We start from the raw sequence: 72089 nt of genomic DNA, 5'->3' as shown, positions 1-72089 counted from the left end.
ACCGGTGTGCGATTTACAGCAAGTAGGCATCTAAATGCAACGAAATGAACATGCTACAGCCACCAAACATGACAACAAAATACATGGCAGGGATGCCCACAAGATGCTTAAAAAAAGACTAGCACTGAGCCACGGCCAATTCATCCATTAAGAGGTTCAAACAAGCATGGCAAAAACGCAAATGCAAAACAGATTCCAGACTAGTGAAATTAACGCTAGTCTGAAATTTCAGATCACGATGCTCTCTTCGGAGCAGCAAAACAACATGATACATGACCTGAACATGACAAGTAAGAACATGGCATGGAGCTACTCAACAAGCTTAACAAAAGTCCCAAAGTGACCTGGGGCCAAAAGGGTTCACAAAATATATTAACGGGCACACGAACATAGCATAAAACACAATCAGTTTTCAGACAGTGAAAACTGAGACATGCTGAAATATAACTCACGAAGGCATGTAAACGAGCTCGATGCACTCACCACGGTGTGAGTCACAGCAAGGCAAGCATACATCCATTAAGAAGGCACAATATACAAGCTAGACATGGCAAGAACAATGGCATAGCATGCACGGATCAACTATAACAACGCCGGCAAAATCGCAAACGAGTTGACGATCTGCCCAGATTCACCACGAAGCAAAAGTAGAGCTCGATTGACTCAAGCTAGGGTGCTCCATAATTGTAAACAAAGACATGGATGGATAGAGCATAACATGAATAACAAAAGTCCCTTACTTATCATCCTCAAAAGAGGCACGGATCACTGGAAAACAAGCTGAACATATGGCAACATGAACTAAAATATCCCAGACTTGGTGAAAACAACTGTCCCTGAAAACAGATTTCCCGGGTGCCTCTCTTTGCGAGCTTGCACAAGTCACCACACACATCCTAAAAATGCATGGGTTGCACCTCTGGAAATAAGACAAAATGCTTAACAAAACATATGAAGGACTCACAAGCATAGCATGCACACAATAATCATGGCAAAAATGACAAAAGTCTAAGATGAACTAGCAGATCTGACAATTAACTCACGAAGCCTCCTTCTACCAGCATTTTGGGCATCAATATGAGCTCAAATGAAAATGATGCAATGGAATTAAATGATGTACTCGTCGAGGCGAATATTTTGATATATCATATGCCGAAAACGGAGCTACGGATGCAAAGTTACGGGCAGTCAAAGTAGGCATAAAAATCAGGGGGGAGAGGGAAAAAGTCAACCGTGGAGATGTTTTGGATCTAGATCTGGCCGGTACTGTTCATCGGGCACGCTTCCCGAGGTCGACGGCGGGCTCGCCGGAGAAGGACGACGGCGGCCGGCGGCGGAGGAGGTAGGCGCGGGGGCGGGAATGGCCGGAGTGGCCGCGGCGCTCCCGGCGTTGGCGGCGGAGGAACGGGGCGGCGAGGAGGCGGTGGTGGCCGGCGTCAGGTCCGGTCGGCGGGGCGGCGAGGAGGCCCGCGGCGGCGCGGCGTCGCCGGCCGGCGAGGCGAGCGGCGTCGGACGCGGAGAGGAAGGGCGCGGGGGCGCGCGCGGTGGCTGGGCCCGGGAGGGCTCCCCGCGGGCCTGGCGGGCTGGTGGCTGCGGCGATGTGGTCCGGCCCACGTGGCGCGATTTGGCTGGCTGGGCGCGGTGGCGGACGCTGTCCGGCCGGGGGCGGACACGTCCGTCGGTGCGGGGATCTTTTTTTTGAAGTAGGGTTTGGACGGGGAAGACGAGATCCGAAAATGGAGGGGGGGTATATATAGGCATAAGTGGAGCTAGGAGAGTCCAAATGAGGTGCGGTTTTTGGCCACGCGATCGTGATCGAACGATCTAGGACATGGAGCAGAGTTTGGTGGGTTTTGGGCCAAATTTGAGGGGTGTTGGGCTGCAACACACACGAGGCCTTTTCGGTCCCTCGGTTAACCGTTGGAGTATCAAACGAAGTCCAAATGGTACGAAACTTGACAGGCGGTCTACCGGTAGTAAACCAAGGCCGCATGGCAAGTCTCGGTCCAATCCGGAAATGTTTAATCCCCACACACGAAAGAAAGCTAGAAATGACCACCGGAGGAGAACGAAGCGCCGGAATGCAAAACGGACAACGGGGAAAATGCTCGAATGCATGAGATGAACACGTATGCAAATGCAATGCACATGATGACATGATATGAGATGCATGAAAACAAAAACAACACACGGAGACAAAGACCCGAACCCGAGAAATAAATATAACTTAACGCCGGAAACGGCAAGAGTTGGAGTACAAATTGGGGAAGTTAATCTGGGGCGTTACAGCGTAGTGGGGGACCGCCATGAACTTGGCCAAGGCGGGTCGGCCGAGTAGCGCATGGTATGGGCTCTCAAGGTCCACCACCTCAAACCAAACCGACTCTCGGCGGAAGTGATCTTTGTCTCCGAAGAGGATGTCCATCAGGATCTTGCCGATTGGTGAGCAGGAAAGCCCAGGAACAATGTCGTGGAACACGGTCCGGCTGTTCTGAAGTTGTCTTTGCTTGATTCCTAACTTCTCCATGGTGTCCTTGTATAGGATATTGATGTTGCTGCCTCCGTCTATCAGAACTCGCGAGAAACGCGCGGCTCGTCTATCCATAGCAAAGGTGGCGTCCAAGACCAAGGCATAGGAGCCCGGACTTGGCATCACCTCTGGGTGGTCAACCTTGCTCCAGCTGATGGGCTTCTCGGACCAGTGCATGAACTCTGGCATCTCTGATGCTACCGCATTCACCTCTTGTCACTGCAGCCGCCTGCTGCGTCGATCATCAGCCATGAGGGTAAACACCATGTAGGCTCCGTGTTCTTCAGGGTATTCATCTTGTACCGCGCCGACTGGCCTGACAGCCGGCTGCTGGGGTGGAGGTGGAGGCGGCTGCCCAGCAGGCGGGGGAGGCAGGAGGCCGTCTCCCTTGGCGATCCTGGTGAGCCAGTGGCACTTCCGGGTGGTGTGATTCGACGGCTTTGCGCTGCTATGGAACTTGCAAGGTCCATCCAGGGTCTGCTCGTAGGAGAAGGCCGGCAACTAGTTTGGCTTGCCGCCTTTCTGTCGCTTGGGCGGAGGCGGCCCATCCGGCTGCTCGGCTTCAACGGTCGCGACCTGCCGGCTGCTGGAAGCCGGCGGCGGGGCCTTGCGCTTGTGGTCGCCCTGCTGTTGTCGCCGGCTGGCGTCTCCCGCCGGAGTTCTTGGAGCTTGAGGGGCCACTTTGCCAGTCGTGCTGATTTGAATCTCCGCCTTCATGGAGGAGTCGGTCATGGCGTATTTGTCCGCTATGATCAGCAGCTCGTCGAGGGTTTCTGGCTCGTCGCAGAGAAGCTTGTGCTTGAGGAGGGTGCCTTCTCTGCACCTGGCTGTGAAGTACTCGATGGCCTGCACCTCGTGCACGCCCTCGCAGGAGTTCCGAAGCTCGGCCCAACGTGTGAGGTAATCGCGAGTCGACTCGTCGGGGCCTTGCACACACAAGGAGAGCTGACGAGGCTTGGGAGGACGCTTGTACGTGCTGGTGAAGTTGCGGACGAACGCTTCGGTGAAGTCGACCCAGCTGTTGATGCTGCGGGGCTTCAGGCTGTTCAGCCATGTCCGGGCCGTGCCCTGGAGCATGAGCGGAACATACTTTACGGTGACACGCTTGTTGCCGTTTGCTATGCTGACAGCCGTGGAGTAGTCGACTAGCCAGTCTTCCGGCTTCACGGGGCTAGTATACTTGGGTGTGTCTCTTGGGAGCGTGAACCCTCTGGAAAAGGGCTCGTCTCGAATGCGGGGCCCGAAACAAGGCGGACCCACCTCGTCTTCTTCTTCCAGCGCCATGGATCGGTGAAGTCGGTCGATTCAGTGGCGGGCGTCATTCTCTCCAACTCCTTCTCAGCGGCCAAGGTGGTCACCGAGAGTCGGATGGTCAACTGGCGGCGGGGAGACTCGCCTCTCCTTGCGAGGAGGGGGAGGCGGACAGTCGTCTCGTCGTTCCACTGCTCTCGGGCGGCCGTCTCGGTCGCGCTCTATGGTAATGTGCGTCTGACTGTGGCTGACAGCCGGATCCTTGTCTCTTCTTCCTCGGGCGCCGCCAGTCGGCGTCCGAGACGTCGCGCCTTGATCTCGGCGAAGGTCGTCGTTTTGCCGCTGCGGCACCTCCGTGCGGCAGCCGGCCTCGTTCTGCGCGGCGGCCGCGTTGAGGAGCCGCTGGACTCGCTCCATCATGAGGCGGCGTTCTTCGCCCTCGAAATTGTCCAACTCATCCGCCACTGCCTGGGCGGCTCGGATGTTCTCCGCTGGTGTAGCGTACACAGGGCGGCTTGCCCCAAACAGGTTGGCGATGGCCACGCCGCTCTGCTGGACCGCGCCAAGGCGGCTGGGCCCCGCCGGGGCCGGCAAGCCGCCGACGGCGCGATCCATCTCCCATTGGTAGGCTTCTGACAAGCGTCTCATGCTTGCCAGCTTCTTCGCGCCTTCGACGAGCTGAAGGCGGCGCGCCTCCAACGTCTCTACGTCAGCGTCTTCCAGAATGTGCGCAGTTAGGTCTTGTAGCGCTGCGCCGAGTGAGTCGTGCGCTCTTCCGCCGGGGAGCTCGTCATGACTGATGACAAGCACCTCGGTGACGGTGCTTCCATCGCTCTCCGCGCGAGGGAGAGGTTCGTCGTAGACCACCACATTAGTGGGGAATGCGTCGAGCGACGCGGTGTCGGAGTCGACCAGCATTGGGTCGGTGGAGCCTACAGACTCCAAGTCTACGGCAGGCCCGCCGGAAACGTGGAGTTGATCGAGGAGGCCCGTGAGGAGGCTCTCGGAGCCGCCCGTGCCTGTGTTGGATGCAGGTTCGTCGGAGAGGCGAACCTCGCCGACAAGTTCGGCCAGGCAGCCGGCTGCGCAGGCGATCTCAACACCGCGCAGCGCGTCAGCGCAAACTCCGTCTGGCATGCCTGGCTGGCTGCGCTCGCCAGGGATGAAAAGGGTTCCCGTCCAGAACAGGTCTCCGGACGGCGGTGCACCAGGCCCCAAGGTGGGCGCCAAATGTCGGGGGTTAGGTGCGACATATGCCAAAGGATGGCTTATCATGGTGGGGGCGAGTAGAACGTCGTCGGTGCCTGGAAATGGGATGAGGCGAAGACATGCACGCCGGCAAATCTTACCCAGCTTCAGGGCTCTCCGGGGAGATAATACCCCTACTGCTGCTCTGCGGGGTCTCCGCATGATCACTATGGCAAAGTGTTTACACGATTGCTCCTTGAGCTGTTTCCTGGAGGTAGGAGAGGGCAAGGCTATCTCTCTCCCTCCTATATGATCTGGCCTAGAGCTAATGGGTTCCAACCCTTTGCATGGGTACCCTGGGGGGGTTTATATAGGCCTACCGCCCGGGGGTACAATGGTAATCCAGCTGGACGCGGGCCCAGCCATCAGCGCCTCTGGCCTCCGTCTTCCTTGCCGACCGCTGGGGCCGCTGACTGGTGAGCCCCGCCGACTGGCCTGGTACGGAGCCGACAGGCCGCGTCCGCCACGGGCGGGTCTTGCCGGCGGCTGATTACTGTAGCCGTGCTTCTAATGACGCGGGCTTGATCATGGGGTCATGGCAACAGCCCCGCTGCCTGGCGGGCGATCACTATTGCCACTCTCCATCACATCTTGATTAATGGCGCGTGGGCCCCAGGGGAGAGCTCGGCCGACTCCCCGGGGCCAACTCCCGACGGGTTCGTCTGGTGGTCCTGTTGCCGTCTCCTGGGGTCTCACTGACTGGTGAGGCCCGCTGCCTCTGGGCCGTACAGACAAGCCGTCGTGGGTGCAGGATTTGGTCCTGTGGTGCTGACGTCAGGGCCGGCATGGCAACAGTGCCACGCCGCATGGAGGTCTTCCGGGGTACGGCGTGTTGTGGCCGTGCCTGCCCTCGGTAAGGGGCGGGAGTGGGCTTCACTGTAGCCACTCCTCAGCCCCGTCCCTCTTGACGAGGTCATGGGGTTTGTTGGAGTCGCGGGCCGACTCCCCAAAGTCGGCTTCTCTGGAGGTCGCCAGTCAGGAGTCGGCTTATCATGAAGCCGTCCATGGATTCGGCCGGGTGTGGGCAGTCGGCCGTCTTGCCGCCGACTTCTCAGAAGGCGGCTCTTCGTTCTGGGGCCTTGAGGGGCGCAGCCTGCCCCGATGTCTTGAAAGGTTCTGGGCCTCGGGTTGGCCTACCCGTGGCCCATTTCTCCGACACTTTCTTTGCTTGATCCATTTTGAACTTCTTCAAAACTTTGTCAAGGTATGTGCTTTGTGAAAGTCCAATTAAGTGTCTTGATCTATCTCTATAGATTTTGATGCCTAATATATAAGCAGCTTCACCGAGGTCTTTCATTGGAAAACTCTTATTCAAGTATCCCTTTATGCTATCCAGAAATTCTATATCATTTCCAATCAGTAATATGTCATCCACATATAATATCAGAAACGCTACAGAGCTCCCACTCACTTTCTTGTAAATACAGGCTTCTCCAAAAGTCTGTACAAAACCAAATGCTTGATCACACTATCAAAGCGATTATTCCAACTCCGAGAGGCTTGCACCAGTCCATAAATGGATCGCTGGAGCTTGCACACTTTGTTAGTTCCCTTTGGATTGACAAAACCTTCTGGTTGCATCATATACAACGCTTCTTCCAGGTATCCATTCAGGAATGCAGTTTTGACATCCATTTGCCAAATTTCATAATCATAAAATGCGGCAATTGCTAACATGATTCGGATAGACTTAAGCATCGCTACGGGTGAGAAGGTCTCATCGTAGTCAATCCCTTGAACTTGTTGAAAACCTTTCGCAACAAGTCGAGCTTTGTAGATAGTAACATTACCGTCAGTGTCAGTCTTCTTCTTGAAGATCCATTTATTCTCAGTTGCTTGCCGATCATCGGGCAAGTCAACCAAAGTCCATACGTTGTTCTCATACATGGATCCCATCTCAGATTTCATGGCCTCAAGCCATTTTGGGGGAATCTGGGCTCACCATCGCTTCTTCATAGTTCGTAGGTTCATCATGATCTAGTAACATGACTTCCAGAACAGGATTACCGTACCACTCTGGTGCGGATCTTACTTTGGTTGATCTACGAGGTTCAGTAATAACTTGATCTGAAGTTTCACGATCATCATCATTAACTTCCTCACTAATTGGTGTAGGCATCACAGAAACCGGTTTTTGTGATGAACTACTTTCCAATAGGGGAGCAGGTATAGTTACCTCATCAAGTTCTACTTTCCTCCCACTCACTTCTTTCGAGAGAAACTCCTTCTCTAGAAAGGATTCATTCTTAGCAACGAATGTCTTGCCTTCGAATCTGTGATAGAAGGTGTACCCAACAGTCTCCTTTGGGTATCCTATGAAGACACATTTCTCCGATTTGGGTTCGAGCTTATCAGGTTGAAGCTTTTTCACATAAGCATCGCAGCCCCAAACTTTTAGGAATGACAACTTTGGTTTCTTGTCAAACCACAGTTCATAAGGCGTCGTTTCAACGGATTTCGATGGTGCCCTATTTAACGTGAATGCGGCCGTCTCTAAAGCATAACCCCAACACGATAGCGGTAAATCAGTAAGAGACATCATAGATCGCACCATATCTAGTAAAGTACGATTACGACGTTCGAACACACCATTACGCTGTGGTGTTCCGGGTGGCGTGAGTTGCGAAACTATTTCGCATTGTTTCAAATGTAGACCAAACTCGTAACTCAAATATTCTCCTCCACGATCAGATCGTAGAAACTTTATTTTCTTGTTATGATGATTTTCAACTTCACTCTGAAATTCTTTGAACTTTTCAAATGTTTCAGACTTATGTTTCATTAAGTAGATATACCCATATCTGCTTAAGTCATCTGTGAAGGTGAGAAAATAACGATATCCGCCACGAGCCTCAATATTCATCGGACCACATACATCGGTATGTATGATCTCCAACAAATCTGTTGCTCTCTTCATAGTACCGGAGAACGGTGTTTTAGTCATCTTGCCCATGAGGCACGGTTCGCAAGTACCAAGTGATTCATAATCAAGTGGTTCCAAAAGTCCATCAGTATGGAGTTTCTTCATGCGCTTTACACCGATATGACCTAAACGGCAGTGCCACAAATAAGTTGCACTATCATTATCAACTCTGCATCTTTTGGCTTCAACATTATGAATATGTGTATCATTACTATCGAGATTCATCAAAAATAGACCACTCTTCAAGGGTGCATGACCATAAAAGATGTTACTCATATAAATAGAACAACCATTATTCTCTGATTTAAATGAATAACCGTCTCACATCAAACAAGATCCAGATATAATGTTCATGCTTAACGCTGGCACCAAATAACAATTATTTAGGTCTAATACTAATCCCGAAGGTAGATGTAGAGGGAGTGTGCCGACCGTGATCACATCGACTTTGGAACCATTTCCCACGCGCATCGTCACCTCGTCCTTAGCCAGTGTTCGCTTAATCCGTAGTCCCTGTTTCGAGTTGCAAATATTAGCAACAGAACCAGTATCAAATAACCAGGTGCTACTGCGAGCTCTAGTAAGGTACACATAAATAACATGTACTCCCTCCGTTTGGAATTACTTGTCGCGGAAATGGATGTATCTAGACGTATTTTAGTTCTAGATACATCCATTTCCGAGACAAGTAATTCTGAACGGAGGGAGTATATCACATATACCTTTGTTCACCTTGCCATCCTTCTTATTTGCCAAATACTTGGGGCAGTTCCGCTTCCAGTGACCAGTCTGCTTGCAGTAGAAGCACTCAGTTTCAGGCTTAGGTCCAGACTTAGGTTTCTTCTCCTGAGTAGCAACTTTCTTGTTGTTCTTCTTGAAGTTCCCCTTCTTCTTCCCTTTGCCCTTTTTCTTGAAACTGGTGGTCTTATTGACCATCAACACTTAATGCTCCTTCTTGATTTCTATGTCCGTAGCCTTTAACATTGCGAAGAGCTCGTGAATAGTCTTATTCATCCCTTGCATATTATAGTTCATCACGAAGCTTTTGTAGCTTGGTGGCAGTGATTGAAGAACTATGTCAATGACACTATCAACAAGAAGATTAACTCCCAGTTGAGTCAAGTGATTATGATACCCAGACATTTTGAGTATATGTTCACTAACAGAACTATTCTCCTCCATCTTGCAGCTATAGAACTTATTGGAGACTTCATATCTCTCAATCCGAGCATTTGCTTGAAATATTAACTTCAACTCCTGGAACATCTCATATGCTCCATGACGTTCAAAACGTCGTTGAAGTCCCGGTTCTAAGCCGTAAAGCATGGCACATTGAACTATCGAGTAGTCATCAGCTTTGCTCTGCCAGACGTTCTTAACATCGTCAGTTGCATCAGCAGCAGGTCTGGCACCCAGCGGTGCTTCCAGGATGTAATTCTTCTGTGCAACAATGAGGATAATCCTCAAGTTACGGACCCAGTCCGTGTAATTGCTACCATCATCTTTCAACTTTGCTTTCTCAAGGAACGCATTAAAATTCAATGGAACAACAGCACGGGCCATCTATCTACAATTAACATAGACAAGCAAGATACTATCAGGTATTAAGTTCATGATAAATTAAAGTTCAATTAATCATATTATTTAAGAACTCCCACTTAGAAAGACATCCCTCTAATCTTCTAAGTGATTACGTGATCCAAATCAACTAAACCATAACCGATCATCACGTGAAATGGAGTAGTTTTCAATGGTGAACATCACTATGTTGATCATATCTACTATATGATTCATGCACGACCTTTCAGTCTCAGTGTTCCGAGGCCATATCTGCATATGCTAGGCTCGTCAAGTTTAACCCGAGTATTCTGCGTGTGCAAAACTGGCTTGCACCCGTTGTAGATGGACGTAGAGCTTATCACACCCGATCATCACGTGGTGTCTGGGAACGACGAACTTTGGCAACGCTGCATACTCAGGGAGAACACTTTTATCTTGAAATTTAGTGAGAGATCATCTTATAATGCTACCGTCAATGAAAGCAAGATAAGATGCAAAAAAGATAAACATCACATGCAATCAATATAAGTGATATGATATGGCAGTTTTCATCTTGTGGTTGTGATCTCCATCTCCGAAACACCGTCATGATCACCATCGTCACTGGCGCGACACCTTGATCTCCATCGTAGCATCGTTGTCGTCTCGCCAATCTTATGCTTCTACTACTATCGCTACCGCTTAGTGATAAAGTAAAGCATTACAGGGCGATTGCATTGCATATAATAAAGCGACAACCATATGGCTCCTGCCAGTTGCCGATAACTTGGTTACCAAACATGATCATCTCATACAGTAAAATTTAGTATCATGTCTTGACCATATCACATCACAACATGCCCTGCAAAAACAAGTTAGACGTCCTCTACTTTGTTGTTGCAAGTTTTACGTGGCTGCTACGGGCTTAGCAAGAACCGTTCTTACCTACGCATCAAAACCACAATGATAGTTTGCCAAGTTGATGTTGTTTTAACCTTCGCAAGGACTGGGCGTAGCCACACTCGGTTCGACTAAAGTTGGAGAAACTGACACCCGCCAACCACCTATGTGCAAAGCACGTCGGTAGAACCAGTCTCACGTAAGCGTACGCGTAATGTCGGTCCGGGCTGCTTCATCCAACAATACCGCCGAACCAAAGTATGACATGCTGGTAAGCAGTATGACTTATATCGCCCACAACTCACTTGTGTTCTACTCGTGCATATAACATCAACGCATAAAACCTGGCTCGGATGCCCCTGTTGGGGAACGTAGTAATTTCAAAAAAATTCCTACGCACATGCAAGATCATGGTGATGCATAGCAACGAGAGGGGAGAGTGTTGTCCACATACCCTCTTATACCGAAAGCGGAAGCGTTAGCACAACGCGGTTGATGTAGTCATACGTCTTCACGATCCAACCGATCAAGTACCAAACGTACGGCACCTCCGAGTTCAGCACACGTTCAGCCCGATGATGTCCCTCGAACTCCGATCCAGCCGAGTGTTGAGGGAGAGTTTCGTCAGCACGACGGCGTGGTGACGATGTTGATGTTCTACTGACACAGGGCTTCGCCTAAGCACCTCTACAGTATTATCGAGGTGGACTATGGTGGAGGGGGGCACCGCACACGGCTAAAAAATCAAACAGATCAATTGTTGTGTCTTTGGGATGCCCCCCTGCCCCGTATATAAAGGAGCAAGGGGGTGCGGCCGGCTAGGGAGGAGCCGCGCCAGGAGGAGTCCTACTCCCACCGGGAGTAGGACTCCCCCCCTTTCCTAGTTGGATTAGGACTTGGGAGGGAAAGAGTGGAGGAGAAGAAGGAAGGGGGGCGCCGCCCCCCTCTCCTTGTCCTATTCGGACTGGGGGGAGGGGCGTGCGGCCCTGCCCTAGCCGCCTCTCCTCTCTTTCACCTAGGCCCACTAAAGCCCATTAAGTTCCCGGGGGGTTCCGGCAACCTCCCGGTACTACGGTAAAATCCTGATTTCACCCGGAACACTTCCGATATCCAAACATAGGCTTCCAATATATCAATCTTCATGTCTCGACCATTTCGAGACTCCTCGTCATGTCCGTGATCACATCCGGGACTCCCAACAACCTTCGGTACATCAAAACATATAAACTCATAATATAACTGTCATCGTAACGTTAAGCATGCGGACCCTACGGGTTCGAGAACTATGTAGACATGACCGAGACACGTCTCCGGTCAATAACCAATAGCGGAACCTGTATGCTCATATTGGCTCCCACATATTCTACGAAGATCTTTATCGGTCAGACCGCATAACAACATACATTGTTCCCTTTGTCATCGGTATGTTACTTGCCCGAGATTCGATCGTCGGTATCTCAATACCTAGTTCAATCATGTTACCGGCAAGTCTCTTTACTCGTTCAGTAATACATCATCCCGCAACTAACTCATTAGTTGCAATGCTTGCAAGGCTTAAGTGATGTGCATTACCGAGAGGGCCTAGAGATATGATACGTCTCCGTCGTATCTATAATTTTTGATTGTTTCATGCCAATATTATTCAACTTTCATATACTTTTTGGCAACTTTTTATATTATTTTTGGGACTAGCATATTGATCCAGTGCCCAGTGCCAGTTCCTGTCTGTTGCATGTTTTTGGTTTCGCAGAATATCCATATCAAACGGAGTCCAAACGGGATAAAAACGGACGGAGCTTATTTTTGGAAAATATGGAAAATTCGGAAGGAAAATCAGCGCGAACCAGTGCCTGAGGTGGTCACGAGGCAGGGGGCGCCCCCCTTAGGGCGCGCCCCTACCCTCGTGAGCCCACCGTAAGGCGGTTGACGCTCTTCTTTTGCCGCAAGAAAGCTTATATTCAGAGAAAAAAATCACGGCGAAGGTTTCAGGCCAATCGGAGTTACGGATCTCCATATATATACGAAACGGTGAAACAGAGCCAGAGAGAACGCATAAACAGAGAGAGACAGAGAGATAGATCCAATCTCGGAGGGGCTCTCGCCCCTCCCACGCCATGGGAGCCAAGGACCAGAGGGGAAACCCTTGTCCCATCTAGGGAGGAGTTCAAGGAAGAAGAAGAAGAAGGGGGCCCTCTCCCCCTTGCTTCCGGTGGCGCCGGAGCGCTGCCGGGGCCATCGTCATCACCGTCATCTTCACCAACAACTTCACCGCCATCATCACCAACTCTTCCCCCTCTATGCAACGGTGTGACCTCTCTCTTACCCGCTGTAATCTCTACTTAAACATGGAGCTCAACGCTATATATTATTTCCCAATGATGTATGGCTATCCTATGATGTTTGAGTAGATCTGTTTTGTCCTAATGGCTATTTGATGATCGTGATTGGTTTGAGTTGTATGTTTTATTATTGGTGTTCTCCTATGGTGCTCTCCGTGTCACGCAAGCGTGAGGGATTCCCGCTGTAGGGTTTGCAATATGCTTGTGATTTGCTTATGGTGGGTGGCGTGAGTGACAGAAGCACAGACCCGAGTAAGTAGGTTGTTTGCGTATGGGATAAAGGGGACTTGATACTTTAATGCTATGGTTGGGTTTTACCTTAATGAATCTTTAGTAGTTGCGGATGCTTGCTAGAGTTCCAATCATAAGTGCATATGATCCAGGTAGAGAAAGTATGTTAGCTTATGCCTCTCCCTCAAATAAAATTGGAACAATGATTACCGGTCTAGTTATCGACTGCCTAGGGACAAATAACTTTCTTGTTGACAAAATCTCTCTACTAAAACTAATTTAGTTGTGTCTTTATCTAAACAGCCCCTAGCTTTTATTTTTGTGTTCTTTACTTTCTCGCAAGCTTACCCAAAAACACCTACAAAGTGCTTCTAGTTTCATACTTGTTCTAGGTAAAGCGAACGTCAAGCGTGCGTACAGTTGTATCGGTGGTCGATAGAACTTGAGAGAATATTTGTTCTACCTTTAGCTCCTCGTTGGGTTCGACACTCTTACTTATCGAAAGAGGCTACAATTGATCCCCTATACTTGTGGGTTATCAAGACCTTTTTCTGGCGCCGTTGCCGGGGAGACATAGCGTGGGGTGAATATTCTCGTGTGTGCTTGTTTGCTTTATCACTAAGTAATTTTTATTTGTTGTTCATAGTTGTTTCCTATCTTTAGTTATGGGTAGGAAACGCAAAATACCAAAAAAATAGTGGTACCTACTGAACCAATGGTTGAAGAACCACTCAAAATCTATCACACTGCTGAAGCTTATTACTTGGATCATCTTCGATCCCTATGTGCTCGTGCTGAAACCCCAACTAGCTTAGTTGAGGGCAAATCTTTAGATGAGCATGCTTGTTTTGTGCGACACCGAATATCTGAAAAAGGGAAAACTTTACTGGATCAAATTCATCGTTTGCAATGCTATGCTTGGAATTTATGTGAAATATATGATTATACTTGTTATTCTGAAGACCCTAAGAAACACCTTCCCTACCAATGTTTGTTTAGTGATAATGGAATCGTATCCTCTTATGCTAAGGGTGTTTATAGTTACTATGATGTTCAACAAATTGAAGAATTTGTTGCTTTTAAGGGTGCTTATGAAATTGCTTCTTTGATTGAAAAGTATGATGCTACTCTTTACAAATCTGAAAATTTTGCCATACTTAAATATTGCTATGATAATTATGCTTCTAATGCCTATGTTGAACCATATATTGACTACTACTCCGCTATCCAAGAAGAGACTAATATTTTGCAGGCATCTATGGAAGAAGAAATTGATGAAACTATCAGCTCATTGGATGAAAAAGATGAGGAGGAGAGCGAAGAACAAAAGGAGGAAGAGCGGATTAGCTACCCGTGCCCACCTTCTAATGAGAGTAACTCTTCAACTCATACATTGTTTAATTTCCCTTCGTGCTAACCGGAGGATGATTGCTATAATGATTGTTATGATCCCATTGATTCTCTTGAAATATCCATTTTTTATGATGCTTGTGGCCAAGATGCCAATATGAATTATGCTTATGGAGATGAACTTGCTATAGTTCCTTATGTTAAACATGAAATTGTTGCTATTGCACCCACACATGATAGTCCTATTATCTTTTTGAATTCTCCAAACTACACTATATCGAAGAAGTTTGCTCTTATTAAGGAATATATTGATGGGTTGCCTTTTACCGTTACACATGATGATTTTGATAGATATAATATGCATGTGCTTGCTGCTCCTACTTGCAATTATTATGAGAGAGGAACTATATCTCCACCTCTTTATGTTTCCAATACAACAAAATTGCAAGAAACGGTTTATACTATGCATTGGCCTTTACTTTGTGTGCATGAATTGTTCTTTTATGACATGCCGATGCATAGGAAGAGAGTTAGACTTCGTCATTACTTGATATATGTTGCTTTGTGCTCACCGCTAAATTATAAATCATTGTTAATTAAAATTGGCTTTGATATACCTTGGGCTCCGGATGGATCCATTACTTGAGCACTATATGCCTAGCTTAATGGCTTTAAAAAAGCGCTGCCAGGGAGACAACCCGGAAGTTTTAGAGATTCATTTATTTATGTTGTGTGCTTCTATAAAGTTTAGAAATAAAAATAATGTGCCAAGGTTTGCCTTTAGAATGTTTACATTTGCTTGATGGTTTGTATGGTGCAGGACAGAAACTTTGGCTGTAGTGCGCGATTTTACATTTTTAGCTGGAACTTCAAATGATTCCGATTCTTTTTGCGCTGTCTTCCTATACAAATTTTTTATGTTTCCTAATTTTGGCAGAATTTTTCAAGTACCAGAAGTATGGTTAATGTTCAGATTTCTACAGACTGTTCTGTTTTAGACAGATTCTGTTTTTGATGCATAGTTTGCTTGTTTTGATGAAACTATCAATTTATATCAGTGGATTAAGCCATGAAAAAGTTATATTACAGTAGACACAATGCAAAAACAAAATATGAATTGGTTTGCAACAGTACCTAGAGTAGTGATTTGCTTTATTATACTAACGGATCTTACCGAGTTTTCTGTTGAAGTTTTGTGTGGATGAAGTGTTCGATGATTGAGAAGGTTTCCATGTGAGAAGAAGGAAGAGAGGAAAGAGCTCAAGCTTGGGGATGCTCGAGGCACCCCAAGTAAATATTCAAGGAGACTCAAGCGTCTAAGCTTGGGGATGCTGGGGAGGCATCCCCTCTTTCTTCAACAAGTATTGGTATGTTTTCGGATTCGTTTCGTTCATGCGATATGTGCAAGTCTTGGAGCGTCTTTTGCATTTAGGTTTTTATTTTTTGTGCACCATGCTGGTATGAGATGGTCTTTGGTTGATTTATATAATGCTCTTTACACTTCACTTATATCTTTTGAGTATGGCTTTATAGAATGCTTCATGTGCTTCACTTATATCATTTGAAGTTTGGATTGCCTGTTTCTCTTCACTTAGACAACCGCCATTTGTAGAATGCTATTTTGCTTCACTTATATTTGTTAGAGCATGGGCATATATTTTGTAGAAAGAATTAAACTCTCTTGCTTCACTTATATCTATTTAGAGAGATGACAGGAACTGGTCATTCACATGGTTAGTCATAAAATCCTACATAAACTTGTAGATCGCTGAATATGATATGTTTGATTCCTTGCAATAGTTTTGCGATATAAAGGTGGTGATATTAGAGTCATGCTAGTCGAGTAATTGTGAAATTTAGAAATACTTGTTTTGAGGTTTGCAAGTCCCGTAGCATGCACGTATCGTGAACCGTTATGTAACGAAGTCGGAGCATGAGGTGTTTATTGATTGTCTTCCTTATGAGTGGTGGTCGGGGACGAGCGATGGTCTTTTCCTACCAATCTATCCCCCTAGGAGCATGCCCGTAGTACTTTGTTTCGATGACTAATAGATTTTTGCAATAAGTATGTGAGTTCTTTATGACTAATATTGAGTCCATGGATTATACGCACTCTCACCCTTCCATCATTGCTAGCCTTTTCGGTACCGTGCATTGCCCTTTCTCACCTCGAGAGTTGGTGCAAACTTCGCCGGTGCATCCAAACCCCGTGATACGATACGCTCGGTCACACATAAGCCTCATTATATCTTCCTCAAAACAGCCACCATACCTACCTATCATGACATTTCCATAGCCATTCCGAGATATATTGCCATGCAACTTCCATCATCATCATATACATGACTTGAGCATTTATCGTCATATTGCTTTGCATGATCGTAAGATAGCTAGCATGATGTTTTCATGGCTTGCTTGTTTTTCATGTCATTGCTACGCTAGATCATTGCACATCCCGGTACACCGCCGGAGGCATTCATATAGAGTCATATCTTTGTTCTAGATATCGAGTTGTAATATTGAGTTGTAAGTAAATAAAAGTGTGATGATCATCATTATTAGGACATTGCCCCAATGAGGAAAGGATGATGGAGACTATGATTCCCCCACAAGTCGGGATGAGACTCCAGACGAAAAAAAAGAGAAAGGCCAAAAAAAGAGAAGGCCCAAAAAAACAAAAAAATGAGAGAAAAAGAGAGAAGGGGAAATGTTACTATCCTTTTACCACACTTGTGCTTCAAAGTAGCACCATGTTCTTCATATAGAGAGTCTCTTGAGTTATCACTTTCATATACTAGTGGGAATTTTCATTATAGAACTTGGCTTGTATATTCCAATGATGGGCTTCCTCAAATGCCCTAGGTCTTCATGAGCAAGCAAGTAGGATGCACACCCACTTAGTTTCAGTTTGAGCTTTCATATACTTATAGCTCTAGTGCATCCGTTGCATGGCAATCCCTACTCCTCACATTGATATCTATTAATGGGCATCTCCATAGCCCGTTGATACGCCTAGTTGATGTGAGACTTTCTCCTTTTTTGTCTTCTCCACATAACCCCCATCATCATATTCTATTCCACCTATAGTGCTATGTCCATGGCTCACGCTCATGTATTGCGTGAAAGTTGAAAAGGTTTGAGAATGTCAAAAGTATGAAACAATTGCTTGGCTTGTCATCGGGGTTGTGCATGATGTGAATGCTTTGTGTGGTGAAGATGGAGCATAGCCAGACTATATGATTTTGTAGGGATGAGCTTTCTTTGGCTATGTTATTTCAATAAGACATAATTGCTTGGTTGGTATGCTTGAAGTATTATTATTTTTATGTCAAAGGATAGACTATTGCTTTGAATCACTCGTGTCTTAATATTCATGCCATGATTAGACATATGATCAAGATTATGCTAGGTAGCATTCCACATCAAAAATTATCTTTTTTTATCATTTACCTACTCGAGGATGAGCAGGAATTAAGCTTGGGGATGCTGATACGTCTTCGTCGTATCTATAATTTTTGATTGTTTCATGCCAATATTATTCAACTTTCATATACTTTTTGGCAGCTTTTTATATTATTTTTGGAACTAACATATTGATCCAGTGCCCAGTGTTAGTTCATGTCTGTTGCATGTTTTTGGTTTCGCAGAATATCCATATCAAACGGAGTCCAAACGGGATTAAAACGGATGGAGCTTATTTTTGGAAAATATGGAAAATTTGGAAGGAAAATCAACGCGAACCAATGCCCGAGGTGGTCACGAGGCAGGGGGGCGCCCCCCCCCCCTTAGGGCGCGCCCCCTACCCTCATGAGCCCACCATAAGGCGGTTGATGCTCTTCTTTTGCCGCAAGAAAGCTAATATTTGGAAGAAAAAAAATCACGGCGTAGGTTTCAGGCCAATCGGAGTTACGGATCTTCATATATATACGAAACGGTGAAACAGAGCCAGAGAGAACGCAGAAATAGAGAGAGACAGAGAGATAGATCCAATCTCGGAGGGGCTCTCGCCCCTCCCACGCCATGGGAGCCAAGGACCAGAGGGGAAACCCTTCTCCCATCTAGGGAGGAGGTCAAGGAAGAAGAAGAAGGGGGCCCTCTCCCCCTTGCTTCCGCTGGCGCCGGAGTGCTGCCGGGGCCATCATCATCACCGTCATCTTCACCAACAACTTCACCGCCATCATCACCAACTCTTCCCCCCTCTATGCAGCGGTGTAACCTCTCTCTTACCCGCTGTAATCTCTACTTAAACATGATGCTCAATGCTATATATTATTTCCCAATGATGTATGGCTATCTTATGATGTTTGAGTAGATCTGTTTTGTCCTAATGGCTATTTGATAATCGTGATTGGTTTGAGTTGTATGTTTTATTATTGGTGTTCTCCTATGGTGCTCTCCGTGTCGCGCAAGCGTGAGGGACTCCCGCTGTAGGGTTTGCAATATGCTTGTGATTTGTTTATGGTGGGTGGCGTGAGTGACAGAAGCACAGACCCGAGTAAGTAGGTTGTTTGCGTATGGGATAAAGGGGACTTGATACTTTAATGCTATGGTTGGGTTTTACCTTAATGAATCTTTAGTAGTTGCGGATGCTTGCTAGAGTTCCAATCATAAGTGCATATGATCCAAGTAGAGAAAGTATGTCAGCTTATGCCTCTCCCTCAAATAAAATTGCAATAATGATTACCGGTCTAATTATCGATTGCCTAGGAACAAATAACTTTCTTGTTGACAAAATCTCTCTACTAAAACTAATTTAGTTGTGTCTTTATCTAAACAGCCCCTAGCTTTTATTTTCATGTTCTTTACTTTCTTGCAAGCTTACCCAAAAACACCTACAAAGTACTTCTAGTTTCATACTTGTTCTAGGTAAAGCGAACGTCAAGCGTGCGTAGAGTTGTATCGATGGTCGATAGAACTTGAGGGAATATTTGTTCTACCTTTAGCTCTTCGTTGGGTTCGACACTCTTACTTATCGAAAGAGGCTACAATTGATCCCCTATACTTGTGGGTTATAAAGATACCTCTCCGACAATCGGAGTGACAAATCCTAATCTCGAAATACGCCAACCCAACAAGTACCTTCGGAGACACCTGTAGAGCACCTTTATAATCACCCAGTTACGTTGTGACGTTTGGTAGCACACAAAGTGTTCCTCTGGTAAACGGGAGTTGCATAATCTCATAGTCATAGGAACATGTATAAGTCATGAAGAAAGCAATAGCAACATACTAAACGATCGTGTGCTAAGCTAACGGATTGGGTCATGTCAATCACATCATTCTCCTAATGATGTGATCCCGTTAATTAAATGACAACTCATGTCTATGGTTAGGAAACATAATCAGCTTTGATCAATGAGCTAGTCAAGTAGAGGCATACTAGTGACACTCTGTTTGTCTATGTATTCACACATGTATTATGTTTCCGGTTAATACAATTCTAGCATGAATAATAAACATTTATCATGATATAAGGAAATAAATAATAACTTTATTATTGCCCCTAGGGCATATTTCCTTCACCCAAACATGGCATGGCGGCTCGTGCCACGTCCGGTTGCCCTCATTTGTTTCAGCCATGGGCGAAGACAGGGAGGGGTGAGCAGGGGCTAGACCCCTGCCAATCGCTCGCCCCCCTCAACAAATTTTCGCAGGCCATATACCATAAGTACACGCTAATGGCCGGCTGGCCGCAGCTAATTACTCTGAAATCAATAGTTGAGGAGTACTTGTTGCAAAGATCACTCCAATCTTTTCTGGTTGCGATAAGTGGTGCGCTGCATGTGCGCCACTTGTCGCAACCGGGGAGTTTTCCCTTTCTCGTAGATTCATTTATTCAAAATGTTTTATCTCTTAAACCGTGCGTCCAAATCTCAAACCGCTTTCACCATTGGATTCCTTGCGTCGAGATCTTCAAACTAGATCCCATGTTGTTAGGTTTCGACGAACCTTTTTTCATGAAAAAATGACGAAAAAACTGAACCGGGAGCACGGGTTTTTTCCCTTTTCGAAAGAGGCACGCCTGTGGCTCTCACGAAATCACAATCATGCCTCTCGCGGAAGCAAAACCGTGACTCTCGCGAAAGGAAAAAAAGAGAGAAAACGCGTTTTTTCATTTCCTAGGAGGCACGACCGTGACTCTCGCGAAAGCATAACCGTGCCTCTCGCGGAAGCAAAACCGTGACTCTTGCGAAAGAGAAAAAACAGAAAATGCGTTTTTTTCGTTTCCAAGGAGGCACGGCCGTGACCCTCGCGAAAGCACAACCGTGCCTCTCGCGGAAGCAAAACCGTGACTCTCGGGAAAGGGAAAAAACAGAAAACGTGTTTTTCTTTTTCTGTTTCCGAGAGGCATGGTCGTGACACTTGCGAAAGCACAACCGTGCCTCTCGCGGAAGCAAAACCGTGACTCTCACGAAAGGAAAAAAATCAGAAAACACATTTTTTCGTTTTTGAGAGGCACGGCCGTGACTCTCGCTAAAGCACAACTATGCCTCGATCTCGCGGAAGCAAAACCGTGACTCTGGCGAAAGGAAAAAAACCAGAAACCATGTTTTTTTGTTTCTGAGAGGCACGGCCGTGACTCTCACGAAAGCAAAACAATGCCTCTCGTGGAAGTAATCCTAGTGGCAAAAACCCTAGCGGAATTGCTCAGAGATTACTATTTTTGCCGCTGCCGCTGGCCGGATATAGTAAAAACTTCTGTTTAGATTTGATTGTTGCCATCATCCTAGGGCTGCTAGCGGCCTAGCACTTGAGCAATTGGTGGAGGGTCGTAGCATCCGTCTTTGAACATGGAGGTGAAGCTCAGGCGAGCCACCTCTAGACTTAATTAAGTATATCATTATGAATTTTTAAAGGTTATTATTGTTTTTTTGTTAGATCTACTTCTGAATTACATACCAGTTAGATTAATCTAGAGTACTAGCTAGGAATTTTTAGCCTGCTGGCTTCTATACTATTGTACAATCACACAAGGCAACATCTAAATGATTGATTTGGAAAACTACTTTATTTGGTTTTTAAGTTCACTATTGTTCAAGATGAAGATGAACAATAACAAAATTCAACCGTAAGCTCAAAGTGAAAAGAACATCATATGACAACACTTTTGAAGTTACTATTGTTTTTGCCTCGCCCTTCCTATGTTCAAATCCTGGCTCCGCCCCTAGTTTCAGCTGTGGGTGGACCCGACCATGGTTGGCGCTGAGGAGTAGCAGCCGATGGCCTCCATGATTTGCAGTTAGTGTGGTGGTTGCTCTGCGCTCTTTGGTCGTCCATCTGGTCCGCAATAGCAGTATTTGGTGGGCTTGCCGACGGCGGTGTGATGTGCGGCTAGGTGGTGTTGGGAGCTTGTGCGAAGACCAGGTCTCGATTGCGGCCCAGCGATGGTGGCGACTGTGGCTGCCACTGGCCTTCCTAGAGGCATTGCTACCACACCCTTCCCGTGCGGATCCGACGGTTGCTGCATCTCCAAGGAAATACTTGATCTTGTGTGATTGGATGATGGCGGCGACTTGGTGTCGTATTCTCTCTTGGGAGCTTTGTCTTTGGAGCTGAGCACTAGCGAGAGGGACCAGTGGAAGGCGGCGGTGTTTGCCAAGGCATATGTAGCAATGATAATGAGGGGAGCGATGTCGAAGACGTGACAATGGTTGAGGTAGTCGACTCTTCTTCGGCGTGTCCTTGGGATTGCCTCAACTAGTTTGTTGATGTGAAGTCAATGTTGCGGTGGCGGGGTCTAGGTGGCGTACGATGAGGGGCAGCGGGTGGTTCGTCCGGTGATCTTCTGCGGCACTAGCCGTGCCTACTTCTCCTTTGTAGTTCCCCGTTAGATTCGAAGTTTGCGCTGGGTGGTCGCAGGTGGCTGAGTTTTGGCGTGGATCTGCATACAACTCCACACAACCTCTACATTGTGGGCTGAGTCGACGATTGCTCAGGGTATAGTGACAGCGATGATGCATTATAGGGAGGAGCGAAGACGATGACGCGTGCGCGCTGTCTCGGTGGCCCTCTTTGGAGTGGTGTGCCCGGGGTATCTTCTGTGTGTGTCGCTCAACAATTGTGAAGAGTTTTCATCCGATTTTCCATGATTAACCATGCAATATGTTTTTTGCTTGGTTTTATCTAATTAGCCAAGTAACTCTTTTCTTCTTAATGAACAAGGAATCCAGCAAGTTAGAGAAAAAAACAATGAGATAAAAGTAGAAGTATGGTAAACTAAAAGAAGCGGAAAAAATACGGACCATCTAATTAACATTTGTCTGAAAGAAAATTTCATTCGGTTTGCTCTTCATCCTCTTCCCGATCCACCCAACTCAACGCCAACCAAACCACACGCTTCCGCCACCCGTGGCAGGCAGCTCTATCTTGTGTGCCTCGCCACCTCATCCACCGTGATGCCACTGCCCAAGCCATCCCTATAAAGCCCCCTATCTCTAGCATCGACAACCACCCTGCTCCCATAACCGTCAAGTCTTCGCCTCATCTCCACTAAAGATGATGTGGCCATCCAAATAGCTCCAGCGTGTTCAACGTGAAAAAGCCTTCTATTTTGGGAGGACCTATTTTTCACAATTGCATGAAAAAATTGTGTTTCAATCTATTTTCCCGAGACCATTTGATTGAAATTCAACAACTGCTAGTCATCTTCCTCCTCTAGACGAGCTACTCCTCCTTTCCGGTATCACCATCGACCTTTCCTCTAAACAACTACCCACCAACTCAAACGTGGAGGGCCCTACACCCTACCACCTGCCCATCCTTCGTCTGAGATGCGGTATTGAACAACGTTGTCCCCACCTTCGACGAGGTCATGGCGTAGGGCTTGGACGATGTCTCCTCTCTACAAATAAATCAACCAAATCTTTTTTTCTCGATTGTCCTAGGTTAAGCAAACGGTGTTATATTTTTCTTTTTGCAAGGCGTAAAAAATAGCAAAGAAAAAATAAAATATCGTCTACTCCCTCCGTTCCAAAATAGATGACCCAACCTGATACTAACTTTGTACTAAAGTTAGTATAAAATGTTGGAAATATGCCCTAGAGGCAATAATAAATTGGTTATTATTATATTTCCTTATTCATGATAATCGTTTATTATCCATGCTAGAATTGTACTGATAGGAAACTCAGATACATGTGTGGATACATAGACAACACCATGTCCCTAGTAAGCCTCTAGTTGACTAGCTCGTTGATCAATAGATGGTTACGGTTTCCTAACCATGGACATTGGATGTCGTTGATAACGGGATCACATCATTAGGAGAATGATGTGATGGACAAGACCCAATCCTAAGCCTAGCACAAGATCGTGTAGTTCGTTTGCTAAAGCTTTTCTAATGTCAAGTATCATTTCCTTAGACCATGAGATTGTGCAACTCCCGGATACCGTAAAAGTGCTTTGGGTGTGCCAAACGTCACAACGTAACTGGGTGGCTATAAACGTTCACTACAGGTATCTCCGAAAGTGTCTGTTGGATTGGCACGAATCGAGACTGGGATTTGTCACTCCATGTAACGGAGAGGTATCCCTGGGCCCACTCGGTAGGACATCATCATAATGTGCACAATGTGATCAAGGAGTTGATCATGGGATGATGTGTTACGGAACGAGTAAAGAGACTTGCCGGTAACGAGATTGAACAAGGTATCGGGATACCGATGATCGAATCTCGGGCAAGTATCGTACCGATGGACAAAGGGAATTGTATACGGGATTGATTGAATCCTTGACATCGTGGTTCCTCCGATGAGATCATCGTGGAGCATGTGGGAGCCAACATGGGTATCCAGATCCCACTGTTGGTTATTGACCGGAGAGTTGTCTCGGACATGTCTGCATGACTCCCGAGCCCGTAGGGTCTACACACTTAAGGTTCGATGACGCTAGGGTTATAGGGAATAGATATACGTGGTTACCGAATGTTGTTCAGAGTCCCGGATGAGATCCCGGACGTCACGAGGAGTTCCGGAATGGTCCGGAGGTAAAGATTTATATATGGGAAGTCATCATATGGTCACCGGAATAATTCGGGGGTTACCGGTATTGTGCCGGGACCACTCGAGGGGTTCCGGGGGTCCACCGGGAGGGTCCACCTGCCCCGAAGGGCCCTATGGGTTGTGTGTGGAGAGGGACCAGCCCCTTAGTGGGCTGGGCGCCTCCCCCCCAGGGCCATGCGCCTAGGGTTTGGGGAACCCTAAAGGGGGGGTGCCCCCCTTGCCTTGGGGGCAAGGTAACCCCCCTGGCCGGCGCCCCCTCCTCAGATTGGATCTGAGGGGGCCGGCCCCCCTCTCCCTTGCCCCTATATATATGTGGGGGTGGGAGGGCAGCTGCACCCAAGTTCTGGCGCAGCCCTCCCCCTCTCCCAAGTTCTCCTCTTCTCCCACGGTGCTTGGCGAACCCTACAGGATTGCCACGCTCCTCCTTCACCACCATGCCGTCGTGCTGCTGCTTGATGGAGTCTTCCCCAACCTCTCCTTCTCCCCTTGCTGGATCAAGGCGTAGGAGACGTCACCGGGATGCACGTGTGTTGAACGCGGAGGCGCCGTGGTTTCGCGCTTAGATCAGAATCAACCGCGATCTGAATCGCTACGAGTACGACTCCTTCATGTGCGTTCTTGCAACGCTTCCGCTTAGCGATCTACAAGGGTATGTAGATGCACTCTCCTTCCCCTTGTTGCTAGATTACTCCATAGATTGATCTTGATGATGCGTAGAAAATTTTAAATTTCTGCTACGATCCCCAACAGTGGCATCATGAGCTAGGTCTATGCGTAGTTTCTATGCACGAGTAGAACACAAAGCAGTTGTGGGCGTCGATTTTGTCAATTTACTTGCCGTTACTAGTCTTATCTTGATTTGGCGGCATCGTGGGATGAAGCGGCCCGGACCGACCTTACACGTACTCTTACGTGAGACTGGTTCCACCGACTGACATGCACTAGTTGCATAAGGTGGCTAGCGGGTGTCTGTCTCTCCCACTTTAGTCGGATTAGATTCGATGAAAAGGGTCCTTATGAAGGGTAAATACAAATTGGCATATCACGTTGTGGTTTTGGCGTAGGTAAGAAACGTTCTTGCTAGAAACCTATAGCAGCCACGTAAAAACTTGCAACAACAATTAGAGGACATCTAACTTGTTTTTGCAGCATATGCCTTGTGATGTGATATGGCCAAAAGGATGTGATGAATGATATATGTGATGTATGAGATTGATCATGTTCTTGTAATAGGAATCACGACTTGCATGTCGATGAGTATGACAACCGGCAGGAGCCATAGGAGTTGTCTTTATTTATTTATGACCTGCATGTCAACATAAACGTCATGTAATTACTTTACTTTATTGCTAAAGCGTTAGCCATAGTAGTAGAAGTAATGGATGACGAGACAACTTTAAGAAGACACGATGATGGAGATCATGGTGTCATGCCGGTGACAACGATGATCATGGAGCCCCGAAGATGGAGATCAAAAGGAGCAAAATGATATTGGCCATATCATGTCACTATTTGATTGCATGTGATGTTTATCATGTTTTACATCTTATTTGCTTAGAACGACAGTAGCTTAAATAAGATGATCCCTCACTAAAATTTCAAGAAAAGTGTTCCCCCCTAACTGTGCACCGTTGCGAAGGTTCGTCGTTTCGAAGCACCACGTGATGATCGGGTGTGATAGATTCTAATGTTCGAATACAACGGGTGTTGACGAGCCTAGCATGTACAGACATGGCCTCGGGACACATGCGAAACACTTAGGTTGACTTGATGAGCCTAGCATGTATAGACATGGCCTCGGAACACAGAAGATCGAAAGGTCGAACATGAGTCGTATAGAAGATACGATCAACATGAGATGTTCACCGTTGATGACTAGTCCGTCTCACGTGATGATCGGACACGGCCTAGTCGATTCGGATCATGTTTCACTTAGATGACTAGAGGGATGTCTATCTGAGTGGGAGTTCATTAAATAATTTGATTAGATGAACCCAATTATCATGAACATAGTCTAAATTGTCTTCGCAAATATTTTGTAGATAAATAGCTCACGTTGTAGCTCCTTGTTTCAATACGTTCCTAGAGAAAGATTAAGTTGAAAGATATTGTAAGCAATGATGCGGACTAGGTCCGTAGTCCGAGGAGTGTCCTCACTGCTACACAGAAGGCTTACGTCTTTGATGCACCGCTCGATGTGCAAACCCCTACAACGTCGTCTGTGGATGGTGTGAACACCTGACAGACACATCCTGATGACTACATGATAGTTTAGTGCACCATACTTTACGGCTTAGAATCGGGATTCCAATGACGTTTTGAATGCCATAGAACATATGAGATGTTCCAAGAGCTGAAATTGGGATTTCAGGCTCATGCCCGTGTTGAGAGGTGTGAGACCTCTGCAAGTTCTTTTGCCAACAAGATGGAGGAGAATAGCTCAGCTAATGAGCATGTGCTCAGAATGTCTGGGTGCTACAATCACTTAAATCAAGTGGGAGTTAAACTTCCAGATAAGATAGTGATTGATAGAGTTCTCTAGCCACTATCACTAAGCTACTAGATCTTCGTGATGAACTATGACATGCAAGGGATGGAATTGATCCCGGAGCTGTTCGCGGTGCTTAAGACCGCAAAAGGTAGAAATCAAGAAGGAGCATCAAGTGTTGATGGTTTAACAAGACCACTAGTTTCAAGAAGGGCAAGGGCTAGAAGGGAAACCTCATGGATGGCAAACCAGTTGCCGCTCCAGTGAAGGAACCCAAGGTTGAACCCAAACCCGAGACTAAGTGCTTCTATTGTAAGGGGAACTGTCACTGGTAGCAGAATTACCCCAAATGCATGGTAGATAAGAAGGCTGGCAACTTCAAAGTATATACGTGTTATTAATGTGTACCTCACTAGTACTCCTGGTAGCACCTGGGTATTGGATACCGGTCCAGTTACTATTATTGGTGACTTGAAGCAAAAGCTACGGACTAAACAGAGACTGGCTAAGGGCGAGGTGACAATGTGTGTTGGAAGTGTTTCCAAAGTTGATGAGATCACCATCGCACGCTCCATCTGCCTTCGGGATTAGTATTGAACCTAGATAAATGTTATCAGGTGTCTACGTTGAGCATGAATATGATTAGATCACGTTCATTGCAATACGGTCATTCATTTAAGTTAGAGAATAATGGTTATTCTGTTTACATGAATGATACCTTTCATGGTCATGCACCCTATGTGAATGGTTCATTGAATCTCGGTCGTGGTAATACACATGTTCACGCCAAAAGATGTAGAGTTAATAATGATAGTACCACTTTCTCGTGGCACTGCCGCTTAGGTCATATTGGCGTAAGATGCATGAAGAAACTCCATGTCGATGGATGTTTGGAGTCACTTGATTTTGAATCACTTGACACATGCGAGCCATGCCTCATGGGCAGGATGACTAAGAACCCGTTTTCAGGTACAATGAAACGGGCAAGTGACTTGTTGGAAATCATGCATGCTGATACGTGTGATCCAATGAGAATTGAAGCGTGCAGTGGATATCGCTATTTTCTCATCTTCACTGACGATTTGGGTAGATATAGGTATATTTACTTAATGAGGCACAAGTCTCAAACGTTTGAAAAGTTCAAGCGATTTCAGAGTGAAGTTAAGAATCATCATAACAAGAAGATCATGTTCCCATGATCTGATAAAAAAAGGGATTTTATGAGTTATGAGTTTGGCAAACACTTAAGACATTGTGGAATTGTTTCACAGTTGAAGCCACCTGGAACACCACTAGGTTATGGTGTGTCCGGACGTCGTAATCGAACCTTATGAGATATGGTACAATCTATGATGTCTCTTACTGATCTACCATTTTCATTTTGAGGTTATGCGTTAGAGACAGCTGCATTCACTTTAGATAGGACACCATCTAAGTCCATTGAGACGACGTCGTATGAACATTGGTTTGGCAAGAAACCAAAGTTGTCGTTTCTTAATGTTTGGGGCTGCGATGCTTAAGGCTTCAGCCGAAGAAGCTCGAACCCAAAGCGGAAAAACACATCTTCATAGGATACCCAAAGGTGACAGTAGGGTATACCTTCTATCTCAGATCCGAGGGCAAATTGTTTGTCGCTAAGAACGGGTCCTTTCTCAAGAAGGAGTTTCCCTCGAAAGAATTGAGTGGGAGGAAGATAGAACTTGATGAGGTTGTCAAACCTTTACTTCAACCAGAGAGTGATGCAACACAGAAAGATGTTTTCTGTGGCGCCTACGTCTGTTGAATAGGAAGTTAATGATAGTGATCATGAAGCTTCGGATCAAGTTGCTATCGAACCTCGTAGGTCGACAAGGATATGTACTACTCCTAAGTGGTACGGTAATCCTATCTTAGATATCATGTTGTTAGACAACAATGAACCTACGAGCTATGGAGAAGCGATGGTGGGCCCGTATTCTGACAAATGGTTAGAAGCCATGAAATCCGAGATAGGATCCATATATCAGAACAAAGTATGGACTTTGGTGGACTTGCCCGATGATCGGCAAGCCATTGAGATAAATGGATCTTTAAGAAGAAGACAGACGTGGGCGGTAATGTTACCGTCTATGAAGCTCGACTTGTGGGAAAGAGTCTTTTCACAAGTTCAAGGAGTTGACTACAATGAGAATTTCTCACCCGTAGCGATGCTTAAGTCCGTCGGAATCATGTTAGCATTAGCTGTATTTTTCGATTATGAAACCTGACAGATGGATGTCAAAAACAAGTTTTCTTACCAGTTTTCATAACAAAGAGTTGTATGTGGTACAATCAAAGTTTTGTCGATCCTAAGGATGCTAAAAGGTATGCTGGCTCCAGCGATCCTTCTATGGACTAGAGCAAGCATCTCGGAGTCAGAATATATGCTTTGATGGAGTGATCAAAGCTTTTAGGTTTATACAATGTTTGCTAGAAACTTGTATTTACAAGAAAGTGAGTGGGAGCACTACAACATTTCTGATAAGTATATGTGGATGACATATTGTTGATCCGAAATAATGTAGAATTTCTGGAAAGCATAAACAGTTGTTTGAAGAGTGTTTTTCAAAGGAAGACCTGGATAAAGCTGCTTACATATTGGGCATCAAGATCTATAGAGATAGATCAAGACGCCCGATGGTGCTTTCAAAGAACGCACACCTTGACATGTTTTTGAAGGAGTTCAAAATAGATCAGACAAAGAAGGGGTTCTTACCTGAGTTGTAAGGTGTGAAGTTGAGTAAGACTCAAAGCTTGACCACGGCAGAAGAAAGAGGAAGGACGAAGGTCGTCCCCTATGCTTTTGTCATAGGCTCTATACAGTATGCCATGCTGAGTACCGCACCTGATGTGTGCCTTGCCACATGTCTGGCAAGAGGGTACAAAGGTGATCTAGGAGTGGATCACCGGATAGCGGTCAAAAATTATCCGTAGAGGATTAAGGAAATGTTTCTCGGTTATGGAGATGATAAAGAGTTCGACGTAAAGAGTTACATCGATGCAAGCTTAACACCTATCCGGATAGCTCTGAGTAGAGATACCGGATACGTATAATGGAGCAACAATTTGGAATAGCTCCAAGTGGAACGTGGTAGCAGCATCTACGATATGACATAAAGTTTTGCGAAATACATAGGGATCTGAATATGGCAAGACCCGTTGACAACAACCTCTCTCACAAGCATAACATGATCAAACCCAGAACTCATTGAGTGTTAATCACATAGTGATGTGAACTAGATTATTGAGTCTAGTAAACTCTTTGGATGTTGGTCACATGGCGATGTGACCTGTGAGTGTTAATCACATGGCGATGTGAACTAGATTATTGACTCTAGTGCAAGTGGGAGACTGTTGGAAATATGCCCTAGAGGCAATAATAAATTGGTTATTATTATATTTCCTTGTTCATGATAATCGTTTATTATCCATGCTAGAATTGTATTGATAGGAAACTCAGATACATGTGTGGATACATAGACAACACCATGTCCCTAGTAAGCCTCTAGTTGACTAGCTCGTTGATCAATAGATGGTTACGGTTTCCTAACCATGGACATTGGATGTCGTTGATAACGGGATCACATCATTAGGAGAATGATGTGATGGACAAGACCCAATCCTAAGCCTAGCACAAGATCGTGTAGTTCGTTTGCTAAAGCTTTTCTAATGTCAAGTATCATTTCCTTAGACCATGAGATTGTGCAACTCCTGGATATCGTAGAAGTGCTTTGGGTGTGCCAAACGTCACAACGTAACTGGGTGGCTATAAAGGTTCACTACAGGTATCTCCGAAAGTGTCTGTTGGGTTGGCACGAATCGAGACTGGGATTTGTCACTCCGTGTAACGGAGAGGTATCTCTGGGCCCACTCGGTAGGACATCATCATAATGTGCACAATGTGATCAAGGAGTTGATCACGGGATGATGTGTTACGGAACGAGTAAAGAGACTTGCCGGTAACGAGATTGAACAAGGTATCAGGATACCGACGATCGAATCTCGGGCAAGTATCGTACCGATGGACAAAGGGAATTGTATACGGGATTGATTGAATCCTTGACATCGTGGTTCATCCGATGAGATCATCGTGGAGCATGTAGGAGCCAACATGGGTATCCAGATCCTGTTGTTGGTTATTGACCGGAGAGTTGTCTCGGCCATGTCTGCATGACTCCCGAGCCCGTAGGGTCTACACACTTAAGGTTCGATGATGCTAGGGTTATAGGGAATAGATATACGCGGTTACCTAATGTTGTTTGGAGTCCCGGATGAGATCCCGGACGTCACGAGGAGTTCCAGAATGGTCCGGAGGTAAAGATTTATATATGGGAAGTCATCATACGGTCACCGGAATAATTCGGGGGTTACCAGCATTGTACCGGGACCACTGGAGGGGTTCCGGGGGTCCACCGGGAGGGTCCACCTGCCCCGGAGGGCCCTATGGGCTGTGTGTGGAGAGGGACCAGCCCCTTAGTGGGCTGGGCGCCTCCCCCCCTAGGGCCCATGTGCCTAGGGTTTGGGGGAACCCTAAAGGGGGGCGCCCCCCTTGCCTTGGGGGGCAAGGTAACCCCCCTGGCCGCCGCCCCCTCCTCAAATTGGATCTGAGGGGGTCGGCCCCCCTCTCCCTAGCCCCTATATATATGTGGGGGTGGGAGGGCAGCCACACCCAAGTTCTGGCGCAGCCCTCCCCCTCTCCCAAGTTCTCCTCTTCTCCCGCGGTGCTTGGCGAAGCCCTGCAGGATTGCCACGCTCCTCCTTCACCACCATGCCGTCGTGTTGCTGCTTGATGGAGTCTTCCCCAACCTCTCCTTCTCCCCTTGCTGGATCAAGGCGTAGGAGACGTCACCGGGCTACACGTGTGTTGAACACGGAGGCGTCGTGGTTCGGCGCTTAGATCGGAATCAACCGCGATCTGAATCGCTACGAGTACGACTCCTTCATCCGCGTTCTTGAAACACTTCCGCTTAGCGATCTACAAGGGTATGTAGATGCACTCTCCTTCCCCTCGTTGCTAGATTACTCCATAGATTGATCTTGGTGATGCGTAGAAAATTTTAAATTTCTGCTACGATCCCCAACATAAAGTTGAGTCATCTATTTCAGAACGGAGGGAGTACCTTTTTTCATTTCTTTGCTGCCCCTATCTGCCACCTAGGCCAAAACTAAGTTGGCGCCAAAACTCCATGAGTTGCCGCCAAACCACAACTTTCATTCCTCTTTTCGCGCACGAGATAGACAGATTTGAGCCGTTGATTATTTTGGACGGTGGCAGATCGGTCGTAACCAAACAGCACGGCGCTGAATAAACCCTCGGCGGTTCCCAAACATCCATTTGTTCCCCAATTCCCCTACCAAATCGAGATGGAGGCGGCGGCCTCAGCTGCCGTGGCGGTGGCCAAGGAGGCGGCGCTGGCCGCGTCTGCCGCGGCATCGGCGGCAGAGAAGGAGGCGGCAGTGGCGGCCGTGACTGCTAGCCGCCTCAGCTGCTGCGGTGACTGCTAAGGAGGCGGCGTTGGCCGCGTCTGCTGCGGCATCGGCTGCTGTGAAGGAGGCGGAGGTGGTGGCTGTGACTGCGTCGGAGGCAGCGGCGACTGCGAAGGAGGCGGCGGTGGCAGCTTCGGCTGCTGCGTCAAATGCGAAGGAGGCAGCGGCTGTGGCGGCGACTACAGGGGAGGTGGCGGCGGCCGCCGCCGCCACTGCGATGGCGGCAATGCAGGCTTCCAAGAAGCTTAAGTTCCACCTTATCTGCGACCAAGATTCACCGGGGAGTGGCAGCTGCGATGATGTTGATGCGGGGAGTGTCGATCTCGGTAATGATGTTGATGGGGGGAGCGTCGATCTCAGCGATGATGTTGATGGGAGGAGCGTCGATCCCATAGATGATGTTGATGTGGGGATCGTCGATCTCATTAATAATGTTGATGGGGGAAGCGTCGATCTCAGCGATGACGTTGACGAGGGGAGCGTTGATCTCATCAGCTATTTTGATTTGGGGAGTGCCGATCACATCAGCCGCCTCCCCGACGCCGTCCTCGGCAGCATCCTCTCTCTTCTCCCCACCAAAGAAGGCGCCCGCACACAAATCATCTCCCGCCGGTGGCGTCCTCTCTGGCGTTCTGCTCCTCTGAACCTTGTAGTGGACTACAAGAACATTAACTTGGTTCCAAAGATCCTCTCTGAGCATCGTGGCCCCGCACGCCGCTTCTCAGTCGAGGATTGTTACGTCGAAGGCAGGCTTCGTTCTTATACCCGGAGTATCTATGTAGAAGACTGTTATGATAAGATCGAAAGCTGGCTTAGTTCCGCTGCCCTGGACAACCTAGAGGAGTTGGAGCTCACCCCCGAGTTCTCATACGGCTACCTGGGGGAGTTGTACCTGCTGCAATCGTCCACATACCGCTTCTCATCCACGCTCCGCGTGGCCAAATTCCACTGCTGCCATTTCCCCAACTTAATTGTGCAGCTGTCCCTGAAGTTTCCGTGCCTCAAGCAACTCACCCTGCGAAAGGTCACCATCTCGTAGGACCCTCTCCACAGCTTGCTCTTTGGCTGCACTGCCTTGGAAAGCCTTGAGCTGAAGGAAAACATGGGCACTGGTCGCCTCTGCATCATCTCCCAAACTCTTAAGAGTTTAGGCTTTTGCGCTGACTCAAGGGGTGCTGGTCTCTTTTTGCAAGAGTTAGTCATCAAGGATGCCCCATGCCTTGAGAGATTACTACCACTAAATCCAAAGGGTGGCACAGCGAGCATACGGATAATCTCGGCACCTAAACTGGAGATATTGGGTATGCTGTCTGAAGACACATATGAATTCCACCTTGGGAGCTCAGTTTTTCAGGTAGCAGCACCTTTCATCAATTGCATTTGACATTCTTATGTGCATGCTACTGTTCTTATATTTGCACTTTGTTCTGCAGAAAATGATTGTTGTCAATTTAACAACCAAAATGCACACCATGAGGGTTTTGGTTCTCAGCCCTTCTAGCCCTAAGCTGGACGCGGTGGTTAACCTCCTCAAGTGCTTCCCTTGCTTGGAGAGGTTGTATGTCATTGTGAGTATAAAACATAGTTGCTTGCTTTAAATGTCACTATAAGCATTTGGTCGACGTGCAATCTAGCCAACTATTGTATTGCTAACCTATTGGTATTTTTCCCCCTCATTATCTCCAGTTCCAGTCAGGGGAGGGTATGAAGAATGTCTGGAAGTATGACCCATTTGACCCACTTGAATGTCTTGAGCTTCATCTCAAAAAAGTGGTGTTGAAGAATTATGACGGCATCAGAGATTCATCTATCAACTTTGCCAAGTTCTTTGTTCTTAATGCAAAAGTGTTGAAGGAAATGAAAATCACATTGCCTTACCACCGCCAGCATGGATGGGTTGCTAATCAATCCAGCCTGCTATGAGTCAGAAATAGAGCTTCTCGAGATGCTCGAATTGAGATGAGATGTGGCACTAAAGATGATTTCACACACAACAAGCATACCCATGACGTGTCAATGGACGACCCCTTTGACTTGCCCTACAGAGGATGCTATACGTGTAAAGAGAAGGGTCTAGGAGATGGTGTATACCAAATTTAATTAGAACTTGGGCTGCCAAGACCATCAATGGGTGGTGCTAGTCAGTAAGCCTCCAATCCTTTCTCGGGTGTAGTTGATGCCCATCTTGAAAATTGACTTGCCTTCTTTTGAAACCCAAGCTTATATTTCTAGCCTATATGTTGTCCCAGCCTTCTGATGTTGTAGGAAAGGATGTGGATCTATTTGACGTATCAATGGAATGCTTTGTGGCCTACTCGGGATTGTACCAGGACAAAGGGGGTGGTGTCTAAGCTCAGGCTTCAAATCCAAACTCGCGTAATGTATTTTATGTTCTATTGCTGTTTGGCCTTTTACTGTAAGCTGGTTGGACCAGCAGTTACTATATTTATGTATGGTACAACTTGCTTTAGTTAAAAAGGATGGCCTCCATGCCTTTTGTTTCAAGTTCTTCCTTTGCGATTCATGAATGCATACAAATGGAATGTTTGCAACCTTGTTTCTGCTAGTTCCAGCGAATACTGCATCTTTGGTTCATAGAAGTTGTTCTTTACACGCAATTGTTATTTGTTATCTTACATTTATTATAACTTACTTCATTCTTTCAAATAATAGCATGTGGGATTGAATGCTGATTCTTTTTTGGTATACCTTTGATGAGTATTTTGCTGACCTTGTTCCCACATGAACTGTGAAAGTTGGGAAGAAGTGCTACTCGGTTTATCAAATCATTATTTCTCTACTATCCTGTGATGTTGTGTATGCATCAGCAGCATGTTGATATAAAGAACTGGAGTTGATATAAATAGAATTGCAGAAGCTGAATGTGGCAAGATTTTTGTGCTCAGTGGATTTGAGTTCTGAAAATTCTGACACAATTTTGTGGATGTAGCAATTTCGCCCAAGTTATATACGTCTGTCTTATATTTAGTTTACAGAGGAAGTAGAACAGAAAAATAGCAACCCACTGTATATTGTACCATCAAATACGTATTAAGTATGCCATTTTGCCATTATTTCAACAAAGTGCCTGAGAGTAATTCCTTTTGCATGCCTTTAATTGTTACCATGGATCAATTGGCTTAATTTCTGATGAAGTCCAGTCATTTGACACCACAGCATCAAAGGATTGCACGAGCGTTTCAAGATGGAGAATCGATATTATGTCCACATGGCCTCTTCCAATTGGTTGCGCCCCTCTCTGGTGGCTGCACTTTACACGTAAGCACAGCAAGCAGAGGTGGCATGCTAAGACACAATCACAGAAACGAATTGTCCAATCAGAGGATAACAAGAGATAGGCCCATCCATCCAACAAAGGCGTCACTGCCAGCAAGGCCCGTCAGTCTCCTGCACTATTTAAACTCCAATGCAGCTCTCTGTTTTCCACACAACACAGCTTAGAAGCACAAGACAAGCAACCAAATCTTCTTCAGGGTTCTCTGCAACTGCAATGGCGTCATCCACCATGGCACTCTCCTCCCCGGCCCTTGCCGCGAAGCAGGCCAAGATTGCCTCCTCCAATGTGTTTGGCGAGGGCCGCATCACGATGCGCAAGACGGCGGCCAAGGCCAAGCCCGCCGCTTCCAGCAGCCCGTGGTACGGCCCGGATCGTGTCCTCTATCTCGGCCCGCTGTCCGGTGATGCGCCATCCTACCTCACCGGCGAGTTCCCCGGGGACTACGGCTGGGACACTGCTGGGCTCTCCGCTGACCCCGAGACGTTCGCGAAGAACAGGGAGCTTGAGGTGATCCACTGCCGGTGGGCCATGCTTGGCGCTCTTGGCTGCGTCTTCCCGGAGCTCCTCGCTCGCAACGGCGTCAAGTTCGGTGAGGCCGTGTGGTTCAAAGCTGGTTCTCAGATCTTCAGCGAGGGTGGGTTGGACTACCTCGGCAACCCCAGCCTCGTCCACGCGCAGAGCATCCTCGCCATCTGGGCCTGCCAGGTCGTGCTCATGGGCGCCGTCGAGGGGTACCGCGTTGCCGGTGGCCCGCTCGGTGAGATCGTCGATCCCCTCTACCCCGGCGGTAGCTTCGACCCCCTTGGGTTGGCTGATGACCCTGAGGCATTTGCGGAGCTCAAGGTGAAGGAGATCAAGAATGGACGGCTCGCCATGTTCTCCATGTTTGGCTTCTTCGTCCAGGCCATCGTCACCGGCAAGGGTCCCCTTGAGAACCTTGCCGACCACCTCGCCGATCCCGTCAACAACAACGCCTGGGCATTCGCCACCAACTTCGTCCCCGGCAAGTGAATATGAGGCGATGCCCTGTGGGACTTGGGATGCATGGAACAAACATGGGTTGTGTGAAACAAAACAACCGCTACCGCGGCTTGTTTTTTCACCTGTACGATTATTCGTCCGATGAGGACATGTAACAGTATTTGATTGTTTTATCAAACAAGAATGATGGTAAACTTCCAAAAGAAAAAAACTTGCAAGATGACTGTCTGGAAGATTACTGAAATTCTCTGAAACAAATGCACAGTAGGGGAGTTCAGGGTTGCAAGAGCAGCCAAGGACTACGAAAGAAGAAGAAGAAGAAGAAGAAGAAGAAGAAGAAAGAAAACAAACGAGCGTGCTATTTCAATGGAAAATCAAGTAGCTGTACAACTTTAAGGCCACAAGTGAGCTCATGGTTTAAGTCATTACAAGTGACAGGTACTCCCTCCGTCTCAAAATGTAAGACCATTTTTGACACTTGTGGTCTTACATTTTGGTACGGAGGGAGTACTTCACAAGGAGTAGGCAGACCTGATTACGTGGTAGTGGATTTGAACCCAGAAGCACGAGCTGTCCTCTTATCTCAGCTGTTTTGTACAGTATATTGCATACCTGATAAGATGATTTTTATCCTCCTGAGAACTAGCCTTTTAATGCAGCAAACATGTCTCAGAAAACTTCAGTTATGCATATCAATACTTTTGAAATACAATGACCTGCACAAACACTTCATCTGACGGAAGTACTGAGAACAATAAAAAGCTTTGCTCAATTGCATCATGTCCTCAAAAAATTATTCTTGTTAAAAATGTTAAATAAATCAAGCTATCAAGGTGCTTCTCCTTCCTTGCATCTAGCATGTTCTTCCTCCCGTTCTATCTGGAATAATTTCTACTGTCCCTGCTATTCAGACATTGTATCACTTGGCGTGTCTAGGCGTTTCTTTTTGGTTCCTTCTTCTTATTTTCAAACTATATAAGATCTCAGAAAATTTAAGCGACAGCCACTAGTTTCAAAGTCAATGCAGATTCTTCCCTCCTTTTCATTGATCACACATATGCCACCATTTCATTAGTCTCATTTACACAATTGCCATCCCGTGCCGTTACAATAATTGTTTTGATAATGTAATAAAAGTGGGAAAAAATATCATCGCATGTACATATGGGAATGTGGACCTGCCTATTTTTCATGAGTAGTGATGAAATTTGAGGGGCTAAAAATCATCTCTTCAATTGTTACTTTCCTGTGAAGCCCTGTCTCTCAGGCAATTACTACCATAATTCAAAAGCATTCTGTGATACCATAGGCATACCCGCCCCGGCTATCTCAGGTGACCATCAGCATGGTTGTGTTTACAATATCTGAAGAGTGATCTTGGAGGCTGTATTCTAGCACCAGCCTGAACTTCCTGATGACACAAGCCCATGCTGATCTCAGGCAGTTCAGCAAGAAAAAAAAAAATCAAACTCACTTTTCTTTGTGGTAGTGATGACTGTTGGGGAAATTGAAGGCAGTTTTTAGAGTGCAATGATTAGGTTACAGCAAACAGTTTCAAACATTTGTACATAAATCCACAACAGTTTCATGCCATTTGACAACCCATATCCTTGGATGTTCGTAGAAACGCTGTCTGAATTAGATCAATTCAAATGGAGCAAAGCAGGGAGGTCAGATGATCCCAACCATGCAATGAACCAGATCAACTTCGAAGACATGCTAACTAAATGAAAATACACCTACATTACTTCCTAACGATACACTCACAAACATACTGGGCCACTACCATCAGCGCCTTTGCATTGCACCCCTAATACAGAAAACATCTACCATTAGTACCACCAAATCACCAGTCTTTGCTCCCTATGATGCAGAAAACATCTTCCATTAGTATCACCAAGGCCTTCTCCCCCCGATACGCCTCGCGAGCTGTATGTCCTTTTGCACTGCAGGGGCAAAAAAAGGTCAGGTGAACAGAAACATGCTAATGTATACATGTATTTTCTGCATACATAGTTCCAATTTGTTCAGGAGCATCCTTTTAAAGATACATATGAAGTCATACCTAACTGAAAATATTTATTTGTTATTAGAATAGAAACAGCAACCTTGATGATAATAATTCTAGTGACACTTATCTGTCTCGGTAAAACAGTACCCAAGCTTTAAGAGGAAATAAAACATATCTTGGAAATAAAGTTCTGATTTCATGCTATGTTTATATCCTCGAGGTAAGTAACAAACAGGGTAATCAACCCTGAATTTCCTGCTACAGTAACCAGATTTTATATCTAAAATGCATCATTAGAAAACTCTGGCCCATTCACAAGTGGCAAGCTATAATTGTTTTCCCGCAAAAAAAGCCATAATTGTTAGCATATCTGCTGTTTGTTTTGTGACATGTTCACCGAGAACAAAAAATACGAGAAGCTGCTGAGATATGATAACTGTGGATCTTCTAATCATTAATAATCATTGAATTTTTGCAGCTTGAAACAACATCGAAACTAGATAACACATCAAATAAAAGCAAAGATGATCCTGAAATTGAAATGCTTTTATGACTGCCATGTTTCCTTTTGCATAATATTGTAAAGGAAAGGAAGTGTTCATTCAGTGATAACTTACTGATGGTAACACGCTTAGCATGGATGGCACATAGATTTGCCTTTTCAAATACATCGACTATGTGATACTCTGCAGCCTGCAGAGGGAAAGGAAAAGAAAATCATGTGCAAACTCAAAGCAAATATACAGGACAGTGACTGAAAGCACAATTAGGACATTCAACTTATTTGATAGGCCACATATGGAATGTAGTCAACTCTATGTTAATTTTGCTAGTTATGCAGAAGAAATTATTTCTGGCAAGAGGCGACTTGTGTTAGTGTACTTACCATGCACTAGCAATCTTGTATAGTTCTATAAAAGCACTTGTGTCGTTGTACTGGATAGTGGATACAGATAAATCCTTGGGCGTTCAGATACATAACCATCACATGATAAAATTCAATTTTTTTTGGACTACCTCTTCCTCACTTCTCAGTCACACCCTTAAGCAAAATGTAATATGAACAATAGTTCAGTTTTGCGTGCGTGGCATGATTATGTTGCAAGACACAGTGACAGTGTATATCTTAGACCAAACAACGAGAAGCACCGAACTATGGCACAAAGACATTTGATTTTGGTTTTGAGTTACCAGCCACCAAAGAACAATCATGGTGCTAAACAAATGTATCAACTGCATGAACACCGGAGCATTCAGATTCAGGAACTATGCATTATGGTGATAAATTTATCAGTCTCACAATTCTCAGAACTATTGCAGTTGCTGGTTTCTTTAATGGGAACCATCAGGCCTAATAGTACACGGCAGGTTTCGGCATTGACCATTGACCGACCTCCTGCAACGAGAAGAGCGCCTGAGGAGTCCAGTGGTTCATCTCGCCCTTCGTCAAGTCGTCGGTGATCTCCTTAACCTGCAAATTTACCATCAGCACAGGACGAGCACCTGTCTCCGCATACTGAATCTCGAATCGGTGATACAGGTACAAATCGGAGGACGGGACGGGCAGAGGGGGGCACGGGTACGGGGTACCCAACCCACACTCACCAGGCGGACGAAGGGCGCGAAGGGGATGAGCGGCCCGGTGGACTTCTGGTACTTCCTGACCTCCCGCAGCGCCACCGTGCCCGGCCGGAACCGGTACGCCCGCTTCTTCTTCTTCTCCGGCTGCGGCTCCGGCGGTACCTGGCGCAGCGCCGGCGGCGGCCTCCAGCGCGGGGAGAGCTCGAAGCGGAGCCGCTTCTTCGTCTCCGTCGTCGCCGCCGTCGCCGCCACCGCGTGCTTCGTGCGACCCATCGCCGCGGGGAAAGTGTGGGTGAGTTGGGTGGTGTGCACTGAGCAGTAGTACCACTGCTTGTGCTACTGAGCAGGAGTATTACAGTAACTTTATCACGGGAGTGTAGCGCGCCTAGGAAACTGAACTGGCTCGAGGCCAAGGGGACTCGCAACCGTCACCGTCCAATGCGTGGCATAAATGTAAAATGAGTCGTTCTAGAGGGGGAAAATGTGCATGGTAGTATGGCATAAGGCTAGTCATAGTAGCAGACCGGGCTGGAGAGTGGGTCCACCACGAAAAGGAAACGCTAAGGCGGTAGGGGGCGATCGCGAGGCGATTGCGCTCCTACGCTAGGGTTAGGGTTTCGCTACTCGGGGGTGGTGTGCATCTGGCAGCGGAGAGGGAGGCGACGGCGCATCCCTAGACGCGGGCCAAGAACGGATTCTCCCTGCTGTGGGCTGCTGCTCATGGCTGGGACTGCGGATGATAAGGCGACGGCGGCGGGGAAGAAGAATAACCCGAATACATCTAAGGCGGCGGCGGCCACTCCAGCGACTGGGAGGTCAAAGACGGCTACACCAATGAAGACGGCGGCGGCAACGCCGACGGCGCACAAAGGGGATGGCCTAAATAACAGAGAAGAATCAAAATCCCCGTTGGAGTGCAAGACCCCGGATCCGACGTCGAGCTTGTCTGCAAGATTGGGAGGCATGGTTCTTATGGATAAAGAAGCTGAGGGTTTCATCTTTGAAGATCAGGAGACAGAGATGCCTAAGAGTTCGAGATGGTCTGCGGTGGGGAAGGCTTGTACCACTCGTCCGATGAACAAGACAGCACTAGAAAAAGCTATGACTCAGGCGTGGGGGCTGCATAAAGAAGCTCAGTTCAGGGACATGGGCTCAAATATTTTTGTGGTACACTTTGGAAGTGAGGGAGACTACAGACATGTTATGAACAATGGGCCTTGGCAGTTTGATTTTAGTGTTCTGATCATGAAGGAAAAATGAGACCCTCGGAGATGGTGTTTGACAGAGTCGATATGTGGGTTAGGGTGACGGATCTTCCACCGGATAAGAGGACAGAGGTGTTTGGGAAAGCTTTGGGCAATTGGTTGGGAGAAGTCGTGAGAGTTGATGTGGACAAGGATGGAGTTGCAAGGGGAAACCAGTTACGAGTTCGAGCAAAAATTGATGTTTATGAACCGCTAGTCCGAGGCTTTACTTTGAAGAGATCTAAAGATGATAAGGTGGGCACATGGTTTGACTTCTACTATGAGAAAGTCCCCCACTTCTGCTTCGATTGTGGGCGACTAGTGCACAAGGGGGGTGTTTGCGAGCCCCTTGATGACTCCTCGCTCCAATGGGGAGGATGGCTGCGGGCATCCCCCGGAAGGAATACAGGAAAGGAGGGATCTAAGGGAGGGGTAGCAAGTAGCAGCAACAGTTGGAATAGCTCACAGAATGACGGTACAAGACCAAGGCACCGAGATGAGCAAGGTCGCGTGAGGGATATTCCAACCAAGAGAAATCTAAACACTGAATTCTCTCAATCAGCTGAAAACCGCACTGGCGGACAGAGTAAGCCGAGAGATGCAGAGGTGAATAGCCCTAGACGCGATAAAACGAGGAGTGGTGCTGGACGTAAGCAGGATCTGAGGGGCAGTCTGGAGATGAAAAGAGAACAGAATCTGAGGGACAAGCTGATTGATAGAAATCGGGGAAGGGAGAGAGAGTCTGAACGTGGAGCTTCCTGGGAGATGAAGGGAAAAGGATCTGCTGATGTGAAGAATGGGGGGCGCCATGAAGGTGGGTATACGAGGGTAGAGCAGCATGGGAGGTCAGAAGGTTATGGACAACAGGAAAGAAGGAGGGGCTACTACGTGCGTAAACCAAGGCAAAGCTCGGCTTATGAGTATAGGGAGATCCAGAGAGAGCGAGAAGTGCATGAAAGCAGGAAGCGAGGGCCGAGACATATGTGGGTAGCCAAGGGGGAGTCGGACAGGCCGGCAGGACAAGATGTTTTCATTCGCGATATACGGCATAAAACGTCGACAGTGTTTGACCGCATCTCAGTTAACAGCGATAGATCGGCGGACCCTGAGGATCGGGGCCGCCGGGAGCAATGAATGTTTTAGCCTAGAACTGTCGAGGACTGGGGTTGGACTCGACAGTGGGCGAACTGAGAGACCTGATTCGGTCCCACAACCCAGCGGTGGTCTTTTTATCTGAAACAAAGAAGAAATCGAGGGCTATGGAGAAACTAAGATGGAGTCTGGGGTTTTCTTGTGGTGTGGCGGTGGACTGTCAAGGACAAAGTGATGGGCTAGCGATGTGGTGGAGAGAGCATTTAAAGGTTACTGTGAGGCCATGGAGCCAGTACTTTGTGGATGCGGAAGTGGTCTGGGAAGGAAAAACCTGTAGAATCACTGGATTCTACGGTGAACCGGACGTGGAGCATAGAAAAAAAATCTTGGGATGCAATCCGATACCTGAAACGACAGGATGCACTTCCATGGTTGTGTGTCGGGGATTTCAATGAAGCGCTATTACAAACCGAACAGAAGGGGGGAAACCAATGAAGCTTTCTGCAGATGGAAGGTTTTCGCGACTGCCTGGCCGACTGCGGCCTTGCAGACTTGGGTTTTTTAGGCTATCCCTACACGTGGGATAACAAAAGACAAGGTGATGAAAATATTCAGGTCCGTCTCGACCGGGGAACATGCAATGATGATTTTCTAGCACTATTCCCGCACACTCACGTCCAACACATAATTACCGAGGAGTCGGACCATGTCACTTTGGTGGTTCACATTCTGGAGACGGCTCCAGAACGGGGACACCATGGTGCACGACAATTCAGATTTGAGGAGGCATGGTTAAGGCATGAAAGCTATGATTCCATGGTAGCCGAGAAGTGGTTGGAAGCGGACGATGGAGAAACGGGGCTGTCGGCCACCTGCGGCAGGCTAGGAAAGCTTACGGCGAGCATGCAAGAGTGGGGGCGTGTGGTGTTTGGCTCCATCCGCCAGCAAATCAAGCAGCTAAAGGTACAGCTAGAAGATGCAAGATTCAGAGCGTTACGAACTGGGTATACTACGGAGGTGAGGGACATAGAAGAACAACTTCGGGAAGTTTACGCTCGTGAAGAAATAATGCAGCGACAAAGATCCAGGGTTGACTGGTTAGCTGCAGGGGACATGAATACAAAATACTTCCAAGGAAGAGCATCACATAGGAAGCGAAAAAACACGGTAAGGGCACTGATACGGGAGGATGGTTCGAAGTGCATGGCAGATGAGGAAATGCGCGAGATGGCGGCAAAGTTCTATGAAATTTTTTTCACCTCAGAGGGGTCGGTAGGAGTGCAGGAACTGCTTGATAATATACCAGCTGCTGTTACAAATGATATGAACCAGAAACTAGTGGCACCGATTGCAGACGAGGAGATAGAGAAAGCTTTGTTCCAGATGGGGCCTACGAAAGCTCCAGATCCCGATGGCCTCCCTGCCCTATTTTATCAGTGACACTGGTCGCTTGTAAAAACAGAGGTTTGCACGGTGGTCCGGGAGTTTCTTGCAGGACGAGCAGCACCGGACGCGTTTAATGCAACTGTCATCGTTATGATCCCGAAAGTTAACTCACCGGAGTTACTTTCACAATTTCGCCCAATTAGCCTGTGTAATGTTTTATACAAAATTGCAGCGAAGGTGTTGGCGAATAGACTAAAGGTTATTCTACCGATACTTATTTCTGAGGAACAAAGCGCTTTCGTGCCAGGGCGGCTAATTACTGATAATGTATTTGTGGCTTATGAGTGTGTGCATGCAATCAGGAAAAGGAAAAGGAAGAAACCCTTATGTGCGGTAAAGCTGGATATGATGAAGGCATATGATAGGGTGGAGTGAAGTTTTTTGGAGCAAATGTTGGGACGATTTGGTTTTAATACAGCTTGGATCAGCATGGTCATGAGGTGCGTGACGTCGGCAAGTTTTATGGTGAAGTTAAACGGGGGGTTGTCCAGGTGGTTCACTCCCTCTCGTGGGCTAAGGCAAGGAGATCCATTGTCGCCGTACTTATTCCTTTTCTGCGTGGAAGGCTTCTCTGCACTCTTGAAGAAGGCCGAAGATGACAAGCTTATTAAAGGTGTGTCATTTGGAGGCACTGGCCCGCAAGTGACACATCTCCTATTTGCAGATGATAGCATTGTCTTTCTTTAGGGTTCTGTTGATAACTTTCAGGCATTGAAGAATATCCTGGGTAGATACGAGGAAGCGTCGGGGCAAAAGGTTAACCTTCAGAAATCGTCAATATTCTTTGGTAAGGGATGCCAACAGGAGTTGAAGAATTCTCTCAAAGAAACTGTTGGTATTGAATCTGAGGCGTTAAGTGAGAGGTATTTGGGCCTCCCGACAGTGGTTGGTAGGGCAAAAGATGGAACATTCAAATATGTGGTAGAGAGTTCGAAGAAAAAAGTTACTGGATGGAAGGGCCAAGGGCTGTCAAAGAAAGCACGGGAAGTTCTAGTGAAATCCAGGCTGCAAGCAACTCCAGCATTTACCATGAGCTGTTTTCACCTCACAAAGAAGATGTGCCAGAACTTGACATCTATCTCCTCAAAATTCTGGTGGGGGCGGTAAATGGTGAACGCAAAGTGCATTGGATAGCCTGGGACAAAATGTGTGCAGCGAAGCGTGATGGTGGCATGGGATTCAGAGATCCCGAGGCTTTCAACCAAGCATGGCGACTGTTGAGAGTCCCCTCTTCGCTATGTGCTCGCGTCCTAAAAGCTAGATATTATAGTGAAGGGGGAATCATGAATGCAACATGTCCAGATGGTGGCTCATACACGTTCAGGAGTATTCTTCATGGGAGAGATCTCCTCAGAGCCGGCTTGGTGTGGCGAGTTGGAGACGGCTCCACCATTAATATACACCATGATCAATGGATTCCGAGGGGTGGCAGCTTGACACCACTGGGTGCCGAGTATGTCCCGGGAGTCACAAAGGTGAGCCATTTGCTTGATAACTCGGGCACAAGGTGGAACGAACAGGTAGTGGACTTGATGTTCTCTCAGGATAATGCGACTGACATCAAATAGATTACAATTGGAGGTCCTGGTACTGATGATTATCTAGCTTGGAACTTCACCAAAGATGGATACTTCATGGTGAGGTCAGCGTATCATCTTCGAGTGACGATGAATCAGGCGAGGACGGGAAGACAGGAGTCATCTTCTATGGTTCAGCGCCACAAATGTTGGATGGCAATGTGGGATACCTCAGCCCCGGGCAAAGCGAAGATCCATATGTGGCGGTTGCTGAGGAATGGGCTTGCTGTTGGACATGAGTTACAGCGAAGAAGGATAAAAGCGGGTGTGTTTTGTGCGGCTTGTGGACGTGATGAGACGATCTATCACGGGTTTTGGGGATGCCCACATTCGGTTCTCTATTGGAAAAAGCTGCAGTCAGAAAAGGGAATTTCGGTGGCGATCCCACCGTGTGAGTTTGATTCTCATAGTGCAATTTCTCAGTGGCTTCTTGATTGGTTTGCACAGGCAGAAGGGGAGGAGCGAGCCGTGATGATCCAATCCATCTATGCTCTTTGGCTAGCTCAAAATGAGGCGAGGGACGGCAAACGAATCGAGGATCCACATGAAATAATGAACCGGGTAGTAAGGCTTGTGGAGGAGTGGAAGGGGATACATGACAAACCGGTACCTCCTCGCCAACCAAATTTACGAGTGAAGTGGGAGGCACCCGAGGAGGGATGGATCAAGGTGAACGCTGATGGAGCTTTTTCCCAAGTTCGTGGAAAGGGAGGTGCGGGTGTCGTTATGAGAGATCACAATGGGGCTTTTATAGCTGCAGCATGTGAGGTCTTCGATCATGTGGCTTGCCCAGAGAAGACGGAGGCGCTAGCATGTCGACAAGCTATCTCCCTTGCTATGCAAGCGCAAGTGCAGAATCTACATGTTGAACTGGATAACAGGCAGTTGTGGCGGCGATCAACAGAAGGGAAGAAGATCTCTCAAGCTTGGGGCCATGCATTCAGGAGATCAAGAATATGCTAAACCACTTCATGCAGGTAAAGGTCACGTGGACCAAGCGTGATGCTAATGGAGCTGCGGATAAGCTAGCAAAAGTAGGATTAGGTGATGGGAGGTGTAATGTGTGGTGGACGGTGCCACCTGATTGTATCCTTCATACGATCTCAGAAGAGATTCCTAGCTATACTTGAGTAATAAAGCGACATTGATCCTAAAAAAAAAAAAGGAGTAACTTAGCTAATAACATAGCGCACTTCAATTTTTTTGCTTATGTGGCAAGTAATTAATGAGATGTGGTAACATAATATGTTACTGTAACATAGCGTTTTCCAAGATAAGATAAGTCTATAAGCTAATAAATAAAGACATCTAAGATACTATTATTATGTTATTTTGCATTATGAAGGTAGTAACTTAGGCTAGTGTCATATGCATGACACTAGTCTAAGTTACTCTTCATTATGACCAGCCTAAACCTGAGGGGGGAAATGGCAATTGCAAAAAAAATATGTATGGTAACCAGTGCATCGGTGTCAATTTTCAAATCCTGCCAAAAAAAGATGGGGCATGCTACGCGTCCGCCGGCTGATCTTTTTAAAAGATCGGCCGGGTCGCTAGCCGCCAGACCTGACATCATCAAGTGGCTGACGGACACCCTAGCTTTTGTAATATAGATTATGTTGCATAATTTTTCGCAACAGAAATCATGTTGCTCAAACGTGTGTAGAATTTTTCCGTGACAGAGTTTATGTTACAGAATATTTTCTGCAACAGAGATCGTGTTGCGAAACATTTGTAATTTTTTTTACCACAAATGGCATATTGTAGAATTTTTTGTAATAGAGTTTATGTTGCGGAAATGTCTGTGGATTCTTTTTGCAACAAAGGTCATATTGTAGATGTTTTTTGCAACAGAAACCATTTTGCAAAGACGAACGAAGAAAAGACGAATGGCTCATTGGTGTTTTTTTAGCGTGACACATTATTTTCGTAAGCATTATTTATGTAACAAAGGTTATACTGTAAAAAAATATTTGCAACAGAGGTTGCATTACAGATTTTTCTTTCCGTCTTTCACCTTTCCGCAACATAGATGACGCTGTGGGAGGATTTTTGCAACAAGGATGATGTTGCAGGAAAAAAATAATGAAAAAAAAAATCAAGCTGGCTACTTGTTGGTGCTTCATATGTTTGTAACATAGCCTGTGTTACAAGCTTGTGTGTGTAACATGGCCAATGTTACAAAATTTGTTGGACCGTCTCGCATAGCGCTACAATGCCGTGCGATCAAAATTAAATCAGACGGCCACGTAGGTGATCGATACAAGCGACTCATCCGCCGGTTGAAAGGTAACGTTTTCCAAAAAAGATTGCTTGGAAAACATTACAACGCTACACTAACCTCCTTCGGTTTGGAGGAATTTTGTAGAAATTTTATAGGATATGACCAGCATATATGCCCGTGGGTTGCAACCAAAAAGATATTATTTTTGCAAGAAGCAACGGGAGAGATAATTGATGTCCATCAAAAACGCTCTCTGCAGCGGTGGGTGACAGAGTGGGAAGCTGCGGTCTTCTCACAGGTCATGTTTGGCCCATGAGATCTTGATAGTGGTGGAGTTGGTCAGCGTGGCAGTGATTATCCAACTCGTGCCTTTTTTTTCTCTCTGGGCCTACCTCTGTCTTGGGGTTGTGGTTGCCTCCTCATTTGGTTGTTGTGTGGCCACAATTTTGAAATTCTGAACATTTTTTAAAAATTTCAAAAAAATGAAATTCTTAACATTTTTTGAAAATTTTGAATTTAAGAAAAAAATTGGGAGGGAAAAAACAAACATGAAAGAAAAAGAAAAAGGAACAAAAATAGAAAAAAAATAGAAACAGAACACAAAAAAAGGGCGGCTCAGTCTTTGGCGCCCTATGCTAAGCTCCAACTATTTGCCGTTACGTGCGGCAAAAAAGATTTTCCCAGCTGCGTGGGCAGAAAAATAAGTGGGCTGACTTCATTGGGCCACAACGCGTGCGGCACATGTACGAAATTCTGAAGAAACCGTTTCTTATTTTATAGCAGACGGGTGCCTTCCCAATTGGTGCCAGGTCTATGGAATGATGGGCCATGAGTTGAAGGAACACGGGGACGGGGTTCACCCTCCCTCGGCTTTGACCTTCAAAAATTTGCGAGCTCCAGCGACTACTGCATGGGGCACCCGGCGCCGCAACAGAAACCAAAAATCCAAGCCTAAGGGTGTGCGCACTGGAGATAACTTGGACGAGAGGAAGGAGGACTTGCAGGAACAGCAAAACATGGGCATGGTGTTATTTCAAGATCAACACATCGTAGCCCTACCTAGGCTCAACAGAGAGGCCAGCACGCCGATCTACATCATAAGCGCGCAGGGGTCTTGGGTGTTGGGGATCGTTGCAGAAATTAAAAAATTTCTACGCATCACCAAGATCAATCTATGGAGTAACTAGCAACGAGAGAGAGGGGAGTGCATCTTCATACCCTTGAAGATCGCGAGTCGGAAGCGTTGCAAGAACACAGTTGGAGGAGTCGTACACGTAGCGATTCAGATCGCATCCGAATCCGATCTAAGCACCGAACAACGGCGCCTCCGCGTTCAACACACGTGCAGCCCGGTGACGTCTCCCGCGCCTTGATCCAGCAAGGAGGAGGGAGAGGTTGAGGAAGAAGGCTCCAACAGCAGCACGACGGCGTGGTGGTGATGGAGTGGCAGTTCTCCGGCAGGGCTTCGCCAAGCTCATGCGGAGGAGGAGAGGTGTTGAGGAGGGGAGGGGTTGCGCCTTGGATGTGGTCTTGTAGCCCTCCCCTCGCCCCTCTATTTATAGGAAGAAGGGGGAAGGGGGCCAGCCCCTCTAGATGAGATCTAGAGGGGGGCGACGGCCAAGGGGGAGGGGGCTTGCCTCCCAAGCAAGGGGGGCGCCCCCTTTAGGGTTCCCCCAAACCCTAGGCGCATGGACCCTGGGGGGATGGCGCCCATCCCACTAGTGGCTGGTTCCCTTCCACCTACAGCCCATAAGGCCCTCCGGGGCAGGTGGACCCCCGGAACCCCTCCGGTGGTCCCGGTACAATACCGGTATACCCTCGAATATTTCCGGTGACCGTATGATGACTTCCCATATATAAATATTCACCTCCGGACTATTCCGGAACTCCTCGTGACGTCCGGGATCTCATCCGGGACTCCGAACAACATTCGGTAATCACATACAAATCTTCCTAATAACCCTAGCGTCATCGAACCTTAAGTGTGTAGACCCTACGGGTTTGGGAACCATGAAGACATGACCGAGACAACTCTTCGGCCAATAACCAACAGCGGGATCTGGATACCCATGTTCGCTCCCACATGTTCCATGATGATCTCATCGGATGAACCACGATGTCGAGGATTCAAGCAATCCCGTATACAATTCTCTTTGTCAATCGGTACGTTACTTGCCCGAGATTCGATCATCGGTATCCCAATACCTCATTCAATCTCGTTACCGACAAGTCACTTTACTCATTTCGTAATGCATGATCCCATGACCAACTACTTAGTCACAATGAGCTCATGATGATGCATTACCGAGTGGGCCCAGAGATACCTCTCCGTCATACGGAGTGACAAATCCCAGTCTCGATTCGTGCCAACCCAACAGTCACTTTCGGAGATACCTGTAGTGCACCTTTATAGCCACCCAGTTACATTGTGACGTTTGGTACACCCAAAGCACTCCTACGGTATCCGGGAGTTGCACAATCTCATGGTCTAAGGAAATGATACTGACATTAGAAAAGCTCTAGCAGACGAACTACACGATCTTGTGCTATGCTTAGGATTGGGTCTTGTCCATCACATCTTTCCCCTAATGATGTGATCCCGTTATCAATGACATCCAATGTCCATAGTCAGGAAACCATGACCATCTGTTGATCAACGAGCTAGTCAACTAGAGGCTCACTAGGGACATGTTGTGGTCTATGTATTCACACATGTATCACGATTTCTGGATAATAAAATTATAGCATGAACAATAGACAATTATCATGAACAAGGAAATATTATAATAATAACCATTTTATTATTGCCTCTAGGGCATATTTCCAACAGTCTCCCACTTGCACTAGAGTCAATAATCTAGTTACATTGTGATGAATCGAACACCCATAGAGTTCTGGTGTTGATCATGTTTTGCTCGAGGAAGAGGTTTAGTCAACGGATCTGCGACATTCAGGTCAGTATGCACTTTACAAATATCTATGTCTCCATTTTGAACATTTTCATGAATGGAGTTGAAGCGACGCTTGATATGCCTGGTCTTCCTGTGAAACCTGGGCTCCTTGGCAAGGGCAATAGCTCCAGTGTTGTCACAGAAGAGAGTCATCAGGCCTGACGCATTGGAATAACTCCTAGGTCGGTAATGAACTCCTTCATCCAGATTGCTTCTTGTGCTGCCTCCGAGGCTGCCATGTACTCCGCTTCACATGTAGATCCCGCCACGACGCTTTGCTTGCAACTGCGCCAGCTAACTGCCCCACCATTCAAAATATACACGTATCCGGTTTGTGACTTGGAGTCATCCAGATCTGTGTCGAAGCTAGCATCGACGTAACCCTTTACGACGAGCTCTTCGTCACCTCCATAAACGAGAAACATATCCTTAGTCCTTCTTAGGTACTTCAGGATATTCTTGACCATTGTCCAGTGTTCCATGCCGGGATTACTTTGGGACCTTCCTACCAAACTTACGACAAGGTTTACATCAGGTCTGGTACACAGCATGGCATACATAATAGACCCTATGGCCGAGGCATAGGGGACGACACTCATCTTTTCTCTATCTTCTGCCGTGGTCGGACATTGAGCCGTGCTCAATCTCATACCTTGCAATACAGGCAAGAACCCCTTCTTGGACCGATCCATATTGAACTTCTTCAATATCTTGTCAAGGTACGTGCTTTGTGAAAGACCAATGAGGCGTCTCGATCTATCTCTATAGATCTTGATGCCTAATATATAAGCAGCTTCTCCAAGATCCTTCATCGAAAAACACTTGTTCAAGTAGGCCTTTATGCTTTCCAAGAATTCTATATCATTTCCCATCAATAGTATGTCATCCACATATAATATGAGAAATGCTACAGAGCTCCCTCTCACTTTCCTGTAAACACGGGCTTCTCCATAAGTCTGCGTAAACCCAAACGCTTTGATCATCTCATCAAATCGAATGTTCCAACTCCGAGATGCCTGCACCAGCCCATAGATTGAGCGTTGGAGCTTGCACACCTTGTCAGCATTCTTAGGATCGACAAAACCTTCTGGCTGCATCATATACAATTCTTCCTTAAGGAAACCATTAAGCAATGCTGTTTTGACGTCCATTTGCCATATCTCATAATCATAGAATGCGGCAATTGCTAACATGATTCGGACGGACTTCCGCTTTGCTACGGGTGAGAAAGTCTCATCGTAGTCAACCCCTTGAACTTGTCGATAACCCTTAGCGACAAGCCGAGCCTTATAGATGGTCACATTACCATCCGCGTCTGTCTTCTTCTTAAACATCCATTTATTTTCTATGGCTCGCCGATCATCGGGCAAGTCAGTCAAAGTCCATACTTCGTTTTCATACAAGGATCCTATCTCGGATTTCATGGCTTCCAGCCATTTGTCGGAATTTGGGTCCGCCATTGCTTCTTCATAGTTCGAAGGTTCACCATTGTCTAACAACATGATTTCCAGGACAGGGTTGCCGTACCACTCTAGTGCGGAACGTGTCCTTGTGGACCTACGAAGTTCAGTAGCAACTTGATCTGAAGTTTCATGATCATCATCATTAACTTCCTCTCTGGTCGGTGCAGGCACCTCATAAACATTTTCTTGAGCTGCGCCACTCTCGGGTTCAAGTGGCAATACTTCATCAAGTTCTACTTTCCTCCCACTTACTTCTTTCGAGAGAAACTCTTTCTCTAGAAAGGGTCCATTCTTGGCAACAAAGATCTTGCCTTCGGATCTGAGGTAGAAGGTATACCCAATAGTTTCCTTAGGGTATCCTATGAAGACGCATTTTTCCGATTTGGGTTTGAGCTTTTCAGGTTGAAGTTTCTTGACATAAGCATCGCATCCCCAAACTTTCAGAAACGACAGCTTAGGTTTCTTACCAAACCACAATTCATACGGTGTCATCTCAACGGATTTCGATGGAGCCCTATTTAAAGTGAATGCGGCAGTCTCTATAGCATAACCCCAAAATGACAGCGGTAGATCGGCAAGAGACATCATAGATCGTACCATATCCAATAGAGTGCGATTACGATGTTCGGACACACCATTACGCTGAGGTGTTCCAGGCGGCGTGAGTTGTGAAACAATTCCGCATTTCCTTAAGTGTGTGCCAAATTCGTGACTCAAATATTGTCCCCCACGATCTGATCGTAAAAACTTGATTTTCCTGTCACGTTGATTCTCAACCTCACTCTAAAATTCCTTGAACTTTTCAAAGGTCTCAGACTTGTGTTTCATTAAGTAAACATACCCATATCTACTAAAGTCATCAGTGAGGGTGAGAACATAACGATAGCCACCGCGAGCCTCAACACTCATTGGACCGCACACATCAGTATGTATGATTTCCAATAAGTTGGTTGCTCGCTCCATTGTTCCGGAGAACGGAGTCTTGGTCATTTTGCCCATGAGGCATGGTTCGCACGTGTCAGATGATTCATAATCAAGAAACTCCAAAAGTCCATCTGCATGGAGTTTCTTCATGCGTTTGACACCAATGTGACCAAGGCGGCAGCGCCACAAGTATGTGGGACTATCACTATCAACCTTACATCTTTTGGCATTCACACTATGAATATGTGTAACATCACATTCGAGATTAAAAAAGAATAAACCATTGACCAGCGGGGAAGGACCATAAAACATGTCTCTCATATAAATAGAACAACCATTATTCTCAGATTTAAATGAGTAGCCATCTCGCATTAAACGAGATCCAGATACAATGTTCATGCTCAAAGCTGGTACTAAATAACAATTATTGAGGTTTAAAACTAATCTCGTAGGTAAATGTAGAGGTAGCGTGCCGACGGCGATCACATCGACCTTGGAACCATTCCCGACGCGCATCGTCACCTCATCCTTCGCCAGTCTTCGTTTATTCTGCAGCTCCTGTTTTGAGTTACAAATATGAGCAACTGCACCAGTATCAAATACCCAGGAGGTACTACGAGCGCTGGTTAGGTACACATCAATCACATGTATATCACATATACCTTTGACATTGCCGACCTTCTTATCCGCTAAGTACTTGGGGCAGTTCTGCTTCCAGTGACCGTTTCCCTTACAATAAAAGCACTCAGTCTCAGGCTTGGGTCCATTCTTTGGCTTCTTCCCGGCAGCTTGCTTACCAGGCGCGGCAACTCCCTTGTCGTCCTTCTTGAAGTTCTTTTTACCCTTGCCTTTCTTGAACTTAGTGGTTTTATTCACCATCAACACTTGATGTTCCTTTTGATTTCCACCTCCGCTGATTTCAGCATTGAATATACCTCAGGAATGGTCTTTTCCATCCCCTGCATATTGAAGTTCATCACAAAGCTCTTGTAGCTAGGTGGTAGCGACTGAAGGATTCTGTCAACGACCGCATCATCCGGGAGATTAACTCCCATCCGAGACAAGCGGTTGTGCAACCCAGACATTTTGAGTATGTGCTCGCTGACGGAACTATTCTCCTCCATCTTACAACTGTAGAACTTGTCGGATACTTCATATCTCTCGACCCGGGCATGAGCTTGGAAAACCATTTTCAGCTCTTGGAACATCTCATATGCTCCGTGTTGGTCAAAACGCTTTTGGAGCCCCGGTTCTAAGCTGTAAAGCATGCCGCACTGAACCAGGGAGTAATCATCATTGCGCGTCTGCTAGGAGTTCATAACGTCTTGATCTGCTGGGAAAACAGGTGCTTCACCTAGCGGTGCATCAAGGACATATGCTTTCTTGGCAGCTATGAGGATAATCCTCAGGTTACGGACCCAGTCCGTGTAGTTGCTGCCATCGTCTTTCAGCTTGGTTTTCTCTAGGAACGCGTTGAAGTTGAGGGCAACATTAGCGTGGGCCATTTGATCTACAAGACATATTGCAAAGATTTTTAGACTATGTTCATGATAATTAAGTTCATCTAATCAAATTATTTAATGAACTCCCACTCAGATAGGCATCCCTCTAGTCATCTAAGTGATACATGATCCGAGTCAACTAGGTCGTGTCCGATCATCACGTGAGACGAACTAGTCATCATCGATGAACATCTTCATGTTGATCGTATCTTCTATACGACTCATGTTCGACCTTTCGGTCTTCCGTGTTCCGAGGCCATGTCTGTACATGCTAGGCTCGTCAAGTCAACCTAAGTGTATTGCGTGTGTAAATCTGGCTTACACCCGTTGTATGCGAATGTTAGAACCTATCACACCCGATCATCACGTGGTGCTTCGGAACAACGGACCTTAGCAATGGTGCACAGTTAGGGGGGAAACTTTCTTGAAATTATTGCGAGGGATCATCTTATTTATGCTACCGTCGTTCTAAGCAAATAAGATGTAAAACATGATAAACATCACATGCAATCAAATAGTGACATGATATGGCCAATATCATTTTGCTCCTTTTGATCTCCATCTTCGGGGTGCCATGATCATCATTGTCACCGGCATGACACCATGACCTCCATCATCGTGTCTTCATGAAGTTGTCTCGCCAACTATTACTTCTACTACTATGGCTAACGGTTAGCGATAAAGTAAAGTAATTGCATGACGTTTATGTTGACACGCAGGTCATAAATAAATTAAGACAACTCCTATGGCTCCTACCGGTTGTCATACTCATCGACATGCAAGTCGTGATTCCTATTACAAGAACATGATCAATCTCATACATCACATATATCATTCATTACATCCTTTTGGCCATATCACATCACACGTCATATGCTGCAAGAACAAGTTAGACGTCCTCTAATTGTTGTTGCAAGTTTTTACATGGCTGCTATAGGTTTCTAGCAAGAACGCTTCTTACCTACGCCAAAACCACAACGTGATATGCCAATTTATATTTACCCTTCATAAGGACCCTTTTCATCGAATCCGATCCGACTAAAGTGGGAGAGACAGACACCCGCTAGCCACCTTATGCAACTAGTGCATGTCAGTCAGTGGAACCAGTCTCACGTAAGCGTACGTGTAAGGTCGGTCTGGGCCGCTTCATCCCACGATGTCGCCGAATCAAGATAAGACTAGTAACGGCAAGTAAATTGACAAAATTGACGCCCACAACAACTTGTCTTCTACTCATGCATAGAAACTACGCATAGACCGAGCTCATGATGCCACTGTTGGGGATCGTAGCAGAAATTTAAAATTTTCTACGCATCACCAAGATCAATCTATGGAGTAACTAGCAACGAGAGAGAGGGGAGTGCATCTTCATACCCTTGAGATCGTGAGTCGGAAGCGTTGCAAGAACGCGGTTGGAGGAGTCGTACACGTAGCGATTCAGATCGTGGCCGAATCCGATCTAAGCACCGAACAACGGCGCCTCCGCGTTCAACACACGTGCAGCCCGGTGACGTCTCCCGCGCCTTGATCCAGCAAGGAGGAGGGAGAGGTTGTGGAAGAAGGCTCCAACAACAGCACGACAGCGTGGTGGTGATGGAGTGGCAGTTCTCCAGCAGGGCTTCGCCAAGCTCACGCGGAGGAGGAGAGGTGTTGGGGAGGGGAGGGGCTGCGCCTTGGATGTGATCTTGCAGCCCTCCCCTCGCCCCTCTATTTATAGGTAGAAGGGGGAAGGGGGCCAGCCCCTCTAGATGAGATCTAGAGGTGGGGCGGCGGCCAAGGGGGAGGGGGCTTGCCCCCCTGATAACCCACAAGTATAGGGGATCGCAACTGTTTTCGATAAGTAAGAGTGTCGAACCCAACGAGGAGCTAAAGGTAGAACAAATATTCCCTCAAGTTCTATCGACCACCGATACAACTCTACGCACGCTTGACGTTCGCTTTACCTAGAACAAGTATGAAACTAGAAGTACTTTGTAAGTGTTGTTGGATAGGTTTGCAAGATAATAAAGAGCAAGTAAATAAAAAGTAGGGGCTGTTGTAAGTAAAGAAGCAATAAAGTAAATATAACGAGTGTGGAAAAGTGGTGGTAGCAGTTGTGAAATTGCCCCTAAGCAACTGACTACTTTACTAGACCGATAGCAAGTATTATGTGGGAGAGGCCACTGCTAGCATGTCATCCCTGACTTGGAATTCTATGCACTTATGATTGGAACTATTAGCAAGCATCCGCAACTACTAATGTTCATTAAGGTAAAACCCAACCATAGCATTAATATATATTGGTCCCCCTTCAATCCCGTATGCACCAATTTCTATGCTAGGTTGAAGCTTCTGTCACTCATGCCCTCCAATACATAGTCCTATCAACATACAACTAACCCTAGGTTGTGATCCATGTGCGCAATCATATGATGGGCACCAAAGGACAACAACATAACCACAAGCAAATTAAATCAATCATAGCAATTCATCAACCACCGATAGGACAACGAAAATCTACTCAGACATCATAGGATGGCAACACATCATTGGATAATAATATGAAGCATAAAGCACCATGCTCAAGTAGAGGGTACAGCGGTTGCGGGAGAGTGGACCGTTGTAGATAGAGGGGGGAGTGTGATGGAGATGTTGGTGAAGATGGCGGAGGTGTTGGTGTAGATCGCGGTGATGATGATGGCCCCCGGTGGCACTCCGGTGCCACCGGAAGTGAGGGGGAGAGCGCCCCCCTCCTTCTTCTTCTTCCTTGACCTCCTCCCTAGATGGGAGAAGGGTTTCCCCTCTGGTCCATGGCCTCCATGGCACGGGAGGGGCGAGAGGCCCTCCGAGATTGGATCTATCTCTCTGTCTCTCTCCGTTTCTGCGTTCTCTTCTGCTGCCCTTTCACCATTTCTTTTATATCCAGAGATTCGTAACTCCGATTGGAACGAAACCTTCGCCATGATTTTTTTTCCGAAAATTAGCTTTCTTGCGGCCGAAGAAGGCCGTCAACCGCCATACAAGTGGGTCACGAGGGTCAGGGGCGCGCCCTAGGGGGGCACCCCCTACCTCGTGCCCACCTCGGACACTGGTTCGCGTTGATTTTTCCTCCAGATTTTCCAAATATTCCGAAAAGTATCTCCATCCATTTTTATCCCGTTTGGACTCCGTTTGATATGGATATTCTGCGAAACCAAAAACATGCAACAGACAGGAACTGGCACTGGGCACTGGATCAATATGGTAGTCCCAAAAATAGTATAATAAGTTGCCAAAAAGTATATGGAAGTTGTAGAATATTGGCATGGAACAATCAAAAATTATAGATACGACGGAGACGTGTCAGCATCCCGAAGCTTAATTCCTGCTCGTCCTCGAGTAGGTAAATGATAAAAAGATAATTTTTGATGTGGAATGCCACCTAGCATAATCTTGATCATATGTCTAATCATGGCATGAATATTAAGACACGAGTGATTCAAAGCAATAATCTATCCTTTGACATAAAAACAATAACACTTCAAGCCTACTAATAAAGCAATCATGTCTTTTCAAAATAACAAGGCCAAAGAAAGTTATCCCTACAAAATCATATAGTCTGGCTATGCTCCATCTTCACCACACAAAATACTCACATCATGCACAACCCCAATGACAAGCCAAGCAATTGTTTCCTACTTTTGACGTTCTCAAACCTTTTCAACATAGCACTATAGGTGGAATAGAATGGTGGTTGTGGAGAAGAGAAAAAGGAGAAGATAGTCTCACATCAACTAGGCGTATCAACGGGCTATGGAGATGCCCATCAATAGATATCAATGTGAGTGAGTAGGGATTGCCATGCAACGGATGCACTAGAGCTATAAGTATATGAAAGATCTAACTGAAACTAAGTGGGTGTGCATCCAACTTGCTTGCTCATGAAGACCTAAGGCATTTGAGGAAGCCCATCGTTGGAATATACAAGCCAAGTTCTATAATGAAAATTCCCACTAGTATATGAAAGTGATAACTCAAGAGACTCTCTATATGAAGAACATGGTGCTACTTTGAAGCACAAGTGTGGAAAAAGGATAGTAACATTGCCCCTTCTCTCTTTTTCTCTCATTTTTTTGTTTTTTTTGTAGGCTTCTTTGGCCTCTCTCTTTTTTTGGATGGGCTTCTTTGGCCACTTTTATTTTGATAACCTCACATGGGACAATGTTCTAAAAATGATGATCATCACACTTTTATTTACTTACAACTCAATATTACAACTCGATATCTAGGACAAAGATATGACTCTATGAATGCCTCCGGCGGTGTACCGGGATGTGCAATGATCTAGCGTAGCAATGACATCAAAAAAATGGACAAGCCATGAAAACATCATGCTATCTATCTTATGATCATGCAAAGCAATATGACAATGAATGCTCAAGTCATGTATATGATGATGATGAAAGTTGCATGGCAATATATCTCGGAATGGCTATGCGAATGCCATGATAGGTAGGTATGGTGGCTGTTTTGAGGAAGATATAAGGTGGGTTTATGGTACCGGCGAAAGTTGCGCGGTACTAGAGAGGCTAGCAATGGTGGAAGGGTGAGAGTGCGTATAATCCATGGACTCAACATTAGTCATAAAGAACTCACATACTTATTGCAAAAATCTATTAGTCATTGAAACAAAGTACTACGCGCATGCTCCTAGGGGGATAGATTGATAGGAAAAGACCATCACTCGTCCCCGACCGCCACTCATAAGGAAGACAATCAATAAATACCTCATGCTCCAACTTCGTTACATAACGGTTCACCATACGTGCATGCTACGGGAATCACAAACCTCAACACAAGTACTTCTACAATTCACAACCACCCACTAGCATGACTCTAATATCACCATCTTTATATTGCAAAACTATTGCAAGGAATCAAACATATCATATTCAGTGATCTACAAGTTTTATATAGGATTTTATGACTAACCATGTGAATGACCAGTTCCTGTCATCTCTCTAAATAGATATAAGTGAATCAAGAGAGTTTAATTCTTTCTTAAAAATATATGCCCATGCTCTAACAAATACAAGTGAAGCAAAAGAGCATTCTACAAATGGCGGTTGTTTAAGTAAAGAGAAATAGGCAATCCAAACTTCAAATGATATAAGTGAAGCACATGAAGCATTCTATAAAGCCATTCTCCGAAGATATAAGTGAAGTGCAAAGAGCATTCTATAAATAAACCAAGGATTATCTCATACCAGCATGGTGCATAAACGAAAAATGAAAACTAAATGCAAAAGACGCTCCAAGATTGCACATATCGCATGAATGAAACGAATCCGAAAACATACCGATACTTGTTGAAGAAAGAGGGGATGCCTTCCGGGGCATCCTCAAGCTTAGATGCTCGAGTCTCCTTGAATATTTACTTGGGGTGCCTCGGGCATCCCCAAGCTTGAGCTCTTGCCTCTCTTCCTTCTTCTCACATCGAGACCTTCTCGATCATCGAACACTTCATCCACACAAAACTTCAACAGAAAACTCGGTAAGATCCGTTAGTATAATAAAGCAAATCACTACTCTAAGTAACGTTGCAAACCAATTCATATTTTGTTTTTGCATTGTGTCTACTGTAATATAACTTTTTCATGGCTTAATCCACTGATATAAATTGATAGTTTCATCAAAACAAGCAAAGTATGCATCAAAAATAGAATCTGTCTAAAACAGAACAGTATGTAATAATCTGAACATTCACCATACTTCTGATACTTGAAAAATTCTACCAAAATTAGGAAAAATAAAAAATTTGTATAGGAAGACAGTGCAAAAAGAATCAGAACCATTTGACGTTCCAGCTCAAAATGTAAAATCGCACTGGAGCCAAAGTTTCTGTCCTGCACCGTACAAACCATCAAGCAAATGTAAACATCCTAAAGGCAAACCTTGGCACATTATTTTTATTTCTAAACTTTATAAAAGCACACAACAGAAATAAATGACTCTCTAAAACTTCTGGGTTGTCTCCCTGGCAGCGCTTTCTTTAAAGCCATTAAGCTAGGCATATAGTGCTCAAGTAATGAATCCACCCGGATCCTAAGGTATATCAAAGCCAATTTTAATTAACAATGATTTGTAATTTAGTAGTAAGAACAAAGTAACATATATAATGTAATGACGAAGTCTAAATCTCTTCCTATGCATCGGCATGTCATAAAAGAACAATTCATGCACACATAGTAAAGGCCAATGCATAGTATAAACAGTTTCTTGCAATTTTATCATATTGGAAACATAGAGAGGTGGAGATATAGTTCCTCTCTCATAATAATTGCAAGTAGGAGCAGCAAGCACATGCATATTATATTCATCAAAATCATCATGTGCAACGGTAAAAGGCAACCCATCAATATAATCCTTAATAAGAGCAAACTTCTCCGATATAGTGTAGTTGGGAGAATTCAAAAAGATAATAGGACTATCATGCGTGGGTGCAATAGCAACAATTTCATGTTTAACATGAGGAACTATAGCAAGTTCATCTCCATAAGCATAATTCATATTGGCATCATGGCCACAAGCATAGAAAGCATCATCAAAAAGGGATATTTCAAAAGAATCATAGGGATCATAACAACCATCATAGCAATCATCCTTCAGTAAGCACGAAGGGGAATTAAACAATGTACGAGTTGAAGAGTTACTCCCATTAGAAGGTGGGCACGGGTGATCAATCCGCTCTTCCTCCTTTTGTTCTTCGCTCTCCTCCTCATCTTTTTCATCCAATGAGCTCACAGTTTCATCAACTTCTTCTTCCATAGATTCCTACAAAATATTAGTCTCTTCTTGGACAGCGGAGACTTTCTCAATAAGTGCATTAATATCGGAATTGTATTCATAATTCTCATAGCAATATCTGAGGATAGCTAAATTTTCAGGTCTATAACAAGCATCATCAAAATCTTCAAACTCTTTAAACATAGATTCAATTTCATAAGCACCCTGTCGGTGTCAAAACTGGCGGATCTCGGGTAGGGGGTCCCGAACTGTGCATCTAGGAGGATGGTAACAGGAGACAAGGGACACGATGTTTTTACCCAGGTTCGGGCCCTCTCGATGGAGGTAAAACCCTACATCCTGCTTGATTAATATTGATGATATGGGTAGTACAAGAGTAGATCTACCACGAGATCAGAGAGGCTAAACCCTAGAAGCTAGCCTATGGTATGATTGTTGTTCGTCCTACGGACTAAAACCCTCCGGTTTATATAGACACCGGAGAGGGCTAGGGTTACACAGAGTCGGTTACAATGGTAGGAGATCTTCATATCCGTATCGCCAAGCTTGCCTTCCACGCTAAGGAAAGTCCCTTCCGGACACGGGACGAAGTCTTCAATCTTGTATCTTCATAGTCCAGGAGTCCGGCCGAAGGTATAGTCCGGCTATCCGGACACCCCCTAATCCGGGACTCCCTCAGTAGCCCCCGAACCAGGCTTCAATGACGACGAGTCCGGCACGCAGATTGTCTTCGGCATTGCAAGGCGGGTTCTCCTCCAAATTCCGTGTACCTGTTGAATACTGTCCGATTTCTTGTAAATGTAGCGCTCCTTGGCTTCTACGCCTAATAATGGCCGTCTTCCACGTGTCAAACGAATACGAAAAGTCAGGGTGTTTTTACATTTACACCCCTAGCCGCGTGAATGAGCCGCCTATTTAAGGGGACGGGGATTTAGATCCAAACCACACCTTCTCCCCTCCGCGAGTATTCATCAGAGCGTATCCGACAGAGGTCCATTCTATCATGGCCGGCCGCCGCAGCTCCTCCTCTCGCCCTTCTAGCCCTCAGCCTGGAGATTGGGAGAGATGCTCCATCTCGCACAACGAGCTAGTGATGCTCCAGACCAAGGGATTTCTCCCCCCGGCCTATATGGTCCCGGTTCGAGCCGGACTTGCCACCTATAATGGCGGAGAGCAAGCGGAGAGCGCCCCCAATCCCTCCAAAGGAGAGCGGGTATGCCTTGTCCCTTACTTAATAAGAGGGCTCGGATTTCCAATTCATCTGTTTCTCCGGGGGCTCCTGGAGTTCTATGGCCTCCAGCTGCACAACCTCACGCCTGGCTCCATATTGCATATCGCGGGCTTCGTAGCCCTTTGCGAGCTGTTTTTGGGCTGCGAGGCTCATTTCGCGCTGTGGAAAAGGCTATTCTGCCTTGTGCCCCATTCTCAGAAGGGGTCAATATATCAAGTGGGCGGAGCCGAAGTGTGGCGCATCGCCGGGACCGGATATCTATCCGAAACCCCAAAGAAGGCGTCCGAGGACTGGCCTTCGGAATGGTTTTATATAGAGGACGTCCCGCTGCCGGATCCTGTCCGGATCGGCCTCGCTGAGTTCGATGGTGCTCCCCTAAAGAAGCACCTAAGCTGGCATCCACGGAGCCCTCAGAGGGAAAGTGACAAGGACGTTCTTTACCTGATGGGCCGGATAAGATTGTTAGCTCATTCCGGACTAACCATGACCGGGTCATGGCCGCATGCATCATGCGAGGGGTGCAGCCGCTTCAGTATAGAGGCCACCCCATGTGGGACTTCAACGGGGAGGACGACGCCACCCGCCACGGCCGTAAGGGGCCGGATTCGGCTGCCGCTCTAATAAAGATCTTGTCCGCTTTGTATAAGGGAGAAGAGGAGGAATTTCTCCGCGTCAACCCACAGGGTGGATTTTCTATGTACAATCCCCCAAGTTGGGTAAGTGGTCACTTTTACTTGCCCATCCGTTTTATATTCCCATCGTTAAATATTCAGTCTAACGACTTCAATGCAGGAACTGCGCCAGGCTGTTAAAGAAATAAACAGCCCTCCTCCACAACCCGAGGATCCGGGACGGTCCCTCGACCCGGCCTCTCAAGAGGATCCGGACTTATCTGTGGAGCTGATTGATGGGGTGTTTCATCAATTGAGCAAGGACAACCCCTTGGTGGCCATTACGGCCGATTACCCAGGGCTACTCCCAGCCTCACAGGTAACTGAGACCGAAGTCCCAGCACTTTGAAAAGGGATCTATCCTCGCGTGTTTTCGATTGCTGTATGACAACCGTGTGTTGCAGGGGAGGTCCTTGAGACGGGAGGCCGATCCTGCGGCGACTAGCCAACGAGGGGCGGCAAGGCCCCGCGGGCTGAAAAGAAGTGCGGTCCGGACTAAGACGCTGGCGCAAAGGTATAGCGTGCCATCTTATTCCCAGGTGTTATTCCTTCAAGGCATATTAACGCTCGTGCTCTCTTCAGGACGAAGAGACCTCGCCGGACTATATCCGGAGAGGTTGCCAATCGCGCCTCCACCAGCCAGGCTCCAAAGCCTGGTCCGGAAGTGGAGGCGAACACAAGGCGCGCACCGGACGCTCCTCCGACAGAGGATGCGGACAAGCTGTCTGCCACCAATTCCGAGGTGGAGAGTGCCATGAACCACAGGCGTCGCCGGACAGTTCTTCACGACGCTTGTTTCTCCCCAGAGGCATTGGATGCCTTCAATTCGGGAGATGCGTACCTCCGTGCCGCTCAAAATGATCTAGCCAGAGCCACGGAGCAATATGTAAAAGACATACAGGTAAGAAAATTTTGGTAATTATATATATACCAGTAGCCCCCGAGACTTGAAACAGTTAGAATAACTGATTTAAGGATCATTTGTTATGCAAGTTCTTACATAAAAGAATACCCTACTGTCCCAGGAGCTGGAAAAGTGCAAAGCCCAACTTGAGGCCGCACTAGCCGCGGCAGGGGAGCCCAAGGAGACCCCCGCTGGTAATATACGCTTCGAAAGATAAGTATTTTGCGAAGTGCGGCATGGGTGCAAATCTGACAAATGAAATTGCAGATGGCGCCGGATTAAATCCTGAAAAGCAACAACTCCTACGCCAGCTGAAGGCTAGTGAGAGCGTGCTGACAAAGGTGAGGCGGGAGAAGAACGATCTCCAAGATGCCAACACCAAGCTGGGCGTTGAACTGAAGGATGTTCATGCCCAGCTGTTGGACTCCGTTAAGCAGAATCAGCGGCTTCGACGCGGCATATTTAGTAAGTGCTTAAACGAACTTTGAAAAAAAAAGAGTTCGGCGAGGAAGTCGACTAACAGAGTAATGTCTGTAGGTATGCTAACAGGTCGTCCTGCAGAGGAAATGCCCGGTTCTACGGGTGACCTTCTTCCTGAGCTCTCACAACTGCACGAGCGAGTTCGGCAGGTGATGCAAGGCGTCGCCCAGGCCTTGTGGCCATCCTTCTCCATGCCCGAAGGCCTTGGAGAGCTTGTAGAGAAGCTGAAGGGAGCGCGGCGGCGCTTCCGATTGTGGAAGATGTCGGCCTGCCGTCAAGGCGCCAGGGAGGCCTGGGCCATGGTGAAGACGCGGTACACGAAGGCTGACCCAAACCACATGGCCGAGGTCGGACCCATGAGGCCCAATGGGAAGGAGATCCCTATGAGTTTAGTATACGGCCAAGTAGAATTGGCCGCAAAGTATTCCTAACAGGACTGTAAACTTGACAGCTTGTTAGATGGTATTGAAGAGGAATACAATCAGTCGGATTGACTATGTAATTTTAATTGACATGTGTAATGCCTTCTAGCCGGATTGTAGATCGTTTGTCATGGCCGATCAGGGAGTCCTGGATTAGGGGGTGTTCGGGTAGCCGGACTATACCTTCAGCCGGACTCCAGGACTATGAAGATACAAGATTGAAGACTTCGTCCCGTGTCCGGATGGGACTTTCCTTGGCGTGGAAGGCAAGCTTGGCGATGCGGATATTCAAGATCTCCTACCATTGTAACCGACTTTGTGTAACCCTAACCCTCTCCGGTGTCTATATAAACCGGAGGGTTTTAGTCCGTAGGACAACTTCATCATACAACAATCATACCATAGGCTAGCTTTTAGGGTTTAGCCTCCTTGATCTCGTGGTAGATCTACTCCTGTACTACCCATACCATCAATATTAATCAAGCAGGACGAAGGGTTTTACCTCCATCAAGAGGGCCCGAACCTGGGTAAAACATCGTGTTCCTTGCCTCCTGTTACCATCCGGCCTAGACGCACAGTTCGGGACCCCCTACCCGAGATCCGCCGGTTTTGACACCGACATTGGTGCTTTCATTGAGAGTTCCTTTGTGTCGTCGCTTTTAGGCCCGATGGCTCCTTCGATCATCAACAACGATGCAGTCCAGGGTGAGACTTTTCTCCCCGGACAGATCTTCGTCTTCGGCGGCTTCGCACTGCGGGCCAATTCGCTTGGCCACCTTGAGCAGATCGAAAGCTACGCCCCTGGCCATCAGGTCAGGTTTGGAAGCCTAAACTACACGGCTGACATCCGCGGGGACTTGATCTTCGACGGATTTGAGCCACAGCCAAGCGCGCCGCACTGTCTCGATGGGCATGATATAGCTCTGCCGCCGAACAGCGCCTTGGAGGCCGCACACGCATCGGTTCCGACCATTGATTTGGAGCCTACTGCGCCGATTGAGGATCAGCGGTTGGACGCTGCCTCAGGGGCTGCGATCTCAGAGGCGATCGAGCCGAACTCCAGCCCTGCACTCCGCATGGCCCGTGACTCCGAGGAGCCGGATTCCTCTCCGAACTCCGAGCCCCCCGCGCCCCTGCCGATCGAATCCGATTGGGCGTCGATAATGGAGTTCACCGCCGCGGACATCTTTCAGCACTCGCCCTTCGGCGACATCTTGAATTCTCTAAAGTCTCCCTCTTTATCAGGAGAGCCCTGGCCGGACTACGGTCAGCAAGGTTGGGATACGGACGATGAAGAAATTCAAAACCCACCCACCACCCACTTCGTAGCCACTATCGACGACTTAACCGACATGCTTGACTTCGACTCCGAAGACATCGACGGCATGGACGGCGATGCAGGAGACGAACAAGAACCAGCACCTGTAGGGCGCTGGAAGGCCACCTCGTCATATGACATATATATGGTGGACACTCCAAAGGATGGAGATGGCGATGGAACAGCGGGGGATGATACCTCTAAGAAATAGCCCAAGCGCCGGCGTCAGCGGCGCCGCTCTAAATCCCGCCAAAGCAAAAACGGTGATTCCGGCACGGGAGATAATACTACTCCGGATAGCGCCGAAGAACACCCCCTCCAGCAAGATTCAGCATAGGAGGACAAAGAAGCCAGCCCTCACGAGAGGGCGGCGAACCAAGAGGTTGAGGACGATAATTATACGCCTCTCTCTGAAGACGAGGCAAGCCTCGACGACGACGAGTTCGTCGTGCCAGAGGATCTCGCCGAACAAGAGCGTTTTAAATGCAGGCTTATGGCCACGGCAAGCAGCCTCAAGAAAAAGCAGCAACAGCTTAGAGCTGATCAGGATTTGCTAGCTGACAGATGGACTGAAGTCCTTGCGGCCGAAGAGTATGAACTCGAACGCCCCTCCAAGAGTTACCCAAAGCACAGGCTGCTACCCCGACTAGAGGAGGAAGCACCTACATCACCAACGCATGACATGGCCGACCGGCCACCTCATGGCCGCGACAGAGAGGCCTCTTGGCCCTCCACTCAAGCCATGCCCCGACGCCGCGTCAAGCATACTAAGGCACGGGAAAATGCGCCCGACCTGCGCGACATACTGGAGGACAAGGCAAGGCAAACAAGATCGATCTACGGATCACGCAGGTGCCCCACAGCACGTGACGGTGATCGTCACTCCGGATGCAATAAATCCGGCCAGGCCGAACTCAACAGACAAAGCTCCTTCGAGCTGCGTCGTGATATAGCCCAATACAGAGGCGCCGCACACCCACTATGCTTCACAGATGAAGTAATGGATCATAAAATCTCTGAGGGCTTCAAACCCATAAACATCGAATCGTACGATGGCACAACAGATCCTGCGGTATGGATCGAGGATTATCTCCTTCATATCCACATGGCCCGCGGTGATGATCTACACGCCATCAAATACCTCCCACTCAAACTTAAGGGACCGGCCCGGCATTGGCTTAACAGCTTGCCAGCAGACTCAATCGGTTCTTGGGAGGACCTAGAAGCCGCATTCCTTGACAACTTCCAGGGCACTTATGTGTGACCACCGGACGCCGATGACCTAAGCCACATAATTCAGCAGCCAGAGGAATCGGCCAGGCAATTCTGGACACGGTTCCTAACAAAGAAAAACCAGATAGTCGACTGTCCGGACGCAGAGGCCTTAGCGGCCTTCAAGCATAATATCCATGACGAGTGGCTTGCCCGGCACCTGGGACAGGAAAAGCCAAAATCTATGGCAGCCCTCACGACACTCATGACCCGCTTTTGCGCGGGAGAAGACAACTGGCTAGCTCGCAGCAACAATTTAACCAAGAACCGTGGTAATTCGAATACCAAGGACAAAAGCGATAGGTCGCGTCGGAACAAACAAAAGCGTCGCGTTAACGGCGACAGCAACGAGGATACGACAGTTAATGCCGGATTCCGAGGCTACAAATCCGGTCAACGGAAAAAGCCATTCAAAAGAAATACTCAGGGCCTGTCCAGTTTGGACCGAATACTCGACCGCTTGTGCCAGATACATGGCACCCCCGAAAAGCCAGCCAATCACACCAACAGGGATTGTTGGGTGTTCAAGTAGGCAGGCAAGTTAAGAGCCGAAAACAAAGACAAGGGGCTGTATAGAGACAACGAGGAGGAGCCCAGGCCGCCGAACAACGGTGGACAGAAGGGATTTCCCCCGCAAGTGCGGACTGTGAACATGATATACGCAACCCACATCCCCAAGAGGGAGCGAAAGCGTGCGTTACGGGACGTATATGCGATGGAGCCAGTCGCCCCAAAGTTCAACCCATGGTCCTCCTGCCCGATCACCTTTGATCGAAGGGACCACCCCACTAGCATCCGTCACGGCAGCTTCGCTGCATTGGTTCTAGACCCAATCATTGACGGATTTCATCTCACAAGAGTCCTCATGGACGGCGGCGGCAGCCTGAACCTGCTTTACCAGGATACAGTGCGAAAAATGGGCATAGATCCCTCGAGGATCAAGCCCACCAAAACGACCATTAAAGGCATCATACCAGGTGTAGAAGCCAACTGTACAGGCTCAGTCACACTGGAAGTGGTCTTCGGATCTCCGGATAACTTCTGAAGCGAGGAGTTAATCTTCGACATAGTCCCGTTCCGTAGTGGCTATCACGCACTGCTCGGGCGAACCGCATTCGCAAAATTCAACACGGTACCTCACTATGCATACCTCAAGCTCAAGATGCCAGGCCCTAGAGGAGTAATCACGGTCAATGGGAACACTGAACGCTCCCTCCGAACGGAGGAGCACATGACAGCGCTCGCAGCAGAAGTACAAAGCAGCCTCTCTAGGCAGTTCTCCAGTTCTGCCTTCAAAAAGCCGGACACTGTCAAGCGCGCCCGGAGTACCCTACAACAAGACCGCCTGGCACGTTCTGAGCTAGCATAGCAATGCGGCCCCAACCCTAGCCCTCACGATATAGCGAAACTAGTGCTTCGCGTACATAACTACGCTCTTGAAATACCATGGGCACAGGGGAAGGGGCACTATCACGGCACGCCCGAAATACGGCTTAAACCGCACCAGGGGCTGCCGGATTCCTTTTTTTTATTTTTTTCTCTTACTCTCAGGACTCCATACTTCGGATGACCCGTTCGGCAATTCAACTGCCGCACAAACGATGCAAGATCCAGGAAAGCAGACAAGCCACGCCACACTATGGAACTCCCAGGTGGTCTCTATTGCGAGCAGTATACCTGTTTTTTAATACAATTCCGCGGCCTGCCCCTGGCCAGGACATGTTAAATAGTCCAATTTCTTTTGCTTATCGCACTATTTGTATCGTTCCGCTTTCATAGCAGCCTTTCTATAAACAATGCATAGCTTTTTGTCTATTTTTTGCATTATCCTCTTTTTATATATATGTTTATCAATAACATGTTGCATCCGTACACCGTAGTACGGCAAAAATATGCCAGGGGCTTTAGTACCCATCAATATGGCGTGAGAAGTCCGTACACTTTCACAAGTGCGGCACCCCGAACTTATAGCACTATATGCATCGGCTCCGAATCATGATTTGGGTCAATAGTTGGGTTTGCCCGGCTCCTATGTTTTGGTGCCTTACGTTCCGCTATATCGGCTAAGGTAGCACTAGGAGAACTACTGCGATTGTGCTCTAGTTGAGCTGGGCTGAGCACCTCAGTAGAGAAAGCTAAAATTGACTGTCATGATGAGGCGAGAGACCGGTCGCTGTTCGAGAGGTTTTTCGAGTCCTTAAAGACTTATGCCGCTTCGAGCGACGAACCGGCTTTGTCCAGCCAAGGCGTGGATAGCGCCCCGAACTCGGTCTTCCGAATACTAGGGGCTTCGCCGAAATTTAAAATTATAGAGTTCTATGGCTAAGTGAGAGTGTTCAAGCATTATAGTCCGATTGCCTTGTTCGTTGTGCTGAGCGCCTCCCTCGACGGACCCAATCATGGGAAAAAGAGCGCTCAGGTTTATCCCGAACACCCCAGCACTAGTGGCATGGGGGAAGAAGCCGACGACTGGCCATCTCTCAATTTTTTGATAAACGGCCGCACAAAAAGTAATATTTTAAATTCAAGCATTGCTTAGCACATATGAACAAGTTTTCAGCGCACAGGATAACACGAGCGAGTTCATTCAAAAATTACATCCTTGGTGCATTCATCCGCCATAAGGCGGGCACCGGCCAGAACATCCTTGTAATAGTTCTCGGGCTTGCGATGCTCCTTCCCCGGCGGCGTCCCGTCCCTCACAAGCTTCTCACCGTCCAGCTTACCCGAGTGCACCTTTGCACGGGCAAGGGCCCTACGGGCACCTTCGATGCAGACGGAGCGCTTGATGACCTCGAGCCTTGGACAAGCCTCCACCAGCCGTCGCACTAGTCCGAAGTAGCTCCCAGGCAGGGCCTCTCCAGGCCACAGCCGAACTATGAAGCCCTTCAGGGCCTGTTCGGCCGCCTTGTGGAGCTCGACCAAATGCTTCAGCTGGTCGCTCAAGGGCACAGGGTGTCCGGCCTCAGAGTACTGAGACCAGAACACCTTCTCCGTCGAGCTGCCTTCCTCGGCTCGGTAGAATGCGGCAGCATCGGATACGCTGCGGGGAAGATCTGCGAATGCCCCTGGAGAGCTCCGGATTTGGGTAAGTAACAAGTAGTTTACTTTTATATGTCTGCTTTGCATAAAGAATGCCTTACCCGCCGCTATCTTTTTCACCGCATCCAATTCCTGGAGGGCCTCCTGGGCTTCGGCCTTGGCAGATTTGGCAGTTTTAAGGGCCGCAGCAAGCTCGGACGCTCGCGTCTTCAAGTCGAGCTCCAAACTCTCATGTTTTTTCATGAGAGCCTGAAGCTCTTGCTGCACCTCTCCGACCTGCGCCTCAAATTTCTCCCGCTCGGTGCGCTCCGTGGCCGCTCTCTTCTTGGCCTCGGACAGCGCCTGCTTGAGGGTCGCCACCTCAGTTGTGGCCCCTACAATAAGCAGTATACTCCTGTCATTTTTTGCAATTGCATCTTCTTATAGGCATTTTTTCTATAAGGTATCTCTTACCTTCTTTCTCCTCGAGCTGCCTTTTGGCAAGGCCGAGCTCTTGCTCGGTCCGCTTGAGGCCCTGCTTCAGGGCACCCACCTCCACAGTCAGTGCGGCGGTGGCCAGCAGCGAAGCCTACATACGTATATTGACTCCTTTTTAGTTAGACTCTTGCGATATTTAATAGATCCTCTATTCGGCTTTTCTTTCCGAACGCCAAACAGAGCATCAGGGGCTACTGTCTATGCGGTAATATTTTTACATATTTCTACTTACCTCGAAGCCTGTTAGAAGGCTAGCACAAGCTTCAGTAAGTCCGCTTTTGGCGGACCGAACCTTCTGGACCACCGTACCCATGATGGTACGGTGCTCCTCGTCGATGGAGGCGCCCTTAAGCACCTCCAGCAGATTGTCCGGTGCCTCCGGTTGTACGGAGGACGCCGGCTCAATAGGCTTGCTCCTCTTGGCAGGAGTTCGCCTGCCGCGGTCCGGAACTGTTGACGATTCCGGCGCGGTGTTTGGCTTAAAGCCGGACTTGGAGCCCTGGGGGGTCTTGTCCCCTTTACTCCTAGAGTCCGGGAGGTCGCCTCGCGGCTCCTCCTGGACCACCTCCTCTTGCCCCGGAGCTTGTCGCGACGCCACTTCGGCGTCATCCGCAGCACAGGGGGAGGCAGCGGGCGGAACTAAATTCACGTCCGATGAATCCAGGGAGCCGCTCGACGACTCGTCGAGCCCGTCCTTGGGCGGGCTGCATGATTATATTCGACATTAGGGAAAGCTGTGCAACAAAAGGAATATCATGAGTTACTCTGGTATCTGAACACTTACGATTTCGCCGGACGCTTGGCCTTGTCCGGCCACTCCTCTTCGTCCTCGTCGGCGTCGGGGGCGTAGTCCGGCGGAGGGATTTTCCTCTTCTTGGACCCTTCGGCCTCCCCTACTAGGGCGGCCT

General features: G+C 47.2%; 3 protein-coding genes and 1 pseudogene across 3 annotated transcripts; 3 read left to right on the top strand and 1 right to left on the bottom strand.

Annotated features, from left to right (window-relative positions):
* The first annotated feature begins 32182 nt into the window (after positions 1–32182).
* Positions 32183–33447, top strand: LOC125527110 (uncharacterized; annotated as a pseudogene).
* A 2287-nt stretch (positions 33448–35734) lies between these two features.
* LOC125527112 (chlorophyll a-b binding protein 2, chloroplastic) lies at positions 35735–36804 on the top strand. Its single transcript, XM_048691681.2, has one exon. The coding sequence runs from the start codon at positions 35817–35819 to the stop codon at positions 36612–36614; it is 798 nt and encodes a 265-aa protein (XP_048547638.1). The 5' UTR covers positions 35735–35816; the 3' UTR covers positions 36615–36804.
* Positions 36805–38123: 1319 nt separating this feature from the next.
* Positions 38124–40537, bottom strand: LOC125527113 (histone H3-like centromeric protein CENH3). Its single transcript, XM_048691682.2, has 4 exons — positions 40201–40537; positions 39989–40066; positions 39213–39288; positions 38124–38530 (listed from the first exon to the last, which is right to left on the bottom strand). Exons 1-4 carry the CDS (start codon positions 40447–40449, stop codon positions 38478–38480), a joined length of 456 nt encoding a protein of 151 aa, XP_048547639.1. The 5' UTR covers positions 40450–40537; the 3' UTR covers positions 38124–38477.
* A 359-nt stretch (positions 40538–40896) lies between these two features.
* LOC147991947 (uncharacterized) lies at positions 40897–42554 on the top strand. Its single transcript, XM_087538881.1, has 2 exons — positions 40897–41343; positions 41412–42554. The coding sequence occupies exons 1-2, from the start codon at positions 40897–40899 to the stop codon at positions 42552–42554; spliced, it is 1590 nt and encodes a 529-aa protein (XP_087395007.1).
* Positions 42555–72089: the final 29535 nt, after the last annotated feature.

The sequence above is a fragment of the Triticum urartu genome, chromosome 1A (assembly GCF_056163025.1).
Source record: "Triticum urartu cultivar PI428250 chromosome 1A, HENAU_Tu73, whole genome shotgun sequence".
Classification (NCBI taxonomy): domain Eukaryota; kingdom Viridiplantae; phylum Streptophyta; class Magnoliopsida; order Poales; family Poaceae; genus Triticum; species Triticum urartu.
This window is presented reverse-complemented; position numbering and strand designations above follow the sequence as displayed.

What these genes read in the sequence shown, in the direction of transcription:
- LOC147991947 (XM_087538881.1), top strand. Translation starts at nt 40,897, where the DNA reads ATGGCTGGGACTGCGGATGATAAGGCGACGGCGGCGGGGAAGAAGAAT. An exon ending in TGGGCTCAAATATTTTTGTG is followed by an intron (nt 41,344 to 41,411) that starts GTACACTTTGGA and finishes GTTTGATTTTAG; the next exon opens with TGTTCTGATCATGAAGGAAA.
- LOC125527113 (XM_048691682.2), bottom strand. Translation starts at nt 40,449, where the DNA reads ATGGGTCGCACGAAGCACGCGGTGGCGGCGACGGCGGCGACGACGGAG. An exon ending in TCGCGCCCTTCGTCCGCCTG is followed by an intron (nt 40,067 to 40,200) that starts GTGAGTGTGGGT and finishes GTAAATTTGCAG; the next exon opens with GTTAAGGAGATCACCGACGA. An exon ending in TGCTAAGCGTGTTACCATCA is followed by an intron (nt 38,531 to 39,212) that starts GTAAGTTATCAC and finishes TTGCCCCTGCAG; the next exon opens with TGCAAAAGGACATACAGCTC.
- LOC125527112 (XM_048691681.2), top strand. Translation starts at nt 35,817, where the DNA reads ATGGCGTCATCCACCATGGCACTCTCCTCCCCGGCCCTTGCCGCGAAG.